This window comes from Acipenser ruthenus, chromosome 26 (genome assembly GCF_902713425.1).
Source record: "Acipenser ruthenus chromosome 26, fAciRut3.2 maternal haplotype, whole genome shotgun sequence".
In the NCBI taxonomy this organism is placed as follows: Eukaryota; Metazoa; Chordata; class Actinopteri; order Acipenseriformes; family Acipenseridae; genus Acipenser; species Acipenser ruthenus.
In genome coordinates, this window is record NC_081214.1 from 17,924,771 (window position 1) to 17,996,859 (window position 72,089).

The window sequence follows — 72,089 nt, forward strand, 5'->3', positions numbered from 1 at the left end:
TTGCAGTAAAACATATTTACATATAATTTTAATGGTAATTAATTCACCCAACTCTGCATGTAATTATATTTTCATCATGTTAGCTTCCCTATTTAAATATTGTCAGATCATATATACTATGCTTGGACACAGGATTTCATTACTTTGGCATTTAGGCAAGATGATTTTAAATCATAAGGCGTTTGACAGACTGCTACTAAAATCTACATTTTTAATAAATATATCTGTTTAAGTCAACATTACGTAATTATATTGAAAACTAAATACAGTATATTATATGTAGTGTAAAAGTCTTATTTTTTATGTTTCCTTTTTTTAATACTAGATACTACATTTGTGATGGTGGTCCACTATGAAAGGCACTATATAAAATAGATTGATCGATTGATTTATCAAGGTCATTACAACAATCAATTGCAACATAAACAAAAATAACAATTAATGTTCCAAAACTAGTAATGTACAAAGCTTATTTTATAGACTAAGAATGTGTGTAAATTCACTTTAATCTGTAAGTATATTTTTATTACTCACTGTTACATTTGAAGAACAGTTTGTGGCACTGGCATATCTTCCAAAAATGTACCATGTATGTTATTACATTTGATAGATTTTGTCATTACTAAGATGAAACCTACATTATGCTCCCTGGATATTCTTCCATCGTCTGTTATTATTATTTATTTCTTAGCAGACGCCCTTATCCAGGGCGACTTACAATTGTTACAAGATATCACATTATACATTATTTCACATTATACAGATATCACATTATTTTACATACAATTACCCATTTATACAGTTGGGTTTTTATTGGAGCAATCTAGGTAAAGTACCTTGCTCAAGGGTACAACAGCAGTGTCCCCCACTGGGGATTGAACCCACAACCCTCCGGTCCAGAGTCCAGGGCCCTAACCACTACTCCACACTGCTGCCCTTAATTCCTGCCTTGCTGACATCTAACCAGTAGTTACACACATTATAAACAGTTCATCAGTGTCTGTTGAAATCCTCATAACTCTAAAAAGGGCAGTTATCACACCATTGCTTAAGAAGTCAACTCTTGATCCTGATAACATGAGTAAGTATAGACCCATTTGAAACTTGCCAGATCCTTGAAAAGATTGTTGCTGAACAACTTAGCATCACATGACCAGCCACAATTTATAGGAGAAATTCCAGTTAGGCTTCTATCCTTTCTGACACAGTATTTTGCTTTTTTTAGTGCTTTTGTTGTGAAAAGCCATATAGCCATAGCCATATCTAAGATAGTTGTTGTTGCACATGCTGTAGTTCTTTATTGAACAAAGCGGTTTCTTGAGAAAGTTAAAAGCCATTTTGTGAAATACTGACGTAATAACAAGATTTCAAGCACTCTTCCTCAATGGGAGCCTACCAGAAATGGCAGAGTAATTGACAAAAGTATATTGTAATAATGCATGGCAAACACATGTGTTTTGGGTGAGATGGGATTACTGCCCAATAGCCTTAGGATAATATTAAAAATGGCAGCAGCAGCACTTCCACAGGGACTGGTGTTCTTTATAGACATTGAAATGGTGTTTATCTTACCCGAATTCTGCTCCCCTGGTTAACTGTGGCCTATTTTTCTATCTTGGCAACCCTCTCACGTTTTCAGTTCATGCAAACATATGTACAGCCCCTAATGAGTCATTGTTTGCTGCCATGAGTAAGAGCTGACTGCTTCTCAGAATCTAACTGGAAATGAATTGGTAGAGTCCACCTCTATATGCATTATAGGTACAATCAATACCTCAGACCTGAGTTCAGGAGAGGGTGGTTAATTTAGACTAAATTAGTGAGTTTGCCTGCAGTTGTAAGATGTTAAAACTGCTGCTCACCACACAGTGTTAATTGAATAGTTGCAGTGAAAATATTTGAAAGTACAATTTAAGGTTTGAGAGAAGTGGCAGGTGGTTGTAATTACTCTACAGGTTAAAATACATAGAAAATCAGGATCAAAAACGACATTACTACAAAAACAAAATCATCAAGAATTTCCAGGAAATAAAAGCATACGTCATTATTTTTCTTAAAGCAAAGTATCTATAACAATTACGGTTATTTCAATTAGAATTAATAAGAAATAGGTGTGGGAAAGATTAATTGATAAAGTTGTTTACTAATGAGGGGCTGTTAATTTTGTTAAAAGTACAGCAATTTACTTTTTTTATAATCTCTGAGAAAGTCCCTCATTATATACTGGGACAAGGATTTTCATTGTAATTACTTAGGTTTGAACTGGACCCCAAAAATGTATGTAAAGACAATTGTCATTTCTTTTATTGGCTTATCAGTCAAGCAAGAAAAAGCTAGCCTTAAACATGCATGCTGATGTTCAAATGCATGTGTGTAATGTGTTTATTTTGATCAACAAGTCAGTCTGGTTACTTAAAAGAATTACCCTTTCTGGTTGTCAAAATGTTTATTTACTCTATTGATTCTTTTAATGCTAAGTATAGTATACCTATTTTTGTATTTTCTGTAAAATGAGGTATTTTAGTTGGATTTAATATTGAAAGCAAAGAATCAGTAACTGTTGCAATAGGTAGCAAACACCTTTGTGCGAATGAACTGCCCCCCACATAACTATTCACAGCTATTATTTTATATATAAAAGCTGCCATTTGAAAGTCATTTTTAGTCACAGTTTCAGGCCTATGTAACAGATTTAATGGCAATTAGTCCACAACCAAGATAACACAAATTATGTTTCACAATCTCAAATTTGACTAAGTTGTTCTCGAGATTGCTGCAGATTTCCATCCCCAGCTTTCTTGAAAAATGTGATGGTGGCAGTACATATTTAAGGCATTCGGTCACATGATCCTTAAGAATCTATTTGTCCAACCCCTGAAAGGACAAGGTGATATTAGTCCAGATGGAAATACAATTATTTACATGGTTGAAAGTACACTTTTAATGCCTCAATTCCCAATTAGAGGAAGGGAGTCGTGTACAAATTATTTTCTACAAAAACGTGTGGTGCTTTTTTGTAATGTCTTTCTTCTCATCTCTGAGGAAAGAGCTAAGGAGGAAAGTATCTCAGAAGTCATTAATAATATCTGCAAGATCTGAGCTGGAAAAGACTCAGCAATAATCTGTTACTAAGACTAGATCCTTGCAGACATTATTAATCAGGGTCCAGGAGGAATACTTTATTTTTTTGCTGATTAAAATTCTCTATGAAGACTCACAATTTTTCCAAACTTTCAAATATTTTTGGAAGTGAATTATTTTAACAATATTAAAAGTTGAGGTATCTTCAGTGCGTGTATTGAATATTAAAGGATAAAAGTATAGTTGTATAGTTATGCCATTCACTCTATTGCATTGATTATCTTAAATTATATATTGATGATGTCAATGTGATGCAGTCACACTGACATTTCTTTTCATCGGATAATTTGGCTTGTATCAGATTGTAACAAAATAATTGCTGCTGGCACACATAGCATTCCTGAATCATGAACAAAAAAGAGCTGGTACACCTTGGAACTGAGTTGTACTGAGTATCTGGGGGAGTACAAGCCCATTACTAGCATTGCTTGTGCCTACCTTAAAATGTCTGTTACAAAATGTACCCGATAAGAAATGTTTACAAAACACCAGAAGCTAGATTCATCAAATTCTTTCTTATTTCAAAGTTCAATTTTGTCAAAGGAAAATAAAACTGTTCACAAACCGAGTTACAAGTAGACTTCCGTTAACAATAAACAGTGCAAATTGATAAATGTGGTCTCAAGAGTCTATTACATAACTAAGGCTAGCTAAGGCTATTAAGGAGAACCAGCCCAGTATGCTTAGTTGTTTTATGATGTATGAAATGTTTAATGAGTGCAGCGATTTGTAGACTTGTTGATGTATGTGGCAACAAAATGGCATGTAAACAAGCCAATAAATGGATAAATAATACATTGTTATATTAAAAATGCATATGGATTTCAAATTTGAACCCACTATGGATTTAATGTTGCCCCCTCCACAGAATTTGGATTAGTTTTACAAAGCTTTCATCTGTTTATGCCAACTTCATCCTCTGAACTTTTAATTCCACATTTTAAAATGATAATCCTTTATGAATGTGTTTAATAAATATATGTATTTAACAACTGAGTGCTTAAATAGAGAGACCTACAATACAGTACAAATATCCCAAATGCACCTTCATCTTGAGATGAAAGTGTTTAGTTTGAATAAACACAGATGACTCATGGGTAGGATTTTGTTTTATTAAAAACGGCTCCCCTATAAAAGTACTTCTAAGTGCAGGGTGTGGAATGATAAGCACAGTTTGACTCTCACTGACGTCAAGATGACGATTTTGGCTGGGGATCTACAAGAAGGTTGCATTGCATTTTGCTCTCCCACAAGTAAAGGAGGGAAGTTGGCCGGGCCCATGGTTGGAAACATTCTTGTTTAGTGAAGAAAGTGAAAGTCGTCGATGGCTGGATCGTAGTGAGGAGACATTTGAATTAGGCATTGCAACAATATCTTAAACTAAAATAAATAAATACAGCTAGATTGAAAAATCCTGCCCGTCACACAATACTACTCAGTTTCATATCAAAATTGGATTAGAAAATGCTACATATTTCTTGTAATTTATTTGTAGTTTCAACATCTTGAACTAACTGACAATCCCTACAATAAATGTGGTGTTTGTAATAAAACCTTCGGCTGAGACAGAATTATAAGAGGCTCTCAATAAAGGATGTTGACATTATTTTTTTGCAGCAATGAACACCGTGTAACAATTTTTTTTTTTTTTTTGTTCCTGGGTAGTAAGTGTTATTTCTTAATTGCTTATGCCTCAAAAGTATAGAAAATGGCTATTATTCCCCACAAACTTTGCTTTTGTGACCAGGACAGTGATATTTTGAAATGTACCTATTTTCCTGAACATTCCAGATAGATTAATTGCTGAGTAAACTTAGAGTAACTTCTAGAACTTTCTAGAACTTTCCAGTAATATAAACAGTAGTATAAATACAGGGGCCTTAAGCCCACCAGTTCAGTTTAGTTCCAGCTGCCTAAGTGGATACATATCTGCATTTTTCTGAGATGGCATCAAGAGGCTGCAAGCATCCGGCAGACGCATTTTACTATGTCTGCGGTCAATTTATCAAGACAAGAGCGAAAAAGTACTCCGTGGAAGCATCTGCTAAGATGTGTGAGGCCTACAAGGCATATTTCGGCATGCTTGTCGGGGATCAAGACAAACCCTGGGCACCTCATTTCACCTGCGAGCACTGCAAAAAAACTCTGGAAGGTAAGATGGACAATTGTTGCTCGGAATTTTATGTTATAAAATTTGTTAATTTTTTAAATTGTAAAAGTTTTTAATTTTAAAATGTTTTACAATTTTCAATGTTATTGAAAAAATATATCATATATGAAAAATGTTGCAAGAATCTCTTACACATTAGTCATGGGTGAAATAAATGTATTTTTGTAGGATGGTACAGAGGGGAAAAGAGAGCCATGAAGTTCGCTATCCCAAGAATTTGGCGGGAACCCTCTGACCACTCAAGCAACTGCTACTTCTGCATGGTGGATCCTTCCAAACGTCGGACTGGCAAGAATGCACCTGCTATCATGTATCCGGACCTTCCTTCATCCATCGCCCCGGTGCCACACTGCCATGAGCTCCCCGTATCCACTCCTCCGGAGAGAGAGCAGCCGTCTTTAGAAGAGAGCAGCAAGTCAGAGAGCGAGGAAGACATTGTAGATCCAGATGACAATTTCAGAGGTGGAGCTGAGGAGAGAAACCCATACTACCCCAACCAAAAAGACCTCAACGACTTGATTAGAGATCTTGGTCTCACCAAGTCCAATGCCGAGCTTTTGACGTCTAGGCTCAAGCAGTGGAACTTGTTGGATGAAAGTGTGCAAGTCGCAGATCAGAGGAAGCGTCACCAACCTTTTTCCAGCTTCTTCACCCATCAAGATGGGCTCTGCTTCTGCCACAATGTGACCAGTCTGTCCGAGGCAATCGGAATCGCCTGTAACCAGAATGAGTGGCGCCTCTTCATTGACAGCTCATCCAGGAGCCTCAAAGCCGTGCTGCTCCATAATGGTAACAAGTACCCGTCTTTTCCCCTGGCTCACTCGGTGCACCTCAAAGAGGATTACAACAGCATCAAGACCTTGCTGGACACCTTGAAGTATGATGAGTACGGCTGGGAGGTCACAGGAGACTTCAAAATGGTGGCATTCCTGATGGGTCTCCAAGGTGGTTTTACCAAGTTTCCCTGCTATCTTTGCCTTTGGGACAGCAGGGACACCAAGGCGCACTACTACAGGCGGGACTGGCCACAGCAGACCGAGTTCTCTGTGGGGAGGAACAACGTCAAGTGGGAGCCACTGGTGGACCCCCGGAAGGTGCTGATGCCACCACTGCACATCAAATTGGGCCTTATGAAACAATTTATCAGAGCTCTAGATAAGGAGTCGGCAGCCTTGAAGTACCTTCAAGACTTCTTCCCTAAGCTGTCTGAGGCAAAGGTCAAAGCCGGTGTCTTCGTCGGACCACAGATAAAGAAGATCCTGGAGTGCAATGAATTCCCCAAGAAGCTCACTAGTAAGGAGAAAGTGGCTTGGAACAGCTTTGTCACAGTGGTTCGGGGCTTCCTGGGCAATCACAAGGCCGAAAACTATGTGGAGCTGGTTGAGACTCTGGTGAAGAACTACGGCACAATGGTCTGTAAGATGTCCCTCAAAGTCCATATCCTTGATGCTTATCTTCATAAATTCAAGGAGAACATGGGAGCGTACTCGGAGGAGCAAGGCGAGCGCTTCCACCAGGATATACTGGACTTTGAACGCCGCTACCAAGGACAGTAGAACGAGAACATGATGGGAGACTACATTTGGGGGCTGATTCGTGAAAGTGATTTACAGTATAATCGTAAATCTCGAAAAACTACTCAATTCTAAATCTTTTGTAGTCATTTTTGTATTACTTTAGTTTAAATACATGTTAATTTGGATTCATATGTTGTTTTTTTTTTACTTTATGTGAACGAAAAGACACAAATTCGCCCGTTTTTCATTGGAAATAGGTACATTTCAAAATATCACTGTCCTGGTCACAAAAGCAAAGTTTGTGGGGAATGATAGCCATTTTCTATACTTTTGAGGCATAAGCAATTAGGAAATAACACTTACTACCCAGGAACAAAAATTGTGTTACATAGTGATCAAACACAACACAAAGTGAAAAACAGACCGGCTACACAAAGCAAAGGGTTATTTTTCCAGATGAACTTCATTGTATGTTTTTTGAGTGTGAACACAAACATTTGTAAAAGAAATGTAATTTGCAGCAAATGGTAATTTTGAAAATGTGTTAAACAATTGGATAACACTTGCACTGAAGCCTTTTGAAGAGTAAAACATGAATCATGTGCCTTTTGTATTCAATATTTAGATGAAAGGCAATTATTTAGCTTTGCACTTGCCTATTTTGCTCCAAATTGTAAACTACTTTCACAGTTATTTTCCAGCATGCTTTGGGTAATTGCTGCAAGGTAAGACCTTTGTAATTTGCTCTGATTTATTTACACAGTCGTTTGTTACATGGGGAGTCTGAATCTGTCCATGGCAATGCATATGACTTCACAGATTACCAGGCTCCTAAGGGCATATGTATTAAATCAAATCTATGGGCAACATTCACAGCCTATGTGTTACAGAACGATGCAGATGAGATCTGACAAGCTCTTTTTTCAGTAATTCACCAGCTAGCTATGTAAAGTATGAGAAAAGACATTTTCTTACTTTGCTTGTTAATGGTCTATCTAAAGAACATAAGGCTTAATGGTTCGCTACAGCTCTTGAATACTATCATTACATGCTCACGGCTAGTTGCATTTGCACTCCTGGAGGTTAGGAAGGAAAATCATCTCTGAATAGTTTACCTCATTCCACTTCAGCAACCCCTACTGGTCATGCAACTGACCAGGATATACTGGAACCAGTTGGCTGGGCCTTGGGATCATACATTGCTTGGGTTTGGCAGAAGAAAAAAAAAAAAGCGCTTGGCTGAATAGAGGTCAGCAGTCTTCCTGATCAGTAAGTGGTTTGCACAGGTAACATTGGAATTGAGCATTTCTGGTACAGTATTGTGTTTGTGGACTACAGTACTTGTCCCAACTTTAAAAGGTAATGAATGTCACAAACTCAGTTGTATAACGTTTTACAATTGATTTTATTTTAGAGTGCACGGAATTGTCATTTTAACTATTTAATTAATGACTTGGAGATTTACTGTGGGTTTTAAAACCATTTCCTTACCCTTTATTAGTTTCAGTAGGACCCTTTATTTAAATGAAGCACCTCCAACCATATGAATAATTATGTTTGTACTCAAAACGTGCGCAAGAGATTGTTGCATAGAGAAATCTGCTGTCCTTCTAAACTCTGTTGTGTTGCTTAATGCCTAGATTATTTCTGGTTCTTAACCCCTCTGAACTTGTGCCGGAGCGAGCAGGTAAGACAGATAAACCAATTAAAATGCTGAACTTTAGGAGAGGAGTCAGGAACTGGAGAAGTACTGTGTTGTGTTTTAAACCCTGCATCCTGTTCACTAACAATCATGGCGTAAAGGTGACTGGATTACCGAGATTCTTATTGAATTAACATAATGTATGCGTGCATATGTGAACACATATGGAAACATTGATTATCTGTTGGTGAGTTTGTTTTGTACTGTATTCAAACTTACTTCTTCCCCACTTTGATGGTTTATTTAATTGAATTGCATAAAGGTCTATTGGGGCTTACAGTGACCAGCAAAAAGGCAGCCCAACCAAATATGAAAATGTGCGTGTTGGAATGGAAGGCCTGACCTAATGGGAGGGGAATGAAAAAAAAACATGTGTGGAATGTGGTCAGGCTAGATTGGATGACTGATTGCCAATCTAACCTGGCCACATATAAAAACACAGCTTTGAGTGATATAGTCAGTTCAGGAGAAGAACTTGAGGGGAGATGATGATAAGTGGTGGTCTTTGGTGCAGCAGCTTTTAATTAAAGTAACTTTTGTTTTGCATTTTGTTTATTTTAATTGAATTTTCTCATTAAAATGATGCAGCTCTGCACTCTAACATTTCATCTGGCTCCATTGTTTGACCGCCCAGGCGTGGCTTGTATCAGTCCAAAATGTAAAAGTACACAATTGTAATCTTTTTGAAATCTACATCATTACATGCTAATATCTGAGGGGAAGAAAAAGGGTAACCTTGTAATACTGTGCACACAAATGACAAGATGTCTTTCTAAAATGACTGAAACCAAGAAACCTATTATGTGGTATCACTTAGGATTATTTCAATACCCCCTAATGAGAATGACATGTGTGAGGAGTCTGGGAGTGTGTAAGGCTTTTTCGGAGTAATGAGTTAACATAAGTACAGTCTCTGAATGATTTAAGTCTTGAGAGTAAAACAACTGCGCCCAAAGATTTTTTTTTTTTATCCACTAATCTAAAACATGCAGTTCAGAATGAAAACATGTCTGCTGCAGACAAAAAAATAAAAACATAAATAACATTTATTCAAGACATCTTCAAGACTTGTTATGACCGTGTTCGGAACACCGGGGAAATTGTGTTATACGGATCATGGCAAATAATAGAAGGAAATGCAAGTGATTAAACCAGATGCTCATAAGCAGTCACAGACTTGGTACCTGAGTGGCATTTTAATAGAATGCCTCTGCACTATTTGCTAATACATGTGACAAACCACATCTCATTATTTCTTTGACTGTCACCAAGTCAGTATGTTCCTCTACAGATCAAAGAGAGAGACTTTCTATTGAATTCCTTATTAAGTGTCAATTAACTTTTTATCCACCTCTATAACAGTGTACGTGTCTCTGTCCAGGGAGAGCCCACTAATAAAACAAGCCACAGAAGTCAAGTGCAAGTTACAAAATTCAATCACAATCACGTGAAGTACACTTCCTAATAAATAAACAAAAAAACAATGTAGATGTAGATTTTATATTTAACTTTGAACCACCCTTATAAAAGTTGCCCATAGCAAATGAAGAGCAAAGTGTAATAAAACACAGTGAAAGCATGGCAAAGCATACAGGTACATAAGTATTGTAAAATACAGAGGTATGGTAAATCATATTTAAAAACATGGCATACCAGGGTAAACAATGGTAAATGCATAGTATAAAAATAGGAAACGCATGGTAAATTTGCTAAAATACTGTGGTAAACTTTTATAAGGAGTACCAGAACCAACCAACATGCACATACAGTTTTTAATTCCTGTGTTTGTTTGTTTTTACCCCTTGATACAAAAATAGTATTGTATTTTATATTTCAATTTAATATATGCAGTTGTTTCAAAAATGCAAAAATAGCTGTAGAATTTTCTGGCCTCCCCTTTTTCTGTTAAAGATCTTACGGTTTGTTGCTTGTATTTTATATTTCAATTTAAAAAACCCCAATCACTTCTTTAGAAACTCACTCCCATGGTCTAGCTCAATCATACCCTGTGACCTACAGCAAAGTATATGCAGTAGTTCATCTGTAACTGTATTTGAAGTACAGTATTTGCATTATACTGAATTCATGTAAAAAACAAGCAAAAATAAAAAAAAAATCAATACGGTCAGCACTGTAATATAGGGAGTCATATTAGTGAAGCAAATAAGAATTAAACAAATGGATTTCTCTCAGTCTGGAAGCTTAGTTTGCCAGAAACGTCATGACTGCCGACAAAACTGTCTATCATTTGGAAGCTCTGTGTCCACTCCCCTGATGGCAGTACATAAAATACCATCTGCAGAGGACAATGTTAGTCATGAGAAACTATTGATGCATATCATACAAACACTTCAGATCACATCAATAAAACAGTCCACCACTCAGAGCAATCCCATAGGGCAACAGTTGTAAATCTGGTAACCTAACAATCCAGGTGTCTTGTTTCAAATATGTATTATGTATTATATTTATTATTTTTGCATCACAGTCTGATTTACATAAAGTACTGTAGACCATATTTCGTTGTTACAAACTTCAATGTTGAACAAGTCTTGGCAGTCGCCCTGTATTTGGAGATCAAATAGTGCAAAACATTTGGAGTACCACAAATTGTATGTATCATATTCTTTTCTGTTTCTAAAAAGCTTAAAGTAGCCAGTTATCACCATCACCACTTGTGTCCCATTTTGTTGAATGCCCTTGATATAAAACTTTACATTTACTTAAACATTACGTCAAAATAAATTATAATTTCCTTATACCGGTAAGACTACTGGCATTTGAACAAGCTGAATATTAATCACTGTCTCAATTTTTTCAAAAGAAAAATGGCCCACGGGTTTATAGGTAGACATGCTATCTTTATGCATGTTAACACATTACATACAGTACAATTTCTGCAATTAGTTTTTATCACACTGCTTTTAATACTTACATATCAGTGCTCGTATCCTACGCAAATGGCTACCAGATGTTCATTTGATGTAAATGTTCTTTCAAAGCCGTTTTTGTAAAAAAAATAAAAAATAAAGAAAGCTTTAACCTTTAAGATTTTCAAGAGCAATTACCATGCTAAGAAAAAAAAAAAATCATCTTGACCACATGTAGGCCAGTTTAATAATGTTATTTTACTTTGGTAAAGAAAAAAATAATCCATTTTTAATAGGCTGATAAATATTGATATACAGTATATATACCAATTTATATAACATGATTGGTGAAAAAAACATACCTACTTGCCTGGAAAACAAAATCAGCTTTGCACTGTACATCATTTTATCAGTACCTTAAATACAGATACATCCATTATTTAATATCAGCTGATAGACAGACACATCCAAACAACATGTCATTCAACAAGATATGATTTCAATTATTCCTTTATATCAGTCCTTTCCAAAAACATGTCATATTTTACATAAATAAAAATGATGTCCCAAGATTGCTGCTTGCTTTACAGAACAGTATAAAAAGTACAATAATGTGCCTATGGCCACACCAGATGGTATATTATTCACTTGAGTTCACAAAGTTATCCCTTTGTGGGTAATGTTGACTAAAGGGAAAACAGATTATTTTACTAGACAAAATAATAATTATCAGAAATGCTGCTTTATTTGAAACAAATATTGTTATTCCTTACAATAACGGTATTCATACTGTATGAGGTCACATCCCAAGTTGTTTACTAATACTGAAAAAACAGAATAATTTCTATTAAATATATATGTATTCATAAACTTCAGCAGACACAGACATTCAGAATTGTAACATGAACAAAACAAAGGGAAACACTTTAAAAATGGCTGCGACTTTGTATTAAATTCACTCCAGATTCATGACTTTTTTTTTTTTTTTTTTTTTTATAATAATTTTTTCTTTTTTATAAATTTAGTCGTCGCCAATTATTTTTACCCTGGTTTTCACCCCAATTTAGCATGCCCAATTATTATCTGTATCCCCGGCTCACCGCTCGCAACCCCCCCGCCGACTCAGGAAACGGAGGCTGAAACACGCGTCCTCCGAAACGTGATCCTTCCAAGCCGTCATTTTTCGCACTGCAGATCCACAGCAATGCTACCAGACCTATAGTGCCGGAGGACAACACAGATCTGGCGGCTCCGCTGCAGAGCCACAGGCGCCCTATCGGCCACAGGGGTCGCTGATGCGCAGTGAGCCGTGGATTCCCCTGCCGACCTAAGCCCTCCCTACCCGGGCAGCGCTCAGCCAATTGTGCGCCGCCCCCTAGGAACTCTCGGTCACGGTCAGCTGTGACATAGCCTGGATTCGAACCAGCGATCTCCAGGCTATAGGGCACATCCTGCGAGGAGCGCCTTTACTGGATGCACCACTCGGGAGCCCCCAGATTCATGACTTTTAATAGCTTTATTCAATTGCACATGAGTAAGATCTGAATAACAAATGTTTTGTTGCTATTTTGAAATGATTTCTCAAGATAATGTTAACAAGAAAGATGAGCACTGCAGGAATAACAGCGAACTTCACTGAAGTAACCAATAGCGCTTTATGGAAAACCTAGAGACTGTCCAATTAACTCTACATTACAAATAGATTTTTGAAGCATTCTGTTTTGTTTGGCTTCTACCTCTACTCTGTTACTATGTGAACAGCCTTGCACACTAAGTATAGAACAGAATGTCACCCTTTTGCATCAGAACTGTGTTTATTCAACTGTGTTCCATTTGCAGTTCAGGTCGTTTATAAAATGTAATCATTCTTCTGAAATCCACTTTTACCGGATGGCAGGGCCTCTTGAAAGCTTGTAAATTCTCTGTTCTTCCAATAAAAGGTATCACGTTCAGCATTGTTGAACGTGATAGCTTTTTTGTTCAACTGAGATAATGTATGACATATGTCTGTATGCAGTAATTATCAATATTTGTTTATCAGCATATTTTAATTATTTCAAACTGGAAAATGGCTGACCACCCAAGAGATCTCATCCTGTAGTTTTACAATTCCATACCTTGTCTTCAAATATTTCCATTCATTTGAATTCAACTATTAAAAATAAATAAATAAATAAAAATAAAAAATCAATTAAAATGCAATCTTATTTTCCCCAAGGGAAACAATTAAAATAAAATAAAATACATAAAAGCATTATAATAAAAAAATGTTTAAGCATAAAAATGACAGGTACATTTTGAAACAATTCTAAATGCAAATGTGGGGATCAATAAGGCGAAGCAACAGACAGAGCAATTCAGGACCTAGAGCATCTAACCACCATACAAAATAGCCTGTTTTTCGCACAATCAATTTTAGCTGAAGTACTGTCTTTAACCGCTACCCACTTACAATGGCAGGATTCAGATTTAGATCCTGACCTGTTATAGTATCAAGTTTAAACCATATGCACCACAGCCTGCTAACAGACTTCTTACAGCCCTATTCAGAACTATCAGTGTTCATGCGCACTTAAGGGTACTTTCTCAAAATGAGCAACTATTAACTTGACAAATTAACAAGCACTAACACCCAAGTATTTCTGACTCTGGCTGTAAGCCCTTCCTCATTCAGTGATGCACAACCTTTCAACTCTTTTGGCATGGAAACATGGGTCAGATTCTATAAGTATGTAAAAGAAGGATGAAGGTAATAGGTAAATAAATACATCTCAGAATGTATATATCTATGACTGCATTAACACATGTATTAATGTGTGCATTAGCCACTTTGAAATCACATGGTACTAGGACCTTTCTTAAGCTGTTATCTCTTCTGCAGTAAAGGTCTGCTGTGTGCATAAAGACGACCCCTGCAATGTTTAATATCAAGATAAGACAGAAACTGCTCACCTACATATCTCACCCAACAGGCAGTGGTACGTGTTAAAAAAGTTCTTTGCATGTGGAATAAAAATATATTGCTGTGTTCTTGTAATCTCAGTTTTAATTCTATGTCTGATTTAGGCTCTTCTGACTCCCTGTCATCTCGGCAAATGTCATTAATTGGAATTAATTATATTCCGTTTTCTTTCTCACACACCCCCTCTTTCATGATGGCCAAACCACTTATATATTTAAAAATCTACAAGAAAAAAATGTCATCTGGTACTGCTGTCATCTCTTTCAATTTACAGTAGTTCAGAACAGCAGTATTTCCATAATAAAACAACATTGTATGTGTCAGTTGCTGAATTTTGGAGTGTAGAAACAAATGTATTTCTGTTGCACTATTTAAACCTTATGGCCAAATAATGATGCCAGAGAACTTGTGTGCTCTGAGAACATTTATGTGCTCGACTTATTTGCTATTATTTTTTATTTTTTTGGGTCACCAGGAATGTTTTTCCTCTCGGTCCCCACAGTATTATTTTAACCCCACCACTGCAACTCCAAAAAAAAGAATATTACATGCTGTGGCTATAGGATTATAAGACAGTCAACGTGTACGTAAGAGGGACGGGTAGAGGCGAATGAACCAAGACTGAAAATTTGCCTCAGATTCATTTTGTTTTCATGCAGGTGATGTCAACCGTACCGATATCGAGAATAAAGCACAGTAGGAATTAGTTACTCAATGTGGTATGCTTGATGTCATGAAGGGAATTTCTTTGTGATTTGTAAGGGCATACATCAGGTGATTGGCTGAAAGATCCTCAGCAGTCTATATCAAAGGTCATATTGATAAAAATGCCTTAATAATACATTTAACATAATACATTAAAACGTGTTAGTAAAGTATACATGCAGTAGCTAGGTTTCTTCAAACTTTGTTTGATTTTTCTCTTAAGTCATTATAGATGAAAAGTGACTTAAGTGATGGTTATTGGTCACCTTCTTTTCCTTTTGATGTTTACTGCCATAGGAATCTTCCAGTTCTACCCCATCTCGATGGTCACTGATATATATTAATTCGCTAGAACCTGGCTTGCATTGTGCATTATTTACTTAAAGGAGACATTCTACAAGGTCAAAGCCTGTGAGAAGCAATCTAGCCATCTAATATCACATTCCCAGTACGAAGCATATAGGTTTATTGAATCTGACATTAGTGTTTGAAACCATATAATTTCAGCTGGATTGCTTGTCTCCCTAACACTTATGTGATTTGAGAGCTTTGTTACATTAACATGTATATTATTTATATCTAACACATGATTAATTAACCGACCTTTCTTAGTATCTCTATGGAAAGTTCCCTGGTAATTTGAGAGAAAAATCAACTGTGCTTATTGGGAATTGGAGGACACATTCATACTGGTTTCTTGTTCAGCAAGTTTATCAAAAAATTGATTTGTTTAAATTTAGAGAACAGTTAATTGACTGCAGTGTTTCAGGCAAAATAATTTCCTACACCATAGAAAGACATAGGGCGGGTCCCCAGGGGCTCAGTCAGTAAAGGCACTGCTGTGCTAGTCATAGGTCAGCTTAGGTCTTAGTGGCGGCACTGGCCTTTGCATACCCATGGGTTGGGAGGAAAACGTGACCCTTGTTCATCAGGGAAACCACAAGTCAACATTGAGATTTCCCAGGGCCATTTCCACCCAGGGTTCAGTGACACGTGTTGCTTAAGTTAGGCAGGTGAAAAGAGGCTGTTGGCTTAAACAAGGGAAGGGAAGTTGTCCTTTGATCTCTAGTTCTCCTGATCGGTAATTACAGACAGTTGCAGAAATGAGGACAAATTCGAATTTCATAGTGATCAAATAAAATAAAAGTTGATACAAATGAATAAACAAATAATTCATATTCGTTGTTGGTATGTTGGTATATAAGTATATATGGAATTTGTCTGCTACTGACAATACAAGTCTGATTTACGTAATGATGAAGTCATATAAGTCAAATTGAAATATTTTGTATTTGTATTGCTTTGATGTTTCATTGTTAAGAGTTGTTGTGCCTCACCTTATTGTAGAGCGTAGTGCAGTAACTGACATTCACAGCCCCGTAAAATAGTAATGATGTTTTATAATCCATTATCAAATCTGGAATTCCAGATTAAAACAAATATACTTTTCCTTTTCATAAAATTGAAAGCAAATATTGTACTCAAAGTCACAATAATAATAGATATAGAGATACAAACCACAGTTCTTACTGACTACGCACTCTCTGTTTTTTTGGTTCAGCATTATTTTTTTTTATCATAATTGCATTGCATAGATTTCTTGTCGTGGAAGTGAAATGCACACTTTGCATTAATTAACAAACAGCACCATCTTGTGAATATTGCAGGCAGCTGCTGTGATTCAGTTTTTATAAATTAGTTATTTCTGGATTTTAATTATGAATATTACACTTCCAAACCTTAGGATGTAGGTTTTAAACTGACAAGGATCAATATGATACTATTTTAAATACTTTAAGGGTGAGTTAACATGTTTGTATACTGTATATAGGTCAGCTTTGGTTTGTTTTTAGTAAGTAATGTGCTTGCAAAAAAAGTATATTTTAGATTGCATTATATGGGCTTGATCAAATATCTAAACAGAAGAAAGCAGATGGATAAATGAAACAAGTCACTGTGTATTTGCCTTGCATTTATATTAAAGTTGTGAAAAGCAGCATATGATGTGCCTCGGATATTCAGCGGGTGGGTCACTTTGGCAGCTGTCATCTGTGGTCCTGAGGGTTTGAATCTCCTCACCTCATCACTTAATTAACGGGTTTTATTATAAACGCTTAGCAGATTACAGCATTACCAACACATGGAACAAATATTGCACGTTGCATCTAATAGGGTAACACACTGGTACTAACACTTTGGTATTGCAATGGATTACTATGGAATTTGTTGTTATTATTATTATTATTTATTTCTTAGCAGACGCCCTTATCCAGGGCGATTTACAATCGCAAGCAAATACAAATACATTCAAGTGTTACAATATAAGTCATACAATAAGAACAAGAAATACAATAATTCTCAAGTGTGACAAACCACAATTCAATAATACAGCAGATAATAGTGAAAGTTACATCAGGATATGATTAAATAGTGATAGTTACATCAGGATATGATTAAGTACAAAATACTACAGATTAAACACTTGGCAGATTACAATATTCTGAGGTACAGGATTAAATGCAGTAAAATAGGGGGCAGATAAGAGCAAAATAAAGCATATTTAAATGAAGGGTGATAGTGTCCCAGGATACAACAGAGGAGTTCTACAGGTGCTGTTTGAAGAGGTGAGTCTTAAGGAGGCGCCGGAATGTGGTCAGGGACTGGGCAGTCCTGACATCTGTAGGAAGGTCGTTCCACCACTGCGGAGCAAGGGTGGAGAAGGAGCGGGCTCGGGAGGCAGGGGAGCGTAGCGGAGGTAGAGCCAGTCTTCTAGTGCAGGCGGAGCGGAGAGGTCGAGTGGGGGTGTAGGGAGAGATGAGGGTCTGGAGGTAGCTGGGTGCAGTCTGATCAAGGCATCTGTAGGCTAGTACAAGAGTCTTGAACTGGATGCGAGCGGTGATCGGGAGCCAGTGGAGCGAGCGGAGTAGTGGAGTAGCGTGGGCGAAGCGAGGTAGAGAGAACACCAGGCGAGCAGCAGAGTTCTGGATGAGCTGGAGCGGACGGGTGGCGGACGCAGGGAGGCCAGCCAGGAGGGAGTTGCAGTAGTCTAGACGGGAGAATATACAATGGTATAGTGGTACTGATCTAAATGCTCATTGTCCTCTTAGTCATAATCATTTATTTACCATTGTAGAGCCGCTGACTTTCTCATAAAAGATGATACTTTCAGTCCAAACCTCCCCCAAAAAACCCTTGCTATCACGTCTTATATAATTACCAGTTATTTGAAGCTGGAAATAACTTAAATGTACAGTATTATTATTATTTGTTTATTTAGCAGACGCCTTTATCCAAGGCAATTTACAGAGACTAGGGTGTGTGAACTATGCATTAGCTGCAGAGTCACTTTCAATTACATCTCACCCGAAAGACGGAGCACAAGGAGGTTAAGTGACTTGCTCAGGGTCACACAATGAGTCAGTGACTGAGGTGGGATTTGAACCGGGGACCTCCTGGTTACAAGCCTGTTTCTTTAACCATCCTTATAGTATTAAGTGTTAAAGAGAGACATATTTAAGGAATAATGACACATATTTTGTGTATTTTATTTTGTGAGAAAAGCTTTACTAGCATACTAGCTTAAAAGCAGGTGTGCTAAATTGAATCTGCTGTTTTGTTGTGAAAGATAAGTACTGCTCCTGTAGTGTAAAAGATTGAAGTTTTTATTTGTTGTGATGAAAATTAAGGAAAAATATGGACATCTTTCTTGAATATTTTGATACATTCCAGTCCTTAAACTACTTCTTTAAACCATGTCTTTGGGAAAGGAGAATAACAACATTGTAATTGGTGCAGAGAACCACACTCAATTTGCTAAATGTTTTTGAAGAATGTCTGAACCAGCCTTGAAGACATTAATCCTATATTATTATATTGGCAATTTACAGCAAACGATAAGAATGACTTCTGTTTAATTGGGATGAAGACCTAACCAATGTTAGGGTGCCCATATCTATATCTTCCCCAAGCAACAGTTGATGCTATCAGTGTTTCTCCTTTAATCGTTGTTGCTGGAGGCTGAAAATGACATGTGAGGAGCCCAGCTGTTGTCATAACATTTCACATCCCGCTCCTCTATGTGGCATTTAGATATTGCTAGGTTAAGGACATAACCTCGAAGCACGGACACCAAATTACGGGAGCGCATGTTGCTTCAGATAAACCACTGTGATCATTCTTGTGAATACAAAGTGAATCAGCCTCGCAAAAGCCTTTGAAAACTATCACTGTCCTTGAGGCGCCCAATGATAGTCAGGCAAGCAAAACATCAAGGAGCTTAAAAGCAGTAGCCTGGCAAATATCAACAGCAATTAGCAAAGTGCTTGTGCAAAACTAAAAATGCACCTCCATGTTTTGCAAAGTATGTACAGACTGAAATGTATTTTATAAACTGTACTAGTTCAGCAGTGTAGATAGGTAGACCCCCCACTGATTTAAAAAAAAAAAAAACTTTTTGGGAAAGAATCATTCAGCTGTTAAACCTAAATGTCTAGGGAAGTGGTTTTTAGCCCTGGTCTACAAGTATCCCTCACGGTTTTTGTTTTAATCAGTTTAAACATGAATTGTTTTCCTGTGCACATAAGACAGCCTTTGAAAGTTTGTATGTTGTTTAGCTAGTGAGTGGCCTGTGTTCACCACTATAATACAAATTAAAGAAAAAAGGAACTTGTTGAAAAAAACTGTTCAGGGTACTTAGAGGAAACCTATGGGATCATTGGTTGTTTTGAACAGGTTTCAATAGTAACCGTGCCTAGTGCTGTACTGGACACCAAATGCAAAGTTTGCCTCCTTTTTTTGTGAAAGGAAATAACAACAATAACACCAAAGCGATCTGGGAATCAACAGGGGGCAAGGCTGGGGTGCAAACTTCTTACCTTCTTACCTTTATTTTGGGAGCTATCTAAGTACTGGTAATAATTGACAGTCACCAAAAGGACATGAGAAAATGAACATCTGCTGCACAAAAAATTACATCAAAATGCAAAAGATTCATGAATAAATAACAGCAAAAGAGTTGTGAAGCCAAGTAACGAATCTCTGTAAATTACCCCCACATCTGACTTCAGTTTCTACGAGAGAAAGAAGAATTGGTAATGTTATTTTTGCCTTATTTATTTAAGTCCTGTAACATTCATATTTTAGTGTGCCTGTTTTGATTAACCTACACCCATCTGGAATAGGCCACATTTGGATTGTGTTAGAGAAGTTTACTGCTCTGGGGAATCTTATTGAATTGAATTAACTACCTAGCCTAGGTTATCCAGCTGTGGGTTATCCTAGTAGAGTACAGTATGATAAAAACGACAGAAGTTTAAAATTGCCTTTAAGGTTTATAAGCAACCTGTCCACATTACTATGCAGTCCCTCAGAACTGTGTCTCTACACACACACAAGGAATTAGAACTCTTTTCCATTTAAACACAAGTATGTATGTATGTATATGCTCATGCCCACTGGCTCTGGCTCAGTCTATTAAAACACAGTGTGTTAAATCAATTTGTTTCTAATATATATCGTTTAGGGATCGGTTAGGGATCTTAAATTGACACATAATTATGTTTTCTGGGGTAAAATGTGCAGTAATTTGTAGGATTGCTAAAGCTAATCTTCTCCAATATAAGGTTCTTCAAAGACACACCTTTTCAGCAGATGGGTCTTTCAGACACGCAAACATGCCAGTACTGTTCAGGAGATGAGGTAGGCAGTTATGTGCATGTACTTTGGTCCTGTCCAATAACAGAAATGTTTTGGAAGAAGGTACTGAGCACTCTGTCTTGTATCCTTGGCTGTGACATCCCTGCCTCACCTGCACTATGTTTACTGTGTGACCTTTCAAGCTTTGATCTTCCTTTTGGTGACTGTCAATTATTACCGGTACTTAATTATACCTCAATACATATTGATAAACAACTCCTCCAGCAGTCAAGTGATTAAACTATGGAAACGTATAGTAACAACTTAAATTCTTCTTTAAAATATAGAGGGCTGGATTCTCAAAGCTTTAAAAAAAAAAAAAAAGTATTTTAGTTTTTAAGAAAGTTACCCAACCAGAAAAAATAAACAACTTAAATGTTTTATTTATGTCTATTTTATTTGTAAATAGTCTGATGTTGTTTCTTAGTAGTCGTAGAATTTTAATTGTACTTTTTTTCCCTCTAAAAATAAAAGGTTAATAACAAAGCTTTCTGATAGTCCCCTAGCCCATAGTGTCTGGGGAGGAACGGAACCTTTTAAAACAGGAGGCAGAACTTCTGTAGAAGCATTTCTGAATATAAATTGGTACAATAGGAAATGAACTTTGAAATAGGAATTGCTGAATGCCAGCCAGTGGCCAGGGAAAATAAGACTATTAACCTAAGTGAGAGTTTCCAGCTAGAATAGATTTGTGGGTGGGGATAAAGTACTAACTCAAAAGCTTTTGTGTTTTCCTTTCAGTAAACTATAGTACCTTTGGGAAAACAGTAAAACAAATAAAAAAAATTGTGCAATAAAATAGCTATATATAAAGGGCAGGCATAAAATCTCTTTGGGCTATATCTACACATGCTGTGGCTTATTCTAACTGACACAGAGTGCTGAATTGTAGTACTGGCACAGAACTAGCCATGCCAACTCAATGTCTGCTAGATAAGCCACAGCATGTGTGGATATACTGTACCCCAAACCAAGGAACAATGCCAGCCCAGTACAACCACAAAGCAAAAATGTGCACCTCAGTTCTAAAATATGTGCATTTCAAGTCAAAGATCATCATAATGTGTGTAGTATTAGAAAAATGTTGGACCCTTGCTACACTATATATATATATATATATATATATATATATATATATATATATATATATATATATATATATATATATATATAATTAATTTTATGGGTTTAGAAAATGACAAGCATTTGCAACTTTTCTGTGACCCTGATTTATCTTCTTAATTTAGGAATCAAAGGGTTAATTACACAGACACATTAAGAAATACATTTTGGATGAGTTTGTTCTTTGGTAATGTATACATTCGATTTAAGTATAATAAATGCTGCTGTAGTATTATTAAGACCCCACAGCTGGGGGGAGGGACGTTTGTTTTTCGACATTTTATTGATGCAGAACATCTTGTGTCTCATAGATTCTCACACATTAGCAGGCAGTATTTAAGTATGTAATTAAAATACATCTGTACCTATACCAATAGGGTATGTAACAAACATGTAGCTACAGTATAATGAAATATTGAATTACATATTGCTAATAGTTGGTTTAATATAATCAATTCATATGATTTTGTGGTAATTGCATGTATTGAATACTCGAACAAAATTACTATTTCAACTGACATAATTTAGATGAATAAAAAATGTGGAACAAAAATACAGTTACATGATTTTTTTAAACACTTACAGATGAGTCGTATAAAGTCTTGTTAGTTTGTCTCATTCCACATTATATATTGGAAAGAGCTACATTCTGTCATTGATTGCTGACTTAATTAGTCAATGAAAACCACCAACATTTGATAGTGACATAAAACTGAAAATGGTATTCAGTAGAAACAGCATGACAGCTCTATGCATCACACTCAAGTATCATATAATTATAGGCTGTATGTGAATGTGTTCCAGCAATCAATGTTACTGTGTTAATTCATCACACTTATCATTGGGATTTGACCTATCCCTAAATAGACTATTTATCATGAAAACATGCCTTTGAACTGCATCGATTTACAATAAAATACATTTATCACCAGTCAAACATTTGTACTCGTCTTTGATTTTTATTTTATTCTTGTCTTTGCTTTTTCATTGTTTTTTTTTGTGAAATATCAGTACCACTTTATTATCCAGAAAAGGAAAATCTGAAACATTGGATTATCCAAACGCATTTTTCAAAATGCAACCCTGAATAGCTGAAATATCAGATTACCAGAAGAAAGTGGGTAGCCAGAGGAGAATGAACAATTGAGTATCTTCTGTATAATCAAAAAGGGCTCAGTCATTTAATAAATTAGGAAAAAACATCACCCATCTGGAAGGCGGCATGTGTCCAGCAAAAGCCTTTTGGACTTGTACGATGTTAAAGACTGAAGATGTCTCAAAGAGATCTGAATATTTATTGATGTATTTATGTGACAGGGACAAGGTATAATCTTTAACATGTCATAAGATGCATTGCACCCAAATTTAGTTATGTACAGAACACTGATGTTCCAGTGACATTAACAATACTTTAAAACCATTGTGAATGTATTATAGCGTATATAACAGTTTTGTTATTATTTTGACAGCTGTATAGATAGCAGGAATCAGTTATTATTTGGTGGAACAGACAGAAGACCATAAATCTGACATTCTTAAGTACTTAATGTGCAGTAGAAGGTTTTGTGAAACTAAGATCAGGAGTTCATGCCTAAGCAGTCACCAATGGCTTGGCATCGCTGAATCTTCCAGTTGCGTGTTTATTTTGACAGGTTTCCAGATATAGGACCAAATGTTAACAAAATCATGATAAGCCTTTGTGACAGGAATGACGAGTGGTGACGTCAGGCCAGAGTGCAGGAACTAAAAACACACAGGTATTTGCAGTTCAAAACGTGCTTGAAGCACCGTTTTTATTAAACAAAAATAAATAAAATATTTAAACAAAAAAAGACACTTTGCTCACAGAGCACAAAATAAAACAGATAAACAAAACAAAATCTCGAACACAAAAATAATACGATCTTTTACTTTCGTTTTGCTTTCGTTTCCTCTCACCGCTCTCACTCCTAAACACCCACCCGAGTGCCGAGAGCTGCAGGCTTTTATTAAGGTGAACAAAATTAATCCTGTAATTAATTCGGGAGATGGTTCAACTTCTTTATTATTATTATTATTATTATTTATTTCTTAGCAGATGCCCTTATCCAGTGCGACTTACAATCATAAGCAAATACATTTCAAGTGTTACAATACAAGTAATACAATAAGATCAAGAAATACAGTAACTTTTGTTCAAGCAAAGTACAAGTGTGACAAAACACAATTCAATAATACAGCAGATAATAGTGATAGTTACACCAGGATATGATTAAATAGTGATAGTTACATCAGGATATGATTAAATACAAAATACTACCGGTTAAACACTTGGCAGATTACAGTATTCTCAAGTACAGGATTAAATGCAATAAAATAGGGGGCAGATAAGAGCAAAATAAAGCACATTTAAATGAAGGGTGATAGTGTCCCAGGATATAAACAGAGGAGTTCTACAGGTGCTGTTTGAAGAGGTGAGTCTTAAGGAGGCGCCGGAATGTGGTCAGGGACTGGGCAGTCCTGACATCTGTAGGAAGGTCATTCCACCACTGCGGAGCAAGGGTGGAGAAGGAGCGGGCTCGGCAGGCAGGGGAGCGTAGCGGAAGTAGAGCCAGTCTTCTAGTGCAGGCGGAGCGGAGAGGTCGAGTGGGGGTGTAGGGAGAGATGAGGGTCTGGAGCTAGCTGGGTGCAGTCTGGTCAAGGCATCTGTAGGCTAGTACAAGAGTCTTGAACTGGATGCGAGCGGTGATCGGGAGCCAGTGGAGTGAGCGGAGTAGTGGAGTAGCGCGGGCGAAGCGAAGCAGAGAGAACACCAGGCGGGCAGCAGAGTTCTGGATGAGCTGGAGCGGACGGGTGGCGGACGCAGGGAGGCCAGCCAGGAGGGAGTTGCAGTAGTCTAGGCGGGAGAGTACCAGAGCCTGGACCAGGAGCTGGGTAGCGTAGTTGGTGAGGAAGGGTCGGATTCTTCGGATGTTGCTCAGGAAGAATCGGCAAGTGCGTGCCAGAGTGGAGATGTGCTGGGAATAAGAGAGGCAGGGGTCCAGGGTGACTCCGAGGTTCTTAGCGGAGGAAGAGGGAGAGAGTGTGGTAGATTCCAGAGGAACAGAGATAGAGAGATCAGAGGAGGGGGAGGGGGAGGGGGAGGGAAAGAAAAGGAGGTCAGATTTAGAGAGGTTGAGTTTGAGGTGATGCGAGTGCATCCAGGAGGAAATAGCAGACAGACAGGTAGAGATACGGGAGGAGATGGTGGAGTCAGAGGTGGGGAAGGAGAGGAAAATCTGAGCATCATCAGCATAGAAATGGTATGAGAAACCACAGGATGTGATGAGGGCCCAAGACTGACCCTTGGGGGACTCCAGTTAAGAGAGGGTGAGGTGTGGAGGTTGCTCCACGCCAGGTGTGACAGGTTTGACCGATGGTGTGGTGTAAAATGACAGACTCCAGTCCAGTTTTACAATTTAAGCGCTTGGGTTTTTATTTCCCTTTGCCCCAAGCTACCAAACAAATAATAATAATAAATCAAATAAACAATAGGGAAGCCGGGATACACAACAATGTGTAACCCGACAAAATAACAAGAAACGGGGGTTGCAGTCCCAAAATAAACCAACACCAAAACAATAGTCCGCCTTCTTTGTGCCGTCCAAGCACGGGGAAAACACGGGGTAGTAAAACTCAGCACTTCCGGGTTGTCGCTCCTCTAGCGTAATCCTGGAGCGTCCCGTTAGTGCTCTAAAGAAACAAGGAGTAGATGGGTTAACAGGACAGTCCAATCCACAAAACGTCCCGTCCTTTAATTCCCTTCCTCTGTTACTCTATTAGTTAGTTTTAGTTTCAGTTTCTCTCTGTCTCTCTCTCTCTCTCTCTCACACACGCACTGTACCTTGTCAGAAGGAACAGAACCCCGGGCCACGCCCCCTTTTGTACGCCCCGTCCCGTCCCCATTGGTCAGCGAGGGCAACCGCCGTCAGCCAATGCGTGATTGCCACTGCGCTTCCCGACCGGGTCTGTGACGTTGCGCACCGCGGCTCTGCCTGCTCCTCCTCCCCAGTGCCCTCACCGGTCGGAAGGGAGATCTAAAACAAGAATTCACTCTCTCTTTGTCACATATCCCACCGCTCAGAGTGGAGCCGAAGGAACACTCGGCCAAACCTACCAACCCCATTACTCCCCCCTCCCGGGAAAAATAATCCGCATTTTGGTGATCTTTCCCTGCACGATGTACCATACGATACATGTAAGGCTGCAATGCCAAATACCACCGAGTTATCCGGGCATTGCTATCCTTCATAGTGCTTAACCATCTGAGTGGGGCGTGGTCTGTGACTAGATCAAATGAATGTCCCAGTAAGTAATATCTGAGGGAGTGAGTCGCCCATTTAATGGCCAAGCACTCCTTCTCCACAACCGAGTAATTGCGCTCCCTAGGAAGCATTTTTTTGCTGATGTAAAGAATGGGGTGCTCCACCCCGTTAACCCTCTGGGACAAGACCGCCCCCAAACCAACCTCTGACGCGTCAGTATGGAGGAGGAATCTCTTGCTAAAGTCTGGTAATATTAGCGCAGGAGCCTGGCACAGTTTGCGCTTAATGGTCTCAAACGCTCCCTGACACTGTTCTGACCACTTGACTAAATTTGGCGCACTTTTCTTAGTGAGGTTCACCAGAGGATCGACCACGGTGGCATACTCGGGGATAAAGCGGCGGTAATAACCGGCCAATCCTAACAGTGATCTCACCTGGGATTTAGTTTTGGGGACCGCCGCGTCCACCAAAGCCTGGACTTTGGTGGCTACGGGTTTCACCTGTCCGTTTCCCATGATAAATCCTAAGTACTGAGTTTCAGATTTCGCAAACGCACATTTTTTTAGGTTGGCTGTCAGCCGGGCAGCCCTCAGAGACTGGAGGACGGCTGTAAGTCGAATTACATGCTCTCTCCAGGTGGAGCTATATATCACCACATCGTCAATATAAGCTGCTGCATACTCACGATGGGGATGTAACACCTCGTCCATTAGTCTCTGAAAGGCGGCGGGCGCACCATGTAACCCAAACGGCATGGTTTTAAAATGGAACAGACCATCCGGAGTTGAAAATGCCGTTTTTTCACATGAATCGCGGGTTAAAGGGATCTTCCAATATCCCTTCGTCAGGTCCAAAGTTGAGATAAACCCGGCCGTCCCCAGTCGGTCGAGAAGTTCGTCGATCCGAGGCATGGGGTAGGCGTCGAACTTGGCGATAGCATTGACCTTTCGAAAATCGACACAGAAGCGATTAGTGCCGTCCTTCTTGGCCACTATAACAATAGGACTGCACCACTCGCTTCTGGAAGGCTCAATGACCCCAAGTTCAAGCACTCCGCCGGCTTTCTGGGATCCGGTAGGGCCTCTCCCGAACAGTGACCCCTGGCGGAGTAATAACAGCATATTTGGTAAGGTTAGTTCTGCCGGGCACGTCAGAAAACACATCCCCAAATTTCCCAATCAACTTACGCAATTCTACTTGCTGATCTGGAAGTAACTGTTTCCCCATTGAAATCTGGCTGGGGCTAGGGGTCTCTATACAGGGTCCTAAGTCATCCTCCATCTCGCCTGGGGCTATGAATAAGACCTCCCTTGCCTTCCAGGGCTTTAACAAATTGACATGATAGATTTCTGTTTTGTTTCGGCGGTCGGGTTGTCTAATTTCATAATTCACTAATCCTATGGCCCGTATCACCTCATATGGCCCCTGCCATTTAGCACACAGTTTCGATTCCAATGATGGAAGAAGCAGCATTACTTTATCTCCTGGCCGAAAGGTTCGAATTCGTGCATTGGTATTGTAATGCCGCTGTTGCCGATGTTGAGCCGATCTGAGATTGTCCTGAGCCAGTCGACCAATTAAATCAAGGCGATCACGCAGTAGGAGCACATGCTGCACTACATTTTTAGAGGAGCCCTTGTGTTCTTCCCAACCTTCTCTCAACAGGTCGAGGATGCCCCGTGGCTGCCGGCCATATAATAGCTCGAAGGGGGAAAATCCCGTTGAGCTCTGAGGCACCTCTCTTACGCGAAGAGTAGGTAAGGAAGAAGAGTAGCCCAATGTTTCTGCTCCTGACTCACAAACCGTTTCAACATTTGCTTCAATGTTTGGTTAAAACGTTCCACCAGCCCATCCGTTTGGGGATGATAAACGGATGTCCTAATGGGACGTATTTTTAGAATTTTGTACACCTGCTGTAGCGTTTTCGACAAGAAGTTTGTTCCATGATCAGTCAATATTTCTTTTGGGATCCCTACCCTAGCCATAATCTGACTTAACTCTTTCGCAATTGCAGTGGCACTAGTGGACCGCAACGGAACTGCTTCCGGGTACCGCGTTGCATAATCCACCATCACTAATATGTGCGTGTACCCGGAATCAGAAGGCAGCACTGGCCCAACTATGTCCATTGCAACGCGTTCAAAGGGAGTGGAGATAATAGGCAGTGGGACCAGAGGGGCGGGGCGCACTCGACCCGGTGCTACTCTCTGACATTCTGGGCAGCTAGCTACATGTTTCGCCACTTCGGTGTAGAGCCCTGCCCAGTAAAATCGAGCCAGTATTCGGTCCCTCGTCTTGTCCACGCCAAGATGTCCTGCAAAGGGGACGTCATGCGCCAGCCTCATGACCTCTGGTCGACAGGACGGGGGAACCATCAACTGTTTGACAGGCTGTCCTGTGCCCGGGGCTGGGTTTACTCTATAAAGCAAGTGCCCCTCTACCACGAAATGGGGATATACCAGCGTCCCAATGCCGTCAACATCCTTACCCTCAATAGACCGGACCTGTTCCCAAGCGTGCACCAGTGTGGGGTCGTTGTTCTGCTCCCACACTAGGTCCGCGCTTGAGGCCCACACGTCCGGGATATTGACAGGGGCTGGAGCAGTCTCTACCCTCGAGGGTCCAGTAACCTCGCCCGCCCGGTCACACTGCGTTCCGACTCCCTTCGACTGACGTTTGGGACCATCAGCACCTTCTCCCGCCAGACCCCAACCGTGTCTTATCGATGCGCCTTCCCACTTTTCCTTCCGTCTCTCCTTACGTGTTTTTCTAGGACGAAAAAGTGGAGAAAACAGCTCTGTATGGAAGGGAAAAACAGTACCAATTACTTCCCTTCCCCGGGGGTCTGCCGTGTCTACACGTGTGGTCGAGGCTGCCGATATTTTCACTAAATCTTTATATTGCGGCCAGTCTCGACCCAGAATAACTGGATGTGGCAACTTTTCGGCCACCCCCACTACTAGGTGGCGCTTTATCGGGCCTACCGATAAATATACTTTTAGAGTGGGGTATGTCGCCGTATCCCCATGGATACAGGAGATTGCCACCTGGCCTTGTGGCTGCCACGACATACCGCCAAGGAGAGCTGTTCGAATTAAAGTTTGCTCACACCCTGTGTCCACTAATGCGTGGGTGTTCACATTCCCCAATACAACATCAACCATACACGGGCCCTCCCGACCATTTCCCCATTTCCTACCTGTCTCAGACGCCAGGTGACACGCAGCCACGTCGCACTCCATGGCCGCCGGGCAGTATCTGGCAATGTGTCCCGGCTGCTGGCACCTAAAACAGACGGGTGGGGCAGAGGGTAAAGGCGGTACATATTTGTCCCGCTGCTGGTATGACAGCGGGGCAGGGGGAACCATTCTACCCCAGCTGGGGGCCAACCTCTGCCTCCATTGTAAGGGGGCCGGGTGGCCCGACGGGGCCGGTGATCTGACGGCCCTGGGTCCGGGAAAAGGGTTCGACGGCGGTCCTTTGGCAGCGGAGGGAGGGGGGCAGTCCAGCAGGGTGGTTCGGGCGGACACCAGGGAGTCCTCATAGTTTTCGGCTAACGCCACGGCCTGCTCCAGCGTCGTGGGGTTATGCCGGCGTACCCATGCCTGCGTCTCAGCCCCGACCACATGGCAGAATTGTTCCATCACAATGGCCTCCCCCATCTGAATCCCGGTTTTCTGACTGGGGTTCAGCCATTGCGCCATGTGGTCGCATAATTGCTGGGCTACCACCCTGGGCCGGGTGTTGGGGGGTCGCCGGAACTCCCGGAATCTGACCCGATGAGTCTCCCCCGTGATATTGAGACGGCGGAGGATAGCCTGCTTAACCAGGTCATACTGGGCGGCATCGTCGTCAGTCATGGCCCGGTACGCTGCTTGTGCTTCCCCGATCAAGCAGGGACCAAGTTGGCTCGCCCAGTACTCCCGGGGCCATGCTGCAGTGGTAGCCAACCGTTCAAAGGCTACAAGGTAGGCCTCCGGGTCATCCTCCACCGTCATTTTCTGGGCCCGGGCCTTTGGGGCAACCAGCACGGGGCCCGTCGCCGCTGACGTCATCCCCATCCCGACCCTCTCGATAAGAGCCGTGTATCTCTCCTCCCTCCTCCGTTCCTCAGCCTCCCTCCAGCTGTCCAACGCCTCCAGGATTGCCGACAAAGTGGTTGGGTCCATCCCACGATGACACCACGTGTGACAGGTTTGACCGATGGTGTGGTGTAAAATGACAGACTCCAGTCCAGTTTTACAATTTAAGCGCTTGGGTTTTTATTTCCCTTTGCCCCAAGCTACCAAAACACGCTCCAAACAAATAATAATAATAAATCAAATAAACAATAGGGAAGCCGGGATACACAACAATGTGTAACCCGACAAAATAACAAGAAACGGGGGTTGCAGTCCCAAAATAAACCAACACCAAAACAATAGTCCGCCTTCTTTGTGCCGTCCAAGCACGGGGAAAACACGGGGTAGTAAAACTCAGCACTTCCGGGTTGTCGCTCCTCTAGCGTAATCCCGGAGCGTCCCGTTAGTGCTCTAAAGAAACAAGGAGTAGATGGGTTAACAGGACAGTCCAATCCACAAAACGTCCCGTCCTTTAATTCCCTTCCTCTGTTACTCTATTAGTTAGTTTTAGTTTCAGTTTCTCTCTGTCTCTCTCTCTCTCTCTCACACACACGCACTGTACCTTGTCAGAAGGAACAGAACCCCGGGCCACGCTCCCTTTTGTACGCCCCGTCCCGTCCCCATTGGTCAGCGAGGGCAACCGCCGTCAGCCAATGCGTGATTGCCACTGCGCTTCCCGACCGGGTCTGTGACGTTGTGCACCGCGGCTCTGCCTGCTCCTCCTCCCCAGTGCCCTCACCGGTCGGAAGGGAGATCTAAAACAAGAATTCACTCTCTCTTTGTCACACAGGTTACCTGGTAAGTGCGGTTGGAGAGGTAGGAGGAGAACCAGGCCAGAGCAGTGCCAGAGATCCCCAGGTCAGCGAGAGATGATAGTAGAATAGAGTGATCAACAGTGTCAAAGGCAGCAGAGAGGTCGAGGAGAATTAGGACAGAGGAGAGAGAGGCAGCTCGGGCACACTTAAGTAAGTTGGTGACAGACAGGAGGGCGGTTTCAGTGGAGTGAGCAGAGCGAAGCCAGATTGGAGAGGGTCAAGCAGAGAGTGGTTGGACAGAAAAGCAGAGAGCTGGCGGTGTACAGTTCTGCACAAGTTTTTTAAACTGTGGATGGGACTACCCATCCACGCTAAACAAAATATAAAACAACAACACGGCTACGCTGACAATACATAAATACAAATAAAACATTACAGAAATAATAACACTCTGCGCCTCGCCGTCCTATATAAATATAATAAAACAAACCATAAAACAAAACAAATACAAAATACACTGCACATGGGCGGAGGGGACTCCGTTCTAAAATAAAATAAACAAAACAATGTACAGGGCACCACGCCCTGTTACAGCCTTTTATACTCTTAGGCAATGAAGCATTTCAGCACATCCTAACAGTTGTGTCATGACCACTATTAAGTTGTGAATGACTGTGACATTACTTGTCAGATGTCATCAGTGTTAGAGCCATGAACGTAAAAGCATATGACTTCGAAGAACATCCCTCATATAGACTGTTTTTACTTCCATTGAATGTCTGTAAATTTTGGAATCCACTACTGTAGAATGAACACCCTACTAATTATATAACTGACCATTTTTGGCATAGGAAGGTATTTCTTTTTTGTAGTTTATTGTATATTTATTTGTAAGGTCTCAGCAACCAGACAGAAAATGTCTTCTCCAGATGACTTGGAGTGCTGATGTTTGATACATAACAAAGATGCAATAAAATCATTGCCCATAGACATTTGTTAACACGGAAGGCCAAAATAAATAGTTTGTTGTAACTGCCTATTCTTTACATTTTTGAATATTTTGTATTGCATAGATCATTCACCAAATGTTTTATTATGTCATCATTGTGTTCTCCATAGCTTGATCTGTGCCAGCACCACTCAGCACTCTGTCTGGCTTGAGAAGCCACAACATGTGCGAATATACCCCAAGCAACTTAATGTCAGCCCTGTACCTGTTACTAAATAATAACAAGAACAGCTACCTGGATGGAAGAGTTTTGTTGTGGATTCTTTTGGGTGAATAATTAGAATTTATGTTTTGTGTCTAACTAGCTGCACAAGTTAAGCATTGCAGTCAACTAGATAGTATACATTTTGCGTTACTGTCTGGTTGACCAGATAGTATGTGTTTCACTGTAAAATTGTATTTTCACATGCTGTACATTTTCTTAACCACTGTTTTGTAGTTAAGCTTCAGTGTGTTTATGTGTGCCTGTATAATACTGCAGCTAACAAATACTATGGCTGAGTTTGTTTCTTATTCAAACACTAGCAAGGGGAAAAATGAAACATTGATTTTTTTTTTTCAATGTTAACTTAACAGTGTCTAATTAAAGGTCATTGTACTTATCCTTGACATAGACAAAACCCCACTCCTTGTGTACATCAATACAAATCTTGTCAATAGAAAGGTTGTTTTGTGAGTTATTTTCTGTTGTTGACTTCTTATCAAAAGGCCCCAACCATACATTTTCATTTTGCAAAATAAAGCTGCGCCCACATAATATTTCTATATTATACAGGGCAAACTATTATTCCTTACATTCTATTGTTATGGTTCTCACTGTATGTCTGTGGATCCCTCTAAAATACCAGTGTACTATTTATAGTACTTTGGCAAGGCAGATGCCCTGCACATGTAAGAATGTATTTGGTGTGTAGTTGGTTTGTTTAGTTTAAACCCTGCACTATGGCTGGGACCAAATCAAAACTCTGACAACCCGCTAATCGCACTTGACAAAACTGTATTTAGTAGCATTTTCTTTTTATGAGTAGAACAAATAAGATACTTAAAAAAAAATGAAAACGCTATTAAATACAGTTTTGTTAAGTGCGATTAGCGGGTTGTCAAAGTTTTGATTTGGTCCCAGCCTATGTCCAGTTCCCCTCCAAAAGGCAGACAAGCCAGCCATGTGAGAATGTGGCTGGTCTGCTTAGTCTGACTTGATTGGATGGGAATGTGATCAAGCCAAATTGCTAATTAATTGTTAATTTGGCTTGGCCACATGAAAAGGAGGAGCTGGGAAGGATAGCTCCTTAGCTCATATCTTTTACATATGCTGAAGCAGCAGGTTGTACTCTTGGAAGTCATCTCACCATGGTAGCAAAGCTTGTTAAATCTATCCTATAGTATCTGGTTTAATCACTGCCTCTTGTCTAATCTTGAGTACAAATAATCTTTATCAAATATTAACAATAGTATACAAATATGCATATGTTACAGAGTTAAAACGCTACATTAATTGAAGTCTTCCTTCCTTGTTACACATTGCTATTTGGCATCTGCAAATATATCCCAATGAATTTGCTTATGTGTGACCTACCAGCCCTGCTGCTTCCTACCCCCATGCACACTACAATATATATATAAACTGTTGTGGAAGTTTTTATTTTTTATTTTATTAACCAATTTACCAACATAAAGTTTAAATGAATATAAACAGTCATTATTCAAATACTTCGGAATTCCAAAAAGGGGCAACAACTTTTTTTTTTCAAATAAATGTGGCCTCTTCTGGCCGCGTGGGGTCCCGTTCTTATCACATTGGCAAGTTAGAAACCTTGTGAGATGTCGTAGCTATATGAAGGTAACTTCTATTACTCATCTAGCAATTTCTTTTAGAAAATACTTTAAATAGTATTACCCATATACATGTTTAAAATACATGTTAGACATCACATTGTTGTCATTTGTCATATTCATATCTGTAAGCAATCTGGATCTGCCAGTGGTATTTCTGAAACACACAACACTCCACAGTTGCTACATGTTTCTCATTTCCTGTCCTCACCTGTTTTCTTTGTGATTATTCTATGCATTTGTTGTTGTGTGTTTGTAAAAAGCAATAATAAAGTGTGACAGGATGGTTGAGTGGTGATGTCACAGACCAGGAAGTTGACAATCACACATGGTACTGCGGGCTGAGTCTCAAATGCGCTCTTTCTTTTATTAATCAAAATAAAATATTTAAACAAACAGAAACTAAACACAAAACAAAAAGGCACGGTGGCCAAAATAAACAGACAATAATTCTCAAGTATTATGTATCATGCTGGTGTAATGCCAGCAAGAGTAGCAATTGTTTTCAGTTTATAAATCGTACTGTCTCTCCATCTTCTTTGTCCTAAACTCTCTCCAACTCTCATCAACCCAACAGGAGCAGCTGCTTTGCTTTTATATATGTGGCCATCTCCCAATTGGTAATTTCTTGATTCATTTGGCGATGTCCACATTACACATGAGTTTAACTGGATTGGGAATTTTAACCCCATCCATGCTGTAAAACAATAATACCCTATCACACAGAGATTTAAATAGAACAAGGTAAAAGTGCAATTTTTACCATGGCACAGCAGGAATACAAACATTATTTTTGAACAAGTAAGTGGCTTATCTGATAAAAGCACAAGTTCTAAGTGTGCCACTTTCTAGGATACAACTTGTATCTGCTAAAAAAAGCTCTTGTAAAAGTAATATCACAATTAATACTTTTGAGTCAGTGAGACTTACTCTACTCTCTCTAAAAGCTAAACTGCTTTTTTATTATCCCCAGCAGTGAAACATTGCCTCTGCCCAACCTTGCATTTCAAATCCTTATTGCCCAATTTCAAATTTAAACAACTCCGGCTCCTGCAAACCAACCAAGTGAAATAATAAAATGCAGGACGATACAATGTGTTATACATAGGTACTACTAAACATTTATTTTTGAACATTTAAACATGTATTATTATTATTATTATTATTATTATTATTATTATTATTATTATTATTATTATTATTATTATAGTATTTTTTTACTTCACATAACTGTAACTATTTTAAGGAATGTTTTTTAAAGAACTGTTTTGGGTCTCCTGGGAGCCTTTTAAATAACTTAAAGTTTGCATGTTTTTTTTCAGCTGTTTCAAGAGGGATTATCAGTTAATATTGCTCTTCAAAAAACTGTCCTTAAATAATAAAAAAAACCATTAATTGAAGGGAGAGTCGTGGGTTCAATCCCAGGTGGGGGACATTGCTGTTGTACCCTTGAGCAAGGTACTTTACCTAGATTGCTCCGGTAAAAACCCAACTGTATAAATGGGTAATTTTATGTAAAAATAATGTGATATCTTGTAACAATTGTAAGTTGCCCTGGATAAGGGTGTCTGCTAAGAAATAAATAAATAAATCTCTTAGGCCAGGGATACACAAGCAATTTGTTAAGCAATTTTTTCTTGGCAACTCAAACTGTCACTAATTGACAACTCGAGTTGTGAACACATTTTCAATTGGCAATCAACTTGTTAGAACAGACAACTGCTCTATGTTCAGCAATTCAGTTGACAATTTTTCTATGTGCCTGTGTGTGTTCAGCCAATATGATATTCCACCAATAGCAGTTAACATTTCTTTCATTAAAACTCAAGTTTACAAATTCAAGTTAATCATATTAGTTCAAATGAAAGTGCATTTTCTTCCTTTCTTTTTTTTTAATTTTAAGATTCTTCTGATTTATATGTGGACATGGACACAATCGATACCACTGACTCGACAGTGGTTATGGATCACCATCCTCTACTTCAGCTATGCTGTCAATTTCAGACAAAGATGTTTCTGCCTTCCATTATTGAATCTTGTAGGATCCTTCAAACGCAGTTCCTGCTTCAAAGCATGATGTTCTCCATGTCTGTTTCTGTTACACAGCCATTCTCTGGTCCAAACTCGAGTTTTTCTCCATCAACGTCTTTTCAAAATGATTCCAATTATTATAGCAGCTGTTCAAACATGTGTATTGCAAACAGGCACCACCTTAAAAGTACTTTAAATAATTGTCAATTTTCCAGTGTGCGTGTGGCACTTTTAAAAACAGCAATCCAGTTGTCAATTTCCAATAAAAATTGCTTGTGTATCCCGGACTTAGGTTAACACTAGAACCACCACAGTTATACCTTATACAGTTATACTCATACCTAAAACTGCCGCCAACATCAATATTAAAATGAAAGATAAACTATCGGATACAACTCAAAAGTTGTATTCAGGCACGTCATATCAAACATCTGCACAGCCAAAACGCCATATTTAAATGAATAATTAAACATAAAATAGTTTATTTCTAACTTACCACATATAAAGCACTTCTTCAAAAAATGAAAAACTATAATAAAATAAACATTTCAAAATAAACTAGTGTGTAAACAGGTACATACAAAACTGTAAAAACGAAAGTATATTTTAATTTAAAACAAAAATAACATACGTTTTCTCTTGGGTGCAGCACTGAATCCAGGTTGAGCTGCAGCAGCCTGCTGCTTTGCAGTTTTCTGATCTAAATGTTTCTGCCGAAGCGCGGTGGCTGGCTTCAAGATGAAATCTCGCCTACTGATATTTTCCTGGTGCATTCCTTATACAAAATGAAGGAATTGATGGCTGCCAGGTTCAGTAGAGAAAACAACAGGCTTGTATATATATAAAAAATAGAATATTGTAGGTTATATTCAAAATAAAAAAATGTATTGCTTTTATTTTGTTTTAAAATAACTGCTGGCGGTTCTAGGTTGGCAGGATTATAACTTCCTTATTTTCGTGATCCTGCCTTTCAGACGCCGTCAGGGTATTAAATACATGTATTTAGGAAAAGACATAAAAAGACAACTGCATAACTTTCAGACATGCAGAGTCATTTACATTTGAAAACCTCAAACCATAAAAATGACTGCCCGTGGCGGTTCTAATGTTAAATGTGCAGTGTGGAGTAGTGGTTAGGGTTCTGGACTCTTGACCGGAGGGTTGTGGGTTCAATCCCCAGTGGGGGACACTGCTGTTGTACCCTTGAGCAAGGTACTTTACCTAGATTGCTCTAGTAAAAACCCAACTGTATAAATGGGTAATTGTATGTAAAAATAATGTGATATCTGTATAATGTGAAATAATGTATAATGTGATATCTTGTAACAATTGTAAGTCGCCCTGGATAAGGGCGTCTGCTAAGAAATAAATAATAATAATAATAATAATAATAATAATAATAAATGGTGCTTTGAAAAACAGGTATACACTTCTAATTCTCTCTTAAAACTTTTATAAACTTGATTTAATGTATTATTTAAAACAGCAAAGTGGATAAGGTATATTTGTATTATCAAAAGTTTATCAAAGCAGTTTTGCAGTTCATCATGGTCATCCTGTGACTCTCCAGCTCTCTGGTGCAAGTTACAGTAGGCTGATGAATGATGTCAGCTCCTTTAAAAAAATCATACCTAAAGCTCAACTGAGTTCCCTTCAACAAGTCATTTCAAAACCTTGACAGTCGCTTGTTGTAATGGAGTGACAGAACATGACAAAAATACTTGGATAATAGCTACATAACAGACTTTGGTCCATGACAGTTTTTGTTCAAACTATCTTCAGTGTATACACCCCTTTCTCTTCTGAGGGAATTTAAATCATGCTTATTAATGGATGATAACTGCTCTTCTGATTAACCCAGATGGTGAACAATGTTTTTTTTTTTTTTTTTTAAACAAAGCTTGTTTAACTGTGCAGCAAATCATTCACAGTGAGATGCTGATGAATTCATGGTTTCTGCATTTCACATTTTTACATCTCATTACCTGAAGACTCAGTAAATCAGTTGCTCAGAAGATTTTCACTTAATGAATTGCTAAAACTCTCCCGCTGGGGAAAGAATTATTATACATAACAATCTTTCCCAAATTCTGCTGTAAACATAAACATGCACAATTGCATTGCATTATTTTCTGACAAAGCTATCAAAATCATAAACACAAAGTCATTAAATGTTCGGCAACTCCCTTGATCTGAATTTTATATATCCAATATATGTATATCATATATTAATTCAAAGCATAAGAACATGTCATCTTACGTTTTTTATACCTAAATGTCTTAATTGTGCAGGAATAGAACTAGCGCAGGCATAGATATTTCACGGTTTTCTATTGCTTGTCCCATGGTTTACAGTACTAATCTAACCATTTCAGATTTTAACAAAACAGTCCAATAAATTACTCAAAAAAGACTATATTGTGTTTAATTCACTGCCCGACGATTAGGTTTTCTGTGCTGGTCCACAGGTATTGGAATCCTCCAATGATCTCTGTGCTTGAGTCCTTTTTCGGATACTTAATTACCGTACCTGTCATTCACCTTACCCACAGTTTCAATAAAGCAGGACACCTGTAAAAGTTTCATCTTTAAAGCTTTGAAATGGTTCCTAATGTGTTAAATAATTAACTTAATTCCAGACCAGTGCCTACAAATAGGAGCTCTGCTTAATCATGCCATAATTAAAGTTATGTATTTTCCTGGTGAATAAGTTTGATTAGCCTTTTCTTCTTGAGCACAAGTGGTCGGAAATGCATTTGATTGGATTTGAATACAGCAGCAGTCAGACCTTTTCCTTGGTTGAAGGGCATCTGCTTGAGCCAGCTGGTGGATAGGGAGAAAATACAATTACTACCCACACCTGGGATACAATTTTCTGGGTGCCTAGGAATCCCATAATTGGAACACCCTCTCAGGAATCAGCAACTGTGAATGATCAGTAATTTAGCTGGACATGTCTGCTGCCTGTTGTGAAAACTTACTGGAACTGCTGCACCATAACTTTGTGTTTAGTTTTGAGTAACAGTACATTATTTGTTTTGAGCAGACATTATGAAACATCATGAAACCACTTTCAACATTTGGTGGCTAGGACAGTAAGTTTATATAGAAACATATATAGTGTGTGTCTCTTAATATTCAAGAAAAATAAACAATTAGCATATATGCTATCTGAAATGTATATTTATCATCTGCAAATATCCTACAGTCCCCAATTAAAACAACTTTATAATATTAATAATACTCAGACAGGTAGGCGACTATATTAAACTTGTGTTAAACAACAGTAAATGTTTTAAATTCAACATTGGACTGTATTATAAAGCATTTTTCAGAAAGGAATACAATAATTTCAAAAATTTACTGACCCCATCCCCCCCCCCCCCAAAAAAAAAGACATTTTAAATAACATTACAATATGCCTAATCTGCAAATGTATGTGATCATGTAATCGTTGGGTGCCCGTGCATTCGTATCAGCCTGCAGATATGTGGAACAAATGCGATAAGAACGATGAGGTCCCTCATTTTTTTTTTTGGCCAGTCAATGTAGCAAGTCACTACTCAACAACATTATTGTGGTAATTGCTTTATTCCTCTTTCAAAAATATTCTTCAAAATAGGGTATTTTTTAATCAATAAGTTGTGGCATATCGAATTACTGTCATCGGTTGACTCTATTGACCCTGCAGGTGCTTTCCAATAATTATATATTTATGTAGTTACAATGTAATTACAATGTAACCACATGAGCATTTACTGTTCAATTACAATGGAAAGAGGTCTATGACAAGTTAGGTTTTATTATATAATAATAAATACGTTGGCCTATAATAGAGAACCCAGTAAGAAAGGATAGAGAAATGAGAGACAATTTATCAAAGATAATGTTCTCATTCTGAGCACTTCTTATCAAGTTTTGCTTGTTATGTTTATGGAAACAACTATAGTGTATCAAATCACCCTCTGAGATTATACCCACATGTTGTATCATTTCCAAATCAGGTTTTTAGGGTACTCCATTGCTAAACACCAATTTTGTAAATATGTTTAGTGCAAATGTCATAGCACTGGGGCAATCTTCCTCTGAGGAAGATCTTGCCACTCTCAGGTGGTGGGTTATTTAAGGTTTAACAGTAGAGCTTGTATCATACTCATTGTTTAAACAATACCCTTTATACAGCATGCCTCTGCTAGTACTTTGTGGTTTACATTTCCCATTATCTTAGGTAATTATAAATTAAATGCATATTCTGAGCATTATAGGATTGAAAAAATAGCAAGACTACCAGGAATGGCTACTGAGCTCTTTGGTTGTAAGAGAAACTATAACTGCACTATTAGGGTACTTGACAGGCGATTTGTCACTAGACAAACTGCATGTACCGGTACTATTAATTAGCACATACAGCACTGGCCGGGGTAGTAGTATTCTTTTATGTTGGTCATATTAATGTTTTGAAACAACATTATACAGTATTTCCTGCATACATATGAACCCATCATGTAGGCTGTGTGGTCCAGTGGTTAAAGGAAAGGGCTTGTAACCAGGAGGTCTCTGGTTCAAATCCCACCTCAGCCACTGACTCATTGTGTGACTCTGAACAAGTCACTTAACCTCCTTGTGTTCCGTCTTTCGGGTGAGACGTAACTGTAAGTGACTCTGCAGCTGATGCATAGTTCATACACCCCAGTCTCTGTAAGTTGCCTTGGATAAAGGCGTCTGTTAAATAAACTAATAATAATTATCACTGGATACAGATCTGAAGACAGGTGTGGTAAAGTAGATACATGTCATTTTTGCACATACTTTTTTTTTTGGGGGGGGGGGGGGTACAAAAATGGCAGGTTCAATTTACAGAAGATGACGGTGGGAGGGGGGAGCTTGTGGTGAGGGAAATTGCCCTGTGTAGAGCTTTCTGTTTCATATGCTAAGTGGACACTGTTTTTGATCTGTATTTGTCAGGTGGTCACTCAGGAGACTTTGAGAAGCTGTTGCGGAAACTAGAGATGCACAAAATAAAGCATTAATGGTTAATTGGATGTTTGAAGTCCTGGGAGGGGTATTTTCAGCAAGCACCTCATTCCAAATGGGAATCAAAGCAACTATTATTGTTTGTCTATTCCAGCCAACAGCCAACGGCACACTTGTTCTGTTAATTAAACACATCTAAGAAGTGCCTGCTTTACTGAACTACATGGTTGTTTTCAGATTTTGCTTGGGTTTATCTGGGCAAGCTGTGGTAATTAAAGCCAACCTCAGGATTCATTGAAAGCAGCTTGGCTTTTCTCAAGATGAGCTCCATTGATTTTTTTATAAGAATATGAAGAACACAGTTCAGTGGTGGAGAATAATGAATGGGTTCTTCAGAGTCACTTTGGCATTCTAAATTAAGTTAGATGAGTTCCCCCATACAGCCAGGTGTGTTGTGCTTTTATTGCTTAAAAGACAAATACTCTCCAGGCTCATAAATCTTTATTCTTCTCCTGCTGCTGCTGCAGCAGAGACTGGGAGTGAAGAATATGAAGATGAGTGTGACATGTATCATCTTGAACCAATTGTTGCTGTGCAGAGATATCAACTGCCACTTTACACTTTACATTTAACAATTTAAAAAATAACATTAACTCAGCAATTTGAACAGCTAAAACATTTAATAGCTGGTTTTACAGCTGAAACTATGGTTATGGTAGCTAGTCTCAGATTAGTGATAAACAGGTCTGTGTGACAATACGAGCTGGATAGCTCTCGTTTGCGCACCATTAAGATAGCCACTGAATAACAGCGTTTCCACACAGGATCTTGTGTTCAGTGTCTTTGGACACACTTTTATTATTTACATTTCAAAACAACAGAAAAAACAAACAAAACCCTAGCTCCTCTGAACAATAACAATACAAAAGCCCCTCACTGAGTCAGGGCAGGCTAAGCCTGTTATCCCTGATGAAAAATCCTTAAGAATGGTCAGAATACAAAAATATCATCATTACTGGTTTTCCATAGTATAACAATCACAAAAGTATATTTTCCTTCCACCGCTTGCTCAGCTTCTCCTGCTGGCCCACTCTAGTTGTAGAAATGTATTAACCAAACCACTCTTTAGATGACAATATATGTGCATAACGTTCCTTGTAGTGGCTGCTTGGTTAGTGCTTTGACAACTCTTACACCAGTCTTGATTGGCTTTATTACCTATTTAGACTCTTTCAAAAATTCCAATTTCACAATGCAACTTTTGTACAGATTAGTCCTCTGGCTTGGCCTATTCCTGGTACATTTGCATTTTCTATCCATCCTCAGAACATTTGCTTGTTCTCCACTCCTGTTCTTCTTCTTTTGACTCCTGGTAATCTGTAGAAGCAGGAGATTGTGTTGCTTTCTTAACAGCACCACAGCTTCCATAATAAAAGTGTACTGCAGCGTAAAACAGGTTAGTCTTGCTTCGGCTATTTTAAACAAATGGCCGGTAAGCATTGCGTTTATGAAGCTTGCTTTGTTTAATTCAAATGCATTTAATAGCTACAACAACATGCTGCCAATATCTGCAACTATGCGCTCCATCATATAAACACATTGCACAAAAAAAGAGTAAAACACAACTCTCAACTCAACTGGTGTATTGAAACATCACTGCTACACACAGCTGATTGACACACGCACACAGCCCGTCTCTCTTAAAGGGGAACGCACCAAAAGGCTGATTGCTATAAGGCTTTCTTTCTGTTTCCATCGCGGGCACTGCACTTGCTCCCAATACCATTACTCTCGTAGCCTAATTTTAATATTTATTGATTTATTTAGCGAGGCGGTTAATTGATCAGGGTGGTTGCGTGACGGTCGGCTATGCAACATTCCACTGTAGTTTATTCTGTTATAAATTGAATAAATCTTTAAAATCTTTAATCTTCTTCTGTTCTAGGGCACTCAATTAGCTGAATATAAGTAAGCACTGGTTGACCTTTCTAAATCTTGTGTGGTAATTGGAAACACCCAACCATTACAGAATGGACAAAACCATAAATTGTTACATTTCACCAAATGTGATGCCGATTCCAGTCTGAATTTTAAAGATCTCTTAATCATGTCCTGTGATCTTTATATCTTGCTTATCTAACAAAGCACCAGAGTCTTAATTTGAACAGATTACTTTGCTTCTTGACTGAGAACAAGCCACGTGTCAATTTAAAAGGCATAAATGATGAAGACCTGTCAGTTTGTAGAACGCATAACTGAATAAGCACTTACACTGTACCTACTTGTTTCTATGTGACTATTTCTACTGAGGTATAGAACACAAAAATGAACAACAAAAACAAAACATTGTTTTACCAATGACATTTTGTATTACTTTTAATTGACTTGGATTTTTAAAGCAGTTTTAATAATCTGTGTCTTAGTCCTTAATTGGTGTATTTAAGCCCAAATCCTGCATGAGTAGTTGTGCCCAAGGACTCAGCACTGCCAATTCAGCAACTCTTTATGAATCCCTTACAAAATGATAGTGAGAATATATCCAGAGGTTATTTTTTAAGACTGAAGTCTTTTTTAGAAACCTCTTTGTTACACTTTAGGCACCCACAATAAAGGTTCAAAACCAATTTAGTCTCGCATTGAATCTAACACGGAGCTCTATAAATACATTGAGTCCTGGAGGAAAAACATTATTTTTCTGCCCATTCAGAAAAAAAAAATCTATTTGCCTGCCACACAAAAAGCCAACACTCTTTTTTACATCTAATTTTCTTGCAATTGCCCTCCCTGTGAAAGCCTTTTCCTATTGACAGAAAAGGGTACTGTTAAAGAATGCCTTCAGCCTTGCAGGCATCTCCTTTTTCTGTGCTTTTTTATGACTTTCATTTGTTTTAATAAATGTGACTGAAAAAACACAGACTAAAACCGTTGAATACCTATAAACTATGGTGTAAAGTCCATGTAAACCACTTGTGTATTTAGATTTAATTAAGTGACTCTAGGTGGAATATTTACTTCCAACATTGTAAAATTGTTACACTGCTTATATCTACTACTTGCATCATTTTAATTGACCTTCTTTTCACTACAAGCACAGCCAAGCTTCACTGTTTTATGTGCTTTTGCCAAATCAAGCATCAACACCCACTGAAAGTATATGCTCTTAACAACAGTTTCTAGTTTATCTTTTTTCTCTGACTGGTTAACTGACTCAAGTACAAAATACATCACTAACGATTAAACAAACACATTTTTCACCTTACTTATTCTCTCACAGCCCTTCACATTGTATAAGCTCCCTTGCAATTACAGACAATCCGACACATGAGATCCCTAGGGCCAGGAAAAATATTCAGATGTATGACTTTACCAGTCAGCGGGTATTAATTAAAATTGAAAGAAACATGTTAAAAAAACAACACAAAAAAAGTGTACATTAATATACCAATCAACCAATGATAACAAAACAGCATCTTTTGACACTGTGTTTTGAATTAATATAATCTAATATGAGCCTGTTCTGATTTATCCTTTTTAAACCACTCTCTTTATCTGTGGTCAATTGTACATGGTTTCCAAATATAAATGCTTCCTGAAACAGATTTGCAGTAGGACCTGCTTTTCCAGTCCCCAGTGATCCCTTGGGAATCCTGTGTTCTGTGTTCAGCTAATCAGATTTACACAGTGCTCAATTGTCTTTGTATTCAGCCAAGTGTGTACCTCAGACAATGCTGTGAATTCCTATATGCTGGACAGTTGAGAATGTTCAATGAGTTTTAACATTCAGCAGACTGAATCACATTGGAGCAGCTATAATAATGTATAGAATTTGTGCCTTTGATGGGAATGCAGGATGGTACAACATTGGGGAAGTTGGCGAATGAGAGATCTGAGCTTGTTTTTTTTACCCTTCTTTTCTGTTTACCAGCTTCTATTTACAAATGCTACTTTAAAAAACTCTTACTGTGCTTCAAATCAGATTAGATTAGATGTATTAGATTATAATTTAGCATTCTGGATTTGACTGTTGAAAATAGTGATATTATGGCCCTGTCAAATAACATAGTGTTCGATAGCCTTTGCTTAAATTGCAGTTTTGACACTATAAAAAACAAAACACATTGTCGATCGTGGTTGCAACAGACTGGATTATCAAAAAAGTGATTCAAATGATTTCAAGCTTGTGCAAATCATTTATTCATTTAGTTTAGAACAATTAAAATAATACAGAAGTACCTGCCAACCAAGCAACCAAAATATCACCTGTGTTGCCAACAATGTGTGGACCCAGCAATAATTCGGGTCAATTGAATCATCTAGCTATTTAGAAGCTGAATTTCAGGTGTATCATATTAGCAATGGCCAAGAAAAGAGAGTGTTGTTTTATAAGGCAGAAGCCTGTAGGAAACAGTATAAGAGAGGGAAATTGTGTGTTATACAATTGAACCTATGACACGTACTACTATATTAAAACACAGTGTAACTGCCTGAATAATATTTGGTGCCGTTCTTTGTACAAGCACAATGCCAGTTTAAAATGGTTGAAAATGGACATTACTACACTGCAATGCAATTGCACACACAAGCACAACATACATGAATTAACTTAGATGTCTGTTAAGTCTCCCTCCAGGTTAATATAAACACTTTTCCCGTGCTACATGTAACAGTTAAAATGTCTTGTTTCGTTCAGCTCTGAAAAAAAAATATGTCGTGTATCTTTGAAGTTCCAAACATGCCTGACTAAGATCTGAACATGTTCTAAACAACCCTCATTGTTAAAATGGCTCCTCGCCATCACACTCTTAAGAGAAAAACGACTTAGAAATGCATAACTCCAAAACCTCTGCTTTATTACCATTGCACATACTTATACTGCCATCTATAGATCATTTGTTTTGTCATTTGTTACAGTATTCCAGGAACACTGCTGATTCTTTATAGGTTTTCTTTAAATCTTAAACAATACCTGTCATACAGTAAGAGAAATAAGTCGCCAAAGTAAGGTAAACATGTCATCCTCCTTTTTCTCCCATTTTTTTGCAGATTTTTGCAGACCCCAGGCACTTTTGTCAACGCAAATATGTATATTGAGGGCATCCGAGTTTAATGACAATTAACTTGTTGTGTCAACATGGAAATATACTAGGGAACGCATTTAATGTGACATCTGTATAATTTATATTAAACAATGTATTGATATTTTAAAATGCACTAGTTGTACCCATCGCACGCAAAAAAAAGGGAACACACTTATTGTGACGTCTATATCATTTTATATTAACTTATTTATTTCTGTTTTAAAATGCACGGGACTTTGTTATCTTTGTTATTTTTTACATTTTGGAGATTTTTTCAAGTCGTCGTAACGCTCACTGTGGTCCCTATTGGCACAAGGAAGTACACTTACTCTCGATACTGGTTGATGAGAGTAACGCTATTTGTGGTCTCCACTGGACAAAAAGGAAAGTTAATTTCTGAGAATTAGCTATGCTGAAGGATAGCCTATATATTTGGTAAAAGTAAAACATAAATAAATACATACATTAATAAATATTGAAATAAATGAATACATAAATCAATACATAGACATTTCTATCTTTCCGTATCTATCTTTATATTTCTTTCTTTTTCACTATCAGATATAAACACTTCCTTTTAATACTGTATGAAACGAAAATAAATACTCAACAGTTCTTGTTCAATTGTATATTAGTGAAAATTTTTGTACATAAAGGTCGTCATGCTTTCACATACTGTATTTTTACTTTCAAATTAAAAAATATATTGTAACAACCCGGGCAATTGCTTTGTTGCAGGACTTGTTGTCTGTTCAGTTTGTCTCGTCTGTCTTTTATATTACATGTATTGTAAGGGGAACGGGTCACGTTACTTAGCATGGGAAGGGGGAGGAATGGCTTGTGTTTTTCAGGCACAATAAAAGCAGATCGAACTTGCATCAAAAACACAATCCAAGTTAGTAGAAACAATTGGGGCAACCTTGACCCCCACCGCTTTTACAGTTGTGCTTATTTGCTTGGTGCTGGCAAAGGTTACCCAAATTGTTTCTTCTAACTTAGCTTGTGCTTTTGACACAAGTTAGAAGAAACAATTGGGGCAACCTTGGCCCCCATCGGTTTTACAGTTGTGCCTATTTGTTTGTGCTGGGCAAGATTGCCCCAATGGTTTCTTGAAACTTGGCTTGTGTTTTTGATATCTCCACTTTAAATGGCTGGGCACTTTTGATAACTTGGCATTTTTTCACCTTTCCAATGGGCTACAAGCTAGTGAATTATTTTAGTTAATTATTGTTCAATGAAACCATTGACTTTTGTTTTGTAGTACCTAACAGAATACCAATGGTATCTGGTCTTCCGATAATAGTGCTCCTTAGTGCATTCAATAGGTAAAAGGGCATGCATCTGTTTTTATTGTAATTTGTTTCAATAAAGGTTATCCTTGGAAGGAGGTCTCTATCCCTTTATAAATTACTTAAATACATAAATAATGCATAAAATTATTGTTGAAAAGTCGTATTTTGCTTTAATTATGGCAGAGAGTCACACAATCATCTGATTTATAGCAGGCAGCAACTAGAACGAGGTTCCCAGCAGGGCTATTCCATGAAAATGGTATGTTGGTTATACTAATAGGTAATCAATATCAGACTAATGGAAAGCCCAAGATTTCCTGAGTAGTGGGTACTGTATATCTATATACTAATGTCAGCAGCCCTATATTAATGATCTATCCAATTAAACAAAGTTTTGTTTTGGAATGGCCAGGCAACCTTTTATCTATGTTAATATTAGGGGACCACATAACAGAAATAATTAACATTTAACGAGAGGCAAGTCATTCCAATTTTCTGGTCAACTCCAGTAATATGGCAAATAGGGTTATGACAATAGCAAATAAAATTACTGTTGGAAAGCATGCCATTTCTGCATTGAGTTCCATTTATTTTCATGTGGATTGGTTTGCGCTTGTTAAAAGTGCTTTTATTTATATGAAATGCCCTTTTATTGTTAAATCCACATCGAAAAGTAATCCCACAACTGTGCGGCTGGGGAGAGTGTAGCGTCTCATTAGGGTACGAGACACAGAGAGTTGATACAAGACTGAGACCTGCAGTGAAAATGAAGCAGTACTCAAGATGGCAGTACTCCAGGTCTGTAACTGCATATGGTTTAATTAGTGTTTAGTATGCCTCCCTAATCATTGGCAAGTCACTGACTGTAGTAACCATGGCTTTGTTACAGCAGGAACAAAAATAAGGTTGATCTTATTAATTCCGTATACAGCAAATGACTATGCTTCTTTGCACAGTATTTACTGCAGTATAACCATTTGAGATGACCACTGGTTGGGTTTATTAATGCTAGATTAATGTTCTGTTTTTAATAACATATTACTTCTGATCAATTCTAAAAGCTATTTATTCCAAATCATCTTTAGGACTATTTAAAGAACTTCAAAATCACATTTAAAATTGCAAATTCACTTGGAACAACTAAAGAATACTTACAAGCCTCCAACATAAATGCCTACATTGTGTGTTTCTAATGACAATGTTGATACCTTTTATTGGACCAAAATAAAAAGTTCAAAACACAACTTTTCAAAACAAACCCAGTTTCTCCTAATGAAGACCCTTTTCAGTTTTGAAAGCTTGTGTTTTAGGGCTGGTACTTTCCACCATTACTTTCACCAACACATTAATACTGTGATATGGTCAGGAAGTAGAATAAAAAATGCCCTACTTAGAAGAAGGTAACTATCTATTTGGTTACAGTGTTCCCCGGAGTTCCGATGCTAATCTGATATAGAATGGTAGTGCTTGAAGTCTCATTTGACCAAGGCAAAGCCAACAAGCCAAGTCCTGTGAACCCCATTAAGATAAACTGCATTTTAACAGAACAACAAAAAAATAACTGCATTTAAAATGCATTTAAAGTCTAATTATATCACACTACACTTGTGATTGTTTAGAGTTAAGTCAAAGGATCCTCTCAGTTTTACCAAACCACAACATTTTTATTGAAATGTATCTACAATTTTCATATGAGCTATCTCATTATTTATAGGAAGGTGACATAGAGTGCTAGTTATTGATCATTTATCTTTATTGAAAATCAATGGAATTCTATTTTTAAAGTAGATTATGATTATATAATAAAGATAAATACAACACCTAAAAGCACAAGTCCTCAATTCCAAACACAACACTCCAGAAGTTACCAGCACTGGTCTGTCTTTGTTGGAGCTGTTGAGTTTGCTGGTTTTCAGCCAGTCCTACTAGTTAAGGAGACTTAATGCTGCTTGAAGAACACTCAAGAAACTCCAAAATTAATGCAATTGTTATTGACATGTGAACCTATTTATATACCTGCTGGGTATCCAGTAAGAACCCAATAATATTTGCTCCAATTTATAGTAGTATCTGAATTTTTAATAGAAAGCAATCTAGCAGCCAATACTTTCCAGAACCAGAGCCTACAGCACAGTGTCTCATAACTTTTAACGTGAAGGTCAGATCACAGATGCAAATAAATCCTCAGCATGTCAGTGTTACAGTAATGAGGATTGTTGTGTTTCAGTGACACATTGCCAGTGCTCCATTAACTGCCTGGCTGCAGGCTCCATTGCACGAGAGCAACAGGAGATACATCATCAGCAATAGCATATTGGTGATAATAAATACTTATCACCTTGATGAAGAATGATTACAGTTGCAATATTTGCCTCATTAGACTCATTAACACTCATCATTTTTCTTAGGTTGACAAAGCTCTGCACCTGCTGGAACTGAACATGTTTAACATTTAACCTTAGATTGAGACACTGCTGTTTCATAATGGGGCCAGGCATTCTAAATAGGTGTCAAAAAAAATCTTTTAACCTTGGCCTGGTTTGTGTTCAAATTTTCATCTATATTGATTTAGATGCTGTGAAGGGCACTCAGTGCTGGGATTGGTGCAATATGTTGAGCAATATTCAGTGTCTGCCTACCATTTTTAGTTTACAATCCTTGTGTTAGAAAGAGACCTTCAATATCAAACAAGCCTGCTGCGTCTTCAAACAAATCCTAGAAGCTGACCGAGTCATTGGCCTCCGTAATTTTGCACACTGTTGAGGACACAATGAAACGAGAGAGCATATTTTCCTAAACACAGCGATGCACGGCTCTTGTTTATTACAAGCTTGTGACCTGTGTAGCAGCGGTGATAACAGGTGTTTAAAAGGATATGGGATGGTACCATTAATGCTTCAATGACTTTGGAATCACAGAACTGGTCAAAAAAAAAATACAGCCATAACTGTGAAGCTTTTTGTTCAAAACAAGTTTTTACAGAATGCATATTTAACAACGTTGTTGTACAGTACTCATTATTTATGTTTTTAAAACATTTTTGTTTTAATAAGTTACTTTATTTTGAAGAAGCTCCCTGTTCTTAGGACACTTTTATTCAATTAGTGGTTAAAGGGGCTAATTTGGTCAACCTATCCCTACAGTTTACCACAGTAAGTTTGCATTGTAATTTAGCAGTTGTTACTTTTTAGATGAAGTCTAACAGACATTTCACCTGAATTAACCTAGAAAAACAGTAGTGGAACCCAGATTCTGTTTACAGCAAACTATTCTTACCTTCAGTTGGTTTGGTAATAGTATTTTGCTTCTTCCCTTGTTTGTTTATGCATTTTTTTCATTTCATGATATGTTTAAAATACAATGTTATTGATAAGACTGCGGCATCGTGGTCTCTGTACATCATATAGTCAGATTGCTTTGTAGTAGTGAAATATATGAATTTTTCAAGGCAGAGTAGTCCAATCTAATCAGGTATAATTATTTAACTGAATTCATGTAATAGTGATGCTGAAGTCAGTCCTGACACCCTGAGGTGGTGTTTGCCTGCAGGTCGAAAGCACAGTTATGCTTTCAACAGTCCTGTATAGCTAGGAGGCATGGATATTTTTTTGACTCCACATAAAGGAACCAAGACAACCAAAAAGTATGTTTTCATGGATGACTGGAGCGTCATCTGTTGTTCACTTCACATTCATACACCACTAAATCTCATTAACCAGATAAATATTCAACAACAACCTCAGGCAGAAAGGTTTTTTTTTTTTTTTTTGGACAAACAGCCAAAGCTAGAGGTGTGCAGATACTCATATTGTTCAAGTTATTTGCTTTAAGATTTGCTTTAAGTTGTTTGATATTATTTAAATCAAATAAAATTCAAACCAAAACAAAAAAGCTCTCCATTGGTTCTCCTTGTTTTAAAAAAAAAAAGTTGTGAAAAAATAATCTTCCCAAAAATGCAAGTTTGAAGGGAGTTTAATACCTATGAGCACTGCGGAACAGTAAAATGCTCTTTCTGATAACTAATAAGAAAAACTCTTTTAAGCTTTGGAGCTTATAATATTAAGCTTGTCAGCGTATCATATTATGCTTGTGAGCTTATAATATTAGCATTTAAATATTCTTGGGCTTTTTAACATAATTTGAAATAAAGTAGATTGGCCCACTGACCTAGTTTGTCTTTCCCAAAGCCAAAATGAAGCAATATTCTATTTGATTTTTCACTTTTTAAAATGTATAAAGCTCTATTTAAATTTTATTTTGTTATAACCATTGTGAAATTAATACAGCACTAGATAGTGTGTGTGTGTGTGTTTCAGATGTCTGTCTCACTTTTCTTGAAGTTATAAAGTCATCCCTGTGTACCGTAGTCCTTTTTAATTGAAAAATATATCATAGCTTTTTGATAAAGTTCTATGTTTTTCTAGTATTTCCTAAGGTAAAGTTAACTCACAACTACTGTCCATAGGTCCTGTGGACTCAGAGCACTTTTAAAATGCCCACTTCTCTTCTGCTACGTGCAGTCGCTCACTGTACCCTCTAGTCCTTTCATTTCAAGTCAGCGCCAGTTGTATGGTGGCATTCCTGATGGGCTGGCTACTCTTTCTGCACAGGTGGGTATTTGGGTTCAGAGGACCCGTGGATAACACTTGCGTGACATTTCTTGATGAATCATGCGATTTAGAATGAATTATTTTTGGAGCTGAGGTCACATTAGTCGTTACAATTTTGTATTTTGGTTGTGATTTGGCAGGGGTAGGGATACAGGTCCTTTTTTCTCTTTCTCTCAACTCCAGCCATGTGAAAATGTGTCTGGAATGAGGAGACTGGGACCTTGGTTGTATGGCTAATCAATTAATCAGTTATTCAATTTGGCAAATGAACCCAGCTGAGTAGAAAGGGCTGCAGAAAGCCCAGTCAAGGGTGGCAGTCTGTAGGATTAGCTTCTGTAGTATAGATGAAAGTGCTTTTGTATATGCATGTTTGTTTTGTATTGGGGAAAAAAAAAGCTGGGGCTTCCCTGAAAAGAACCTGAAGACTAGCATCCTGTCAAAATGACACATGACATACATGTACCTATGGTACATTTCAGACTACTTATATATTTTAAGTACGTAGTTCTTTCCAGTTAGAAGCAAGTTTATAAAAAGATTTATAATTAGAAGATTGTTTTTCAATGAAGCAAAATGTCTCAAAAATGAAATAGCTCCCCAACTGTTATGCATTTATTACCAATGCAGAATAACTGGGTGGGATATTTGACCTCAGTTTCTGCTGACAAGACAGGTTTCAAAATTGAATGTTGTGCCAGTATCGAAGGTTACCATTTGCTTTATAAACCAAGCTTGTTGCTGTTGGTGTAACTTGAAAATAAATGGTAATTGGTGCAATCATGCATGAAACAGCAGCTGTGTTTTATGTAATACATTTGAGGCAATTATAATGTATCATTCCGATTGATCATTATAAAATCATGACCCTTGCATATTATTTTCATTCAGCAACACTTAGTATAGTGTGACCTATGCAAACATGTTTTGTGGTGGTTTAATAGAATACATGATGAATGAACATACATCTTTTTAGCAATATTATCATTTGTGTTTAATGAATACGCTGGTATAATGTAATGATGGTGTTTAAGAAATGGCTGGGAAACATGTTTAGCATTATATAATGATCCAAAGAAAGCAACATGGCTTCATTCATAATTAACTCATGTGTAACTAATTCATTTATAAACCTTTTTTCAGGTGTCATTTATTGTAGTTCCTGGGCATTGTCATCTGGATAGGCAGTTTGGGACTATAATTGACATATTCATTACGGTACGAGGAGAAGAACTTAGGTCAATACCCCTTTTATTAAGTTCAGTTTAGACAATTTTATTTAAGCAGGATTAGTCAAACACATTTTACAACAATGCCATATAATGCCAGATTTGCTTTTGCTAAGTTCCATCTGGGCCCTACAGTGAGACATAACATGAAGATTGACAATGTTCGACAACACAGATCAAATTAGCAATGCTAAAAGTACAGCATATTATTCAAAATGATGCCCTCCTGAATAACAGGAGAGCAGGCCTTTTACCCCACTTGGTTTCCTTGAATAGATATTCATCTTCAAAAACAAGCAGAATTTTAATGAGGTACCTTTATAGTTGACCTAATGTGATTAAGGATGAATGATAGACTTGCCTGATACTTGTCTTATTTTCCTATATAATAAAACAACCATCAAAGTGCTAAAATTGCATTGTACACAATGTAATATAACTGTCAGTCCATCTTTTGGTCTGAGCAATGATTAATCTGATACAGCCAATGTATTAGGAGATCACAGGACAGCAACTCAAATAGGCCTTAGTAATTCATATAATCATGATTAACATAACATTTGATTTTCTAATGAGTATTGAATGTGCTGCTCATGGTTGATTAGAGTCACTTATTTCTCCTTTGCAATCAACTAGAGTGAGCATTTATCATGCTTGTCATTCATTTTGGATTAATTTCCAATTTAGCACAGAAGTCCGCTTTTAGCATATGTTTCATGATGTTGTATGATAGATAGAGGGGCTGTAAAAATGTTCATATTAGAAATGTCTGCCATTTTCATTTTCATATTGTAAATCCCAGGATTAATTTATTGATTTTTTTGTGTTAATTTTGTTCATTTACAAATAATACAGAGAATGTGCATAGTAACTCCACAATATGCAGGGAAAAAGTCATCACTTTTGAGTAATTTCAGAAGTTTCTTTCATTGATCAGGCCTCGATCAAAGACTGTGAGATCTGTTATGCTTTTATATATTGTAGTAAACGTTTCAGGGATCCCACCAGCATACAGTTCATTAATCAGTCAGGCAAGGCATTTCATTGTCAGAAAAGTGTCTGCTACCTATCCCAGGTAGTTCAATGCATTTGTCCAACCTCTAAATAAAATAATAATTAACTTTAAATTAAAAAGCTGTAATTCTACCATGCTGTAGAAAACAGTCCATCTCATAATCCAGCTGACAGGGGGTGAAACAGCGGACCAATTGAGAACAAGGGGCTATCTAGGAACGAGAACAACCAATGAGAAACACCCCACGTGGACTCGGGCACAGCCCAAAATAAACAAACTGACCAATCACAGGGTGGAAATGAGAATCACAAAAGCAGCCGCGCGATTTTCAAAGGATGTGCTTCCCATACAGCGCTTCCCACACTAAGCAAGCTCACCACAGGAGAAAAAGGTTCCCAGCAGGAGAAACGGAGCGCTCCCCACACTGGAAGCGTGCGGAACTATTACCAGTTGGAAAACTTCCGACAAGTCAAAGATAATGCTGCAAGACTTGGAAATCAACAAGCTGATCTAAACTATTTGTTTATTGCGAGCCAACAAAATACAATTCGTACTTCAAGCAAAGTACTGTCTGTTTTCATTGGAACTTCAGATCCAGAGAGCTGCAGTGTTCATCAACACCACAGATTGACTTCTTTGTTGAAAATCGGCATATTAAATACTTTAGGACTCGAGTAATTAACTGTAGCAAATGCTATCAAGTTAGTGGATAAACTGTTCTAGGAATAGAATAAAACTGTAATATAAGTGTGTAAGATATGTATTTTGTTTGTTGAAATGTGTAACTCAAAGGAGTTGCCAGAGAATTTGACCATTGCCCCATTTCTGAGTTAATTTGAATATATAATCAATTGAGGTTGATAACATATTATTAGTTTGGTACATCACATCTAAACTCAATTAACACAGAAAAACTAATTTGCTAAATTAGGTACTGGAATGTTGCATTCCATTCTGAATGGGAAATTGAATTAATTCTCGTGCAAGTTGATATGAATTACAATGAGAAACGGGCATTGAAAATACTAGACACTTTGTGTGATCAGCCATTATTAATATTAGTATATTAACCATGTATGCGAACGTTATGGTTGTTGTAATCGTTTGACTATGAAATCAGTTAACTGTATACTATCCACACATCTATCTAACCAATAGCCTTTCCTTTCTGTAATATTAGATTAGTTGTGCACCCATTTTTATTCTTAAATAAACTATTGTTTTATATTTCTGACACGTGTGAATGTCAGTTATTGTCAAGGGAATCCGAGTTATACATGATCCAGAACTTAAATATGGTATGTCTCGTTTCTTACATTTTGACGTCCCTGAGTGAGCGACTAGAGACTAATTTATATTTAAATAAATTGTATTCCTAATTCACTACAATGCCAAAACAAATTCACTGAATATCTACATTGTATTCAATCAGAAATGACTCATGTTCAGAATACTACACTGTGTCGACTCTACTGGAGTAATAGCTACGCCTTCCAACGCTGATAAAACAAAAACATCCAAGGCATACAAAATCCCTGAGGTGTTGCAGAATCAACCTTTTAATCTCATCCATTTGCAGGGATGTAGAATTGAATTCTGCAAGGCTGCATACACCTAGAGGTGATGGATGAACCGGCTACTCATTCTTAAACCAAGGTTTAAAGTAAATAAGCATACCCTTAGATTAGAGTATTCTATTTCACTGCACAATGCTGAGAGTCAAGAAAGTACCTTATTGTCACTTTGTTGGTTAAAGAATACTTTGCAGGGTCATGTCTATTTTGAACCCTGCTGGGCCAATCCATCTTAGATTTATTGCATCTAAATGTTAGGACTATAGGACATTATAAAGCAGAAAGTATTTGTTCCTTACACTCACTTGGTATTGCTCTGTTTCTATAGCTCAAAGATACCAATGAGTTAATTTCTCAGTGGAGTCTCTACTAACAAAGTGTTTTATTCTGCATAAACATAGAGTTTGCATACATTGTTCTCCCACTGTTTACAGATTAAAAGTGTATTTCATGATGACAATTACAACAAAAGGAAATCTGCACTATGCTATTTAATTCAAGAGTACTTTGAACCTCTGTTAAATCTGGTGCACATTTGAATGAGTATTAGCGACACTTGTTAATCTTAGTAATATTTGATCCAACATCCTTCTGTTTCTGTTTATAAAAAAGCTTTAAATGCAAACCTTCAGAAGTGCTTTTCCGCTGAATTTAAATAAGTATCTTGAGTATAACATCCCAATAATCCCAAAGTTTGCATATTATACTGTAACCAAAACATTTTTTTAAGCACAACAAACATCTTTGTAAAACAATGTACTTGTGAATATACAACTGTTTTTTTTATTGTTATTATTATATATAAGTTGTATGCAGCATACACAACAACTAGTGGATAGCTGCTGTTAAATGAGAACTTTTGAACTGTAAATATAAAGTCTTGTTTCAATTAAGTTAACAGTGGAGACGTTGACACCATTACTGTACCTATCAATATATTTAAATACAAAATGACTAGTATGATTGGCAATTGATTTAGAGTGGACTGGATTTACAGAATGGTCATAAAGTCCTTTGGGCACTTTGCAGTGTCATAGCTGTAAAACAGCACAGCACATGAAGGTGAAAATAAAAAGAGAAACGAGCCTGCACTTACCTGCAGTTCATTGAGTGTGACTTCCTATATTAGAAGGGCTTGTTTTCATTGATGTGCTGGTAATAACATACATAATATTGTAGCTTTTTATGAAGTACATGCAACATTATTCGAATGTGGTCTTATATTATAAAAGGTACGCCAAATATAAGCCTTACATAACTTTGGAGAGGAGGGCTATAGTGGTAAAAAGGCTAAGAGCATTGCACCCTGGAGGTAACAATAGTCATCCCAAGGGATATTTCATTTTCTACTAGGAGCTGAGTCTGCAGTACATATTTAATATGTGAGTCAGTCAAAATAATAAGAGAGGCAAGGTTGGATAGTAAATATGACTTTATATACTGTAAATCCATAAATATTTGATTATGCATTTTTCGCATATGAAAAAAAAAAAAAAACCTTAACATTTTTGGCACAAATATCTTAGTGCTGTACATATAATGAAGTAATATACTACTACCAGTGCAACAGATGGCCAACATTTCTGGAGCAAAATAGGTTTTATGAGTGTGATTCGCCAAATATTTCAGTTGCAAATATTTATGGCTTTACAGTATTTTGTTTAAATATAGCTGATACAGCATAAGTAAATAACTAAACAACATACATAAATAACAGATTTTTTTTTTAAAGTTCATACTGCAAGTTTTTTTCTTTCTTTTGTAATTAATTTTCTGTTAAGTCACAGAAAAAACGTTCAGCAGTTTTTTTTTTTCATTCAGCCATTTCATCTTGTTGGAGTGGAGGTGGAGGGTGTTCCTTGTTCTTATTGTATGACTTATATTGTAACACTTGAATGTATTTGTATTTGCTTGCGATTGTAAGTCGCCCTGGATAAGGGCGTCTGCTAAGAAATAAATAATAATAATAATAATAATTTGAAAAGGGATCGGGACTGACAGCGATATGTGACATGACAAGACATGACATGACAATCACATGTTAGGGCAATAGTTCAATCTGTTTTTCCTCCTATGATGAAGTTTTAACCAATCACAGGCCAGAGTTTCCAACCACATTTCCAGTCTATCACAAACCCTTCTTATAACAAACCCTCTTTTTTAATGATCCAAGCATCAAGAACCATTTTTTTTCAATGGAAATCAGTCCTATTAGAATGATCACTTTTATAAAATCTACCTGGATAAAATGATCTCGGTAGTGGCCGACACTGAACTTTCTCCAGTCTAACTGTGTTATTCTCTCAGTGAATACAAAGACCTTGGTAGGCTAATTCGAGATAAGGCTGATTCATAGATAACCTATTGTAGTGCGAATCACGTGTGACGTATGCAACCGTTGCCATCATCACACAAACTGCAACCATGGCAACGGGCGTGAGGAGGTAACAAGATTGAAACAGCATGATTTGAGAAAAGCACAAAAAATATGAAGCCATCTACACTGGGTATGTTTTTCAAGAGAAAGGGCATGTAATTACTGTATTCAGCATGTAAGTGTACTTTTTATTGTTTCATTTCTTTACTGTTTCCTTTTAAATATAGTTTAAATGTTGATCAATGTGAAGTTGTCTTGAAAGAACTACTTGCCAAACCCTATTATAGTGAACAACCTGATATAACGAACATTTCTCCAGGTCCCAGGGGGGTTCATTATAATGAAGTTAGACTGTATATATGGCTAGTCATACGCACAGCCATGTTTCTTCATATTTTTTGGAGATGCCTAAACTATAACAGATTATTTGGTTTCTTTAGATGGCCTCTATGTGTATACATGTTCAAGAATATGTTTTTTTTTTCTTTTTTTGTCTATAACCTCAATTTAAAGTCTGTGGCAAATCCAGTAACATTATATTGATAAGCCAAAGCATTGCTAATCATGTCAGAGAGATATACAAAATAAGTAATTAGTGTATTATTTGAAGATGGGAGAAGGTAAAAAGGACTTAGCAACAGAACTCGTTTGTCATTGTTCAATTAATCTCCTTTGACTTATACCCTGTAAGTCTGATCCAAAGATATTTGAATGTACAGCTGGCTTTGATCATGAAGTTACTTTCAGTTGCTTTATAGTATGTGACAGCAACATGACAAGATAAGGCACAGTGCCAATAACAATTTACCAATGGAAGCGATGCATTCATCTTTTTTGTGTTAGGCTATTTTTATGTGATTTTTTTTCCCTTCAACTTTAAAGCTCTTTTTTCATGCAAAGATTTGCAGCGACACTGCATATGAATGAAAGGCACTCTTGAAAATATTTATCTGCACCTCACATTTGCAGCATGACCTTTAAATCCTTGAGAAAGTACTGTCATGGGTTTGGTTTCCCTCCTGTTCAGCCTTGGTTCTGTTCCTTGGTGTCTCAGTCACATCTGCAGTTGTGCATTCAAGAATCCAACGTTCAGATAGGACTGAGGTGTCAAAGGTGGACTGAGGTGTCAAAGGGGCAGTGTCTGTAGGTGACAATACTATACATTTGATGTGTTCCTGTGGCAAACTGGTTTGCAGTGCGCAGGTGTAGAGATGATGCAGTGCTCAGGAATAACAGACACAAGACAGTTCACCATGAAAACAGCTCTTTATTTGGGTGGGCTGCATGCTCGCATCTCTTAAATAATAACTGGCTCTACACATTAATGTGTATCGCTCAGTTGAACCATGGGTTTCAGTCCCAGAATAATAAGACACTAAGCAAGACACACACAAACACAACATGGTCACAAGTCCAGATTGAGTGCTCTTAGTGAGAGTGGTGATTTACAAGTTTATATGTGTGTGTTTAGCTACAACTCCCAGAGTTTAGCCTTCTAAAATGACAAATAGAACAGTTAAATATAACACAAAGCAACACACAAAAACTCACTGTTTCTTTTCATTAAACAGTCTTCCTTTACTTGTCCTTTCGTAACCATAACAAAGGAACAGATTGCTTTGCCACATCCCCTGATATACCCTCAGTCACGCCCCCTTCGGTAGCGAGTGCAATCACGTATCCTCCAATCCATGACTGACACATTGCCTACCACATTAAGACAATGACTTCTGGTATTGTGATTCCACCCCCTTTCTGGATGGCCAACTTCTGACTGACACTGGAATGAACTGCCAAACCATCCAGTCCGGGGCACACTGTTCCTGTTATACAGCGCCCTCACAGGTTGGTAGGGAGATTGTTGACTAGGATTAATTCGCTCTCTGTTACAGTTCCATAATAAAACCTATTATTTTGTAGCAATTTTCTATCCTATTGGTTAAAAATAGGGCCTCTGTTTTTCGGTTTTTATTAATTTTATTTTTTTGTGCTTATTTTTAGCTATTTGCAGGGCTTTCGTTTTTTATATACTGTATGAAATTTATTGTTTTTGGTTACTTTTCAAAATGCTTGGGCGTTTTTTTTTCTGTCACAATATGTATAGTAACAGTACTTGAGACACTTGTACCTTCTTTCCTTTGCTGTCTTCCTCAATGAAATCCTTATGGTCACGGGTACATTCTTCTGGGGGTTTTGTGTGTCTATGCATTTTTTACATTTCACTACCATTTGCAATTTTAGTTTTTAGTCTCCATAGATATGTAGGAATTTGCTGCCACTCAGTAGCTAGGGTGGATATAAAGGATTCAGATTGAATCAATGATCGATACAAGTCAGGAAGGAGAGATATTGCCCAACTGCACTGGGAAAGGTAGTTTGTTTTTGTTATTTGTAGTAGATTGTAGTAGTTTTTCTTTTAATGGGAGGGGTGAAGTCAACATGAATTGAGAAACCATTCCCAGTGTTTTTCCAGTGTTTAGTGGCAATACACCAATTTCCTTTTTTTGTATCGGGGGTGTTTTATCAGAAGACATAGTTGTATTGCAAATACAATGTAATAGAGATTTATCCATGTTCCAGATACTCTGAAAAAGCTGAAAGCTGTTTTTATCCATAATGTTAAACCATTCATCATAAGATATAGTACTAAAAATACGTTTTTTTTTATAACATATTGACAAAAAAGGAGTACCTTCACAACTTTTCTACAATGTTTCTAATGAAACCAACAACAGTCTGAAATATCAAGCTTTATTTAATTATTTAATTGCCACCTAGTAAAGGCATGACTGTAGGCTATTCCTGCAGAGTTATACAGTCTGGGCAGTGCAGTTCTGAGCTGTTGTGTTATTGCTGCGTTGATAGAATATAATTTGATATCTTTTCTTTTTAGGACTTTTTAGGATGTGTATATATATATATAATATTGGCAGAAAACAAGAAACCTCAACAATTCAGCTAATAGAAACAACTTTGAATAAAACCAACTGCTAATCGTCACAGGCTGACAACCAATGGGTGTATGATTATCATGACACCCCTTAATGTGACAGCAGGGAACAACTGAGCATTTATTACACACAAAGGAAGTCTTTGTCTTCCACGCTGTTTTATAATTACTAGTTATGCTGGGGATCTTCATAAACAAACTCATTTTGATTCATTGGCAGAGATGTAGTTGATGTATTTTAAGAAGCTGCTGTGTTGTGATACCTGTACTATTCCCATGTTAACAAAACTGAACAACTTAGGTTTTTGATATTCTTTTTATTTCTATGATTTTTTTTTTAAAACTTCAACAAGCGGTTTAGGGCATTAAAATGCCTGTAGTCTTTCAACATTTGTCCATTATATTATTATACATTGTGTTTGACTCTGCTCCATCCATGCTGGTCTGTCACACAGAGATGTACAAGTTGATACAGTTAACTCCTTAACTCCAGTTAACAGCATTTGCCATCCAACACATTTAGGGACTTTGTAGTCCATTTTATCTAAATGCTTGTTACTGATAAACCTCTATTTAATCTGTAATAAGTGCATGAAATGTATGTTGTCAGAATGTATTTGTTTTACCTATCTATAAGAAATCAATTAATTCCAGTTAAACTGATGAAAACACCTCATTTGACAGTATGCAATTAATTATTTTCAAGGAACAATGTAGTTGAAGCTCCCGCTTCTCCTAAAAACACTTGCTAAAGCCTCCTTTGACACATACATATATACAACATATACCAGGGAGTTATACAAATGCTGTGACACCAGTCAGTGAATAACATGAATTCTGTGTTCCTCATTCAAATACGGTAGCCTTCCACATAATTTGATGTAACACATTCATTGAATAATTCACACCTATCCATAGTCATTCATAGTTAATTGAACACAAATTAAAAGCTATTTGATGGTAAAAAGTTGCATTTTATGTAAATATATGCAAGACAAATTCAACACATGAGAAATTGAGTTTTACCATTTTATGCTAAATACAATTCATTATTATCCCAAAATAGTTAACTTTGTGGTTATATAACTATTACCAGTTAATTAAAACCAAGTTCAAATTATAATTTTAGGACTGACAGAGATTATTAAACAAATGTAATTATAGTAATTGTGATAGAACAATAATATCCTGCATACTGAAGTATTAATGTGATAGATTAAAATATGTCTAGCCATTACAGCACGGATATTTCATTGTGGCATTATAGCCAGGAAATAGGACTCATAATCCCTAAATGTAATCACAAAATTATGAAACAAAGGTAAATTATTCACTCAGACAGCTCCAGTATTACCTTGAGGGGGTTAGCAGAAAGTACAATTGACCTTTTTTTGAAATTTTCCCATTTGGATAAGTTACACACAGGTAAAGTAATCAAATGATAAGTTTTCCCATTTGTTTTAGTATATAATGACCCCTTATGTATATTCTACAGTAGCTCTGCACCATTAAGGCTTTTAGAAGACAGCTGTGCCTGTGAATGGAGGACATGTACGTGTGTGTGTGTGTGTGTTTACAGTCAGTTGAGATGAACACATAGTAAGTAAAGCACATTGTTATTAGTTTGTACAGTAATATTGTAACCGTATAAAAAGTAAATATACAGTCTGCATGTATTTCAAAGCCCTCACTAAATATTCTCCCTAAACTGTAGTTCACTGTGCACAACTTTATCTTTTGGGTAAACTGTTGATTTTTTGTCACTTATGTTGGGATTAGAGTTTTATTAGCATATCATATCATGTATGCCTTATTTTCTGTGGTATACTTTCAAAATATTGAATTAATTCCCTGTTTAATATCGTATTATGTAAAATGCTCTACTGCTGTTTCTGCTTAGATATTTGTTTACCATGATTTCTTAAAAAAAAAAAAACGTTTGTCAACCACTTTTAAAAACTTAATTTCAGAAGTAAAGTGGTTGCAGAAATGACTACCAGGGTTATGCAGAGTTGCCCTCCCCTAGTGGTCAAACCACATCACTTCAGAAATTCCACCTTTATATTAGGTAAGAAGCAGACCCAGTCATTGGAAAATAGACATTACGCAAACCTTCTATTGCATCTAGATGGAAAAATGAAGTGCAAATTGGGTGCCCCACTAGAACAATTTGAACTTCATAGCCACTTGGTTTAAAGACAAGTAAGTACCCTTGTGGTGAAACAGATTTTTCCCATTGTAAATACTCAACCTAAAGGAACAGGAACTTTGCTTAAAAGAACACCTTATTGGCACCGATAGCGATTAGTCCACAATGGATACACTATTGTTTTGTAAATTAGTGTCATCACCAAGCAATTTGGTGTTTCCCATTCTGGGGAGTTGCTCCACCATTCTGTTAAATAATGTGCATGTCTTGTACATTACTGCTGCACGTTATCTGCGCCGTACAGTACCACTCTTATTCACCCGTGTTTGGTTACAGTACATGAAATATATATATATATATATATATATATATATATATATATATATATATATATATATATATATATATATATATATATCTTCTCAAAAGAAAAGTTAAATTGGACTGAATTAAGGTTAAGGGTCAAATGGATCATCCTTAAATGTCAATTAAATACCTAAAATGTTCTACATGCTTTTGCCTTTTTATATCCTGACATTGTTTATGTTCTGTATAATACCACAGTTCCATAAGTTAATTTGTGGTTTTCTGCAAGTTCTTGCAAATTGTAGTGACAGTGTTACATAGTCACATTGTTCTTTTGACTTCCATGGGCACATTTTGAGAACTCATTAGGGAGGTTGACAGAGCAAGTAAATTTCACATTGTTAAATGGTGAAATTGGCTTTCTGCTATGTGATTTCCATTTATAATTACAGCTTCACAGATGAGTATCTCTGCAGTGGGCACTTCTCCACCTTGCATCATTAGCTGGTCCCCTGGATAGGGTTAAGACCCGTTCATTCATTGTTAACTTGGCGTGCCGGAGCATCCTCACATTACCCTGTACTGTTATGCTAACATCTTAGCTTGTGACTCTTTGCTAAATGTGTTTATAACTTTTAAGACATTACCATTAGCATAAGTGTCGCGTGACCTTTTGTTACCTTACCTCATAACTCTTTGTTATTTTGCAGTAAATGTAAAGATATTTTATCAGTGGCATATCTCTTTAGATGTATATTTAACATACCTCTTCTGTTCAATTTAGTAAGATATTGGTTTAATAAAATGGACATCCATGAAAATCAGTTTGACTTTTCCACCATGCTTGCCAGCTCAGATGCATTTTATCCTTACTATACGGCAGTCAATTAATGAGCACTTTCCTTTCTGCCTGTATCTTCTTAAGTTTAATCCTGTTTAATATCCTACAGCTTTAAAATGCATACTGACGCTTTTAATTAGCCTCTTCCCTCTGTGACTGTCATATTCTTGTTGAGATTCTGTATACCTGTGTTTCATTGCCAAGCAGCTTGGGGGATGAGTCATATTAAATGCTTTCCTTTGACACAGACAGTATAAGCTCTAGCCCCAGATTCAGATATTGTAACTGGATCTTAATTATTAAAATCTTCTGCAAGGTCAGTCGCTTACTAAGTTTACATGCAAGATCAACTTTTTGTGCATACTGTTTAGAGTGCTTGTCATATTTACCTGCTTAAGATAATAACCAATTAGGGAATTAAAAAAAAATCACCACCACCCTCTCCCTGCAAATATTTAATGAGCAATACAGCATCCTTATGCTGTGTCCACTTGCTGTATCTTAATAATATGAATTGAGCATACCATCACATAACTATGCTATAGGCCCCCTTTTCTAATTTATAATTTCTACTGTAATTGTTTATCACTGTAGAAAAAATTACAATGATTTACCACATGCATCTGTTTGCATACTTGAAATGTACATACAGTAGGTAGTGGCAATTAAATCATATCTCTAGGGCTATGCAGAGTAGATTGTGCTTGCGAAGTTAGATTGACATGACATTTGCTTGGTTTAGACTGGACAGCACCACTCCTAATGCATTCTGTTAGACTTAATTGCGTATTTGACTTGATAGATATTTATCTAATGGTAGGCCTGTGTTCTTGGTTGGCTGTCTTTTGAGACGTCGGCACTGTAGTTTGTATCCTTATCTAATGGTGCTTGAAGGAATCACTTACAGAAGTAGAAGCACACAACATGGCTCTTGTCATCATGTCGTAATAACCAAATAACCATCTAATAAATCTAATAAATCAATGCAATATTTACTAGGCTTTTGTTCCAGTGCTAATATTAAACAATTGTGATTTCTGAATGAACAAGTTGTTTAAGTAGCAAAAGTAGAACTGGTTAACGCCCAGTGACAGGAGTCTGCTTTTAGGTTAGCAATTCAAGGTTGGTATTTAGGTAAAGGGTGAAGGATAAGTGAAAGAACTGTTGTAGGTTAGAGCACCAAAAAATTGCCCAAAAGTCAGGCTGGACCTGGATATAATATATTAATAACAGGAAAAGCCATTCTTATGAACCATGCAAAGGCTACAAGAACAGCTAACATGGCTTGTTCTCTCATCGCAATGGAGATCTAGAAAGACATTACAAAAAGATACTCAAAAGAAAATACATTTTCAGACCCAGTGACATTTCTGCTGCATGTCAGCAATGTAACAGCTAGAGATGAAGCTCCAAATGTAAAAAGGATAACAATATGTATTTATTTATTGCAGAGATTTGTACTATAAATCTGAAAGTATTAATATGTTTTATCACAGCTTTAAATTGGCCCTTTTTTCAGAGAAGATATGATGATGTTTTATGATATGTCAAGTAAACAAACACTCTACAAGAGAGGCTATCAACTTCTTAGGTGCACTGTGAGACAAGTTGTGAAGTGCCTTCAACCACCACCAGTTTGCCTTAGTATAACCGCATTAGTTATGTCACTGTACTTATAAAATGTCTTATTAAATATATGTGAACCTGACCAGTACATTTTTCATTGGTTGGCCAATTGGACTGTTCAGTTTGTCCAGGGCACTTTGTGTGACAAACTATCTCAAATATAGTAAGAATTTAGTTAAGGGCGTGGCACATCAAGTTCTTGCAGCTAGTTGGTTTTGACACATATCACAAGCAGACAAGAGATGTTGCTGAATACCTTGTTAAGAACTCCTTATTTAGTCCCCTATCTTTCAGCTAGCTGTTCCAGTCGAATGTGCTGTACACTTGATCGCTGTTTAACTCAGACGTACAGTGAGCTATAACTGCAAGCAAATATTATTCCCAGTTACTCTCCATGGTGCTGAAACAGCCAAGTGAGTTGTACAGGATCCCAAGTTGATCTTACTTTGCTTACTTGCAGGCATAACATTTTGTACGTTTGTTTTTGGTTATTGGAAATCTGTTCAACTTGTACCTAAATGTTGAAAGAGCAGTTTAACTCTCACCTGCTATGGTGGAGAATACCTTTTTCTGATGCCTCAAATGAACCAGTTTAGTGTATTTCACAATGTCCTTATCTGCATTAGAGTCATGAACCTTATAATCCTAACAGACTGCTAAGCATAGAGATATAGTTTTAATTTCAGTAAATATTTGAAAATAAGTTTGTATGAGATGTTGAAAATTGTTTATTTTAAAACACAGGTTTCACAGGCACCAGCATATCAAAATCAGAACAACTTGATTAATTCATACCTCTGCTGTTCAACCACCTACTGCTTCTTTCCTTGGCTGAGCAATTCTCTGCTGTGACACCAATTACTCATTTCATAGTATGAATACGTTAAAGCACTTCTCACGAAGAATACTGGGAAGGTGCACGTAACATGCTTTGATGATCATTGGAGTGACAGTGTATTCACAGCCACATTTTAAATCATGCTTTAAATTGTCAAAAAATATATACACATTGACTTCCATGAATTTCGTTTCTTTGAGTTATCCTGCAAAATAGTCAGTTTCTAGAATGTTTAAAGCTTTATCTACATTATGTTTTGCCAGGGGATGAATCAGTTGTGTAATTATCCTCCACTGGGGATGCATTACACAACCCACTTGGGTATGTAGGACTCAGGCCAGAGCAGGAACCGCAGTTTGGATTTAAAAAAGAAAAAAAAAACGCCATCAAAATGCGGGACTGGATGCTGGAAAATGCTGGGCTGGAGGCCCAGTCTATCCCAGTAGTCGTCCAGTTCCTGGAGTTTATGGATAGGGAACGATGGGAGGCTTATGCAAGGGAACAGACCGTAAGCACCTGGGAGGAAGGTGTGGGGTTGGTCCTCAGCTACCTGGAAGCAGTTATAAGTGGAACAGCAGCCCAGGTAGCAGGTCCACCAGCAGAGGAAGAATGCCTGCTGTCCCCGTCTCCACCAGCAGAGGAAGAATGCCTGCTGGTTTTGCCTCCACAGCCCAAACGGGAGGAGCCTGAGCGTCCACAGCCCAAGCGGGAGGAGCCCGAACGTCCTACGCCTGAGTGGGAGGAGCCCGAACGTCCTACACCTGAGTGGGAGGAGCCCGAACGTCCTACGCCTGAGTGGGAGGAGCCCGAACGTCCTACGCCTGAGTGGGAGGAGCCCGAACGTCCTACACCTGAGTGGGGGGAGCCCGAACGTCCCCAAAAGGGAGGAGTCGGTGCGTCCACAGCCCAACAGGGAGGAGTCGGTGCATCCACAGCCCAACAGGGAGGAGTCGGGGCGTCCACAGCCCAACAGGTAGGAGTCGGGGCGTCCACAGCCCAAAAGGGAGGAGTCGGTGCGTCCACAGCCCGAAGAGAGGGAAGTCGGGGCTTCCACAGCCCTAGGACCCAAGCTGCCAGCAGAGGGTGAATACCTGCTGGTTCCACCTCCACCAGCAGAGGGTGAATGCCTGCTGGTTCCACCTCCACCGCAGTGGGAGGACTGCTTGCCCCTCCCACCTCCACCAGCAGAGGGTGAATACCTGCTGGTTCCTCCACCGCAGTGGGAGGACTGCTGGCCCCTCCCACCTCCACCAGAAGAGGGTGAATACCTGCTGGTTCCACCACCGCCAGGAGCAGAGGAGCTGGAGCTGCCTCTGCCTCCACCACCGCCAGGAGCAGAGGAGCTGGAGCTGCCTCTGCCTCCACCACCGCCAGGAGCAGAGGAGCTGGAGCTACCTCTGCCTCCACCACCGCCAGGAGCAGAGGAGCTGGAGCTGCCTCTGCCTCCGCCACCGCCCGGAGCAGAGGAGCAGGAGCTGCCTCTGCTGCCCGTACCTCCGCAGGGAGTACGGTGGCCGGAGCCCCAGAAAGGGGAGCTGCCGGCCACGAAGAAGGGGGAGGAGGTCTGGAGACCACCAACCCCAGCAGTAGTTTCGCTGCCGGAGATCGTGGGGGAGGTCTGGAGACCTGCTCCCACTGCAGCAGTTTCGCTGCCGGAGATCGTGGGGGAGGTCCGGAGACCTCCCAGCAGCTTCTTCGCTGCCGGCAGTACTGTGGTCGGAGCCCCACCAAAGGGAGCTACCGGCTACAAAGACAGGGGGAGAGGTCAGGAGACCACTTTCCCCAGCAGCAGTTTCGCTGCAGGAGCAAACCAACAGGCTGTCAGCCGTGCCACTACCGGCAGGGGTGCTGACAGCATGGCCAGCCATGGGCCCACTGAAGCCTCCCTTCCCAGCCCGAGACTTTGTCCTGGACTGCTGGATTTTTAAGGGGGGAGGTGGCCGTTGAGGCCATGTGTGCTGCGCACAAGGGGGGGTATATGTGGCAATGTGCCCCGTCCCTGTGTGCATTTGTGTGTTGCGTGCGTGTGTTAATGTTGGTGTATAGTCATTGGTACACGGGATATAAACGGGTCTGTGTTTCACGTGTATTTAAAAAGTGTATATTTGTATTTAGGCACGGGATTGCACATCACGCACGTGCATTTAAAATATAATATGTGAACACAGGGTTGCACAGAATTAATTCACGTGCTGGGATTCAAGTGAATAATTAATTAGTAATTGAATCCCAGCACAACAGTATATATAGATGCACATTTTCACTCAGTCGTGGTTAGGTGTTCAGAGAGTGGAGAACGGGTGAGAGAGAAGGAGTAAAATCGTAAAAGTGAAATATAATAAGTGTTTTGTTTGTACTCACCGTGTTTGTTCGTCTGTCCTGCACCGTCTGTTTAGTGTTTAGTCGTTTTGTATGTCTGTTTATTTTGGCGCAAGTGCCGTGTCCCGTGTTTTTGTCTGTTCAAACCTTTTATTTTCTGTGCTGTTTTATTAAATGCTGAGCGAAACCATTCGCTCAGCTCCACCAAACTCCAAGCCTCTGTCGTTTGTGTTCCTGTTTCTGGTCTGACGCCACCCACTCCGGCCGTCTTTGTGACAGTAGGTCACCCTTTAGAGTTGTTCATGTATCTAGGGGTATAACTACCTGTGTATAGAGTGGATGCAGGGTACAGTGAACCTCTTTTTCATTGTACAGCTGGGATGGGGATGTTTGTCGCTGACAGTTGTTTATGATGTACCTGCATTTGTTTATTTATTACTTCTGAGATGTAATACCTCAGACCAGTGATGGGTAACTGATCCTCTGGCCATTCTGCAATGGCTTAACATGTATAATGAGAACATGAACTGCCCTAATGGAGGTTTAATTCTTGTAATTGCTTGAATTTCCAACAGGATTTACTGCTGTTGTTAGTAAATACATATTGTGGGTCTTCTGCACTGTATGGAAGTAAAAACTAGATGTGATAATATTTTCAATGTATTTTATCCAGTGAAAGTTTCATTGTGTTGGTCTCCCTGGAGGGTTGGTCCCTCCAATACCCCTTTTATCATTGGTAATTTATTAGAAGTTTACTTGTGATGAATAATATTTTCTTTTTTCAGTGGCGGACACCTTAAGGAGTTTTGTAACCTTGTGTGACTGGCACATAATTGTTTTTATATTGAAATCCCTATGTTTTTCAAACCCCTTACCCTTTCTGGAAGTTACATGGATTTGTGTGTTTCTGTTAAGCAATGTTCACTGCCGTGCCACTTTATAAGTAACTTTACCTAATATTGGTCCAATATTTGCCCTTGACTCCACAAGGTGCTAGAAGGTGTCTTAAAGGACAGTTATCCTTCAAGACACCTCCAGTTAGATACTCAATGTAACTACAGTATTTGTTCAGACTTCCAGAGTAATCAAGGGACCCATGGTATACCAGGAGAACATACCCCACATCAGGGCAATGCTAAATCCAGTTGGGTAGACTGGTCATAATAAGGTTGCTAGACAGCATATGGTTATCACCCAAATCCATTAGAAAACAACCACCATCATTTATTAATCAAATAGCTTCATTGGTAAACCAGAAATCACATAATTAAATAATTTCTGTCAGTACTTGAGTTTAAACAAAGTGCATTCCCTCATTTGAAAAAACAAAGAAAACGGTAAAATGGTATTAAATACAACTATACTTTATAGGCATACCAAATTCCATTATTAAAACATTAGCAGCAACCAGTATTAATAAGAAACCAATTCTGTTAATACTCCAAATGAATTGTCTGAAATTGTATTTTAATGCAGCTTGCCTTATTCTTTAATTATTTTTAATTATAATAGGCCAAACAATGCACTCTAAATATTCATTTATGAATTAACGTCAAAGTGTTATGCTCTGAAAGCTTTGTTAAAGGTCAGATTCATCCCCCAATTCCAGATAAAGGCATTACATTGAGATTATAGAATTATTAAGAAGTGACATAAATGCTTGCTGCCATTTTGTATTTCTCTTATCACTTAGAAGTCTAAAAACCTAACTAATTAAACATATGTACTCTCGAATATTAGGTACATTAGGTTCTGCTACTTTAGCATTCTGAAGTAAAGTGTTTTTTAATCCAATTGCTGCAAACATGTGCACGAGTTTTATATACCAGCTGGTAATTCAGTAGGAAGACAGTGTTCCAATTCCCATTCTGAATATGGTCCTCAATATATCCTCAAGGCTGACTTTTCTGAAATGACGTGTGGAAAGTATCAGTGTTACACATAATGATTCAGTGCCCAATGCTTCACCTCTGGGCTTTAGTGTACAGCACAACGTTAATACGCTTCCTGACCTTAATTCACAGAATCAACCATGAGGAGTCTTTTCAGAAGCACATTTTACTGGAGTAGTTACTATGTAACTGTAAGCAAGATGGCTACCGATACTTTAAATTCTGTGAGGCAGCGCAGTGATTTTGAGTATGTGACAAGGCTCCACCTGTCCATGCCTATCCAATATACGGACAGCTGGAACCTTGCTCGGCCAATCATATTGCTCGTTTCACGTTCCACTGCCAGCCCTGGATTGTATATATATATATATATATATATATATATATATATATATATATATATATATATATACACACACACATATTATTATATTATTTGCTGATCCAGCTATGGAATCCCCTTTCCCATTCTGATTTCTACATTATGCTTTAGCTGTAACCCTTTTTTTTCATTTAACAAAAAGCAACTGTGTTATTTTTTCACATAAAATGTAATCCGTTGCCACATTTCATTACCTGTCTGAAAAAGGAACCATTACAGTTATAAGTTACTGAAAATCAATTTACAATAACGCGTTACATGTAATGTTTTACTCCTGACACTGCTAATTACTACAATAAAAACTACAAAGAAACTCTATTAACTAATCATACTGATTTTATCACAGCCAGATTGAAAGCTTCAAGGTGATGTCACTGTCAAAGTGTTTTTAGGGGGCATAAAACAAAATGGTCCATGAGACTTGCTTCAACAGTTAATCTGCAGATCTTTTTGTATTATCATTATCGTCATCTGTTTTCAAATGTATGGGACGCCAGAGTACAGCAAGCACTTATCTATGCAATATAAAGCCTTTGATTTGAAATCAAATAATCAAGCAGCATGGGGCTATAATTGTTCAAAGGCAATTCTGTCTTTATTAACAGTAAAAGGGATCATATATGTATGTGTCGTGGGCATTCAGTAATTTAGATGGAATTCTTCCAGGTAATTGTCTCAACAGTCCTGCAGAGTGATAATGAAAATATTTTAATTAGATTTTTCCT

General features: G+C 38.1%; 1 protein-coding gene across 1 annotated transcript; it reads right to left on the reverse strand.

The window, feature by feature from the left end:
* Nucleotides 1-25,751: 25,751 nt before the first annotated feature.
* LOC131701755 (zinc finger protein with KRAB and SCAN domains 5-like) lies at nucleotides 25,752-30,245 on the reverse strand. The gene is made up of 2 exons (XM_059001564.1): nucleotides 29,366-30,245; nucleotides 25,752-25,938 (listed from the first exon to the last, which is right to left on the reverse strand). The coding sequence occupies exons 1-2, from the start codon at nucleotides 30,225-30,227 to the stop codon at nucleotides 25,919-25,921; spliced, it is 882 nt and encodes a 293-aa protein (XP_058857547.1). The 5' UTR covers nucleotides 30,228-30,245; the 3' UTR covers nucleotides 25,752-25,918.
* Between the last annotated feature and the right edge of the window lie 41,844 nt (nucleotides 30,246-72,089).

What these genes read in the sequence shown, in the direction of transcription:
- LOC131701755 (XM_059001564.1), bottom strand. Translation starts at nt 30,227, where the DNA reads ATGGGGATGACGTCAGCGGCGACGGGCCCCGTGCTGGTTGCCCCAAAG. An exon ending in TCACCTGGCGTCTGAGACAG is followed by an intron (nt 25,939 to 29,365) that starts GTAGGAAATGGG and finishes TTCTTGTTTTAG; the next exon opens with ATCTCCCTTCCGACCGGTGA.